Source organism: Lolium rigidum, chromosome 4 (genome assembly GCF_022539505.1).
Source record: "Lolium rigidum isolate FL_2022 chromosome 4, APGP_CSIRO_Lrig_0.1, whole genome shotgun sequence".
Classification (NCBI taxonomy): domain Eukaryota; kingdom Viridiplantae; phylum Streptophyta; class Magnoliopsida; order Poales; family Poaceae; genus Lolium; species Lolium rigidum.
The window spans coordinates 169,659,470-169,731,558 of NC_061511.1; positions in this window are offsets into that span (position 1 = coordinate 169,659,470).

Here is a 72,089-nt window from a genome sequence, read left to right on the forward strand (position 1 = left end):
CAATGGTCTCATCATCCAAGAACCACTTGTACTCTTGTTGTGCCTCCTCCAATGTTGCATACCCTCTATAGTTGTTGTTGGAGTATCCATTGACACTACTAGGAAAAGGCTTACCGCCGGCGTCCTAAAATGGCTTACCGCCGGCGCCTTCGCATTCGCCGGCGATCACCTCGCCGGTGGTAATGCCTCATCGCCGGCGCCTTCCAATTCGCCGGTGGTAAGTAGCCGTTACCGCCGGCGTTTTACACAATTCGCCGGGGGTAAGCGTTTCCGCCGGCTCCTTCGCATCTCGCCGGGGCTTGGATGTTACCGCCGGCGCTTCCCGTTTCGCCAGCGATAACACTGACAGGAGCATCAGGTCCTCATCGCCGGCGCTTCCTATTTCGCCTGCGGTAATACTGACATGACCATCAGGTCCTTACCGCCGGCGCCTTCCCATTTCGCCAGCAGTAATATGAACAGGAGCAAAAAAATAAAACTCGAATTAGACAATATATACACCGGAATTCATAGCATATACACAGAATATACAGGCAAGTACAAGAATGACAAGCAAGATATACATCAGATGCAAGATAAACATCATTGGCAATACACATCATTAGAAAGTCCCGAAATGTCCACAACATGCATGCATGCATCAATAACACAAGTGTCGACCATATGGTTCAACCATCACGACTCGAAGTAGCACAAGATACACAAATAGATATAAGTCCACTCGACGACCTAGCTAAACAACAATGACATAATAAACTAGAGAGACGGTGGCGGCAAGCATCATCACGATGAAAGGGGCCTCCACATCTCCCTCCTCTGTCCCGCTCGAAAGTTGGCGTATCGAGTTTCCGCCTCCTCCAAAGTGGTGTACCCCTTGTAGCTGTTGCCGCTGAAACGGTTGACCTGCCTCCTACAGTCTTCCCAGTCCTCGTAGACTCCGAGAACCCCGCCGTGGTAGACGACATAGTACGTCATCTATGCAAACACAGAAAAAAGAAATGAAAGTTGTTAGTACATTAGTAGAGAGAGATATAACATAGAGTAGTGCAAAGAAAAAGCATGGAAATTACTTAAGTAATTTTATGACTAACATTTGCAAAGGACAAAAGTGTTTGAGTCAAGTCGGCTTCGGCGGGAAGGGACGGATGCCCTCGAGCGTGTTGAATGTTCTCGTCGTCATATCCATCTTCTAATCGGCCTTCTATCTCGGCCTTAGAAAGTTCGGGACCATAGTGAAACAAGCCACCATTACCGCAGACATCCCTCCACAGTATTGTGCAAATGGTCCGCTCGGATGGCACGGAACTCGGCTCTCACGCTTTCATCGGTGGTGTCCGCCATGTTCACGGACATCCGCCGAAGACTCGGATGGCAACAAGAGATCGTTTCGAGACCTTACAATCGACCTCATCTCGTAGGATGGCAAACCAGGCCTCCATCCCATTGTCATGCGCCGATTGCTTGAGGCAGGGGAACTTGGTTATGTGGTTGCACACATAGCAACCTTTCACTTTCTTCTCATGCCTGATTTTGTCGATGCCAACCTCGGCTATGAAGCCGCCGAGGGCTTTATCAAGTGTAGACTTAATGTCGGTGAAGTCCTTGTCCGGATCAAGCCCGAAGTCGAGGTAACCGACATCCGAATGATACGGGTAAAAGAGGAGGAGGGTGCGAGACTTGAATCTGCGCAAAATGGAAATAAACCATCATACTCGATCAACTATGAAGGAAATTCATGAAAGAATGTAATAGAGGGTACTCTAGTAACCAAATACTTACTCGCGGAAATATGGTATGACAAAGCATTTCTTATCCTTGTTTAACACCAAGAAATCCTTACTTCGCTAGAAACGCTTGTTCGTTCTGGACGACAGCTGGAGTCATGTAGAAGGGGTCCATGATAGCGATGTGCGCTGTGTTCTCCATGGCGATATCGTGCGCCATGCTGAGCGATAGGAGGCGGACCAAGTTTCGGTCGAGCTGTTGCATGTTCAAGAGCCTGAAGATGTCTTCATATCGAATGAACATCAAGTCCGCAGGGTATGTGGTGACAAAGCCAAAGCCAGTGGGCACCTTCGCCGTCAAAACCGGGTACGAGGGATTTCTATCTCGAAGAAGTAGGTCCTCCTTCATTAGAACAGTATCATGCAAGCTCCTCATATCCGGCGTCACCTGCCGGACAATGTGTGCCGGCAGCATAGGCTGGCCTATGTGATGCATCTTCCTCCACGGGGTCGGCAACTTGTCATTAACCACTTTCTTGCTTGCGGCAACATCTCCGGACTTCTTCCGCTTCCCCGGCCTTCTTGTTACCGCAACCGGGAGTGGCGTTTTGTTTCATACCCTCCGTGGTCGCACCAAGGAGTGTCCTCGGGGTAAGCCCAACTCGGGGTGGAGCGGTGAAGGCGGTAGTGTCTTCCTCGCTCGGGAGTTTCTTGTGAAAGGAACAACTTCTTCTTTAGCGTACGATCGGCGGGTGGCTTGTAAGGAGAAACCCCGTCGCCCTCCATCTCGGCGATGAACGTATCGATTGGAGCTTGATCGATGTCCAACGCGTTTCCGTGCCGACTCTCGGGCTGACCGTCGGGCTGGCTATCGGGCCCAAAAGGACCACCAGCCGGTGGAGGACTCGGGGCAGCCGTCGCATCCCGAGGAGTGACCATGCCATAGCTTGCCTCCGAACCCGAGGCGGCGGTGTTCAGCCGAATTAGGGCTTTCGGCCATAGAAGGATGTGATTCTTGAGGTCCCCGAGAGTGAGCGGGGTTTCCGTTTCCGGGGTTGATAAGGAGGATGGAGGTCTTGGCATCCCGGTAACGACCGGTTCACGCGAACCCGGCTCAAGCTATCATCCATCCCGACGCAGTGGAAAATCCGCCGTGTTGGCAGGATGACACCGCCGCTCGCTACAGCCTTCAACTTGTTGTCCACATTCAGTAGCAAGGTGCAAGGAGTCGCGTTCGCCCGTGAAAACATGTGTAGGTCGAGAGGGGCGACGACAAAGTAACTAATTTGTAGAGCTTGAGAGACTAAATTAATTACCGTGAGGGCGTCGAGCTCGGCTCGCGTTGAAGGACCGAGGCCAGGCGTGCAGGTGACTGAGGGGCTAGTACTGGGGCCCCCAGGTCCGGCGAATCCTCTCTAGCGCCGACATTGCCGGCGGGTGGAGTCACCAAGTTGGGTGTGCATTGAGCGTGTCTAGTTGGAGGCCGGTTGTCCGAGTTGTCTGGCGCCTAGGCTGATAACCGGCATCGGTCCCTTACCGCCGGCGTCGAAGTAATTCTTCATCGACAAGCACAAGATCGGGGATGATTTCATTGACCCCGTTGGCCAGCGCGTCATCGACCTTGCTAGCAACCTTGGCACTGACGCGTTGCTGAACCTCGGCACTGACTCGTTGCTGAACCTCGGCACCGACGCGTTGCTCCATGGTTGTTTCCAAGTCGGCCACCTTTTTCGTAAGAGCCTCGTGCTCCCGGTCCTTCCGCGCCCGGCGCGACTCCCTAGTGCTTGCGGGCACGTCCAAGCCATAGTCGGCAAGCTTGCGACCTCCTCCGGCGCCGGGGACACGGTGGGGCTTGTCCAAAGCGGCCGCGCCTTCACGGTGTTCGGACCCTCGATAAAAGGCGTGTCCCACGGGACTTTGCCGCCGACGTCCGGGACGAGGAGCCGCCTGATTCGGCGGCTGCTTGTTCCGTCAACCGCCGTAAGTAACATGAACAATTTTAGAATGTAATGGACTTGGTGAGCAAGTATCAAATTAATAAGCCGGTAAATTGCTTACCACCGCTTTCTCAAGTGCCATCACCTTCGCGTCGGCGACCAACCGAACTCCCACCACCACATCAGGTTTCGTGACACGTTTCCCACCCAATTCTCGATGGTATCGGGACCCGAGATATGCCCTGAAGAGTGGGTCTTTGTACTTGGCAAAAGGGGGCTCGAGGCCAGAATTTATGTAGGCCTGGTCCTCCTTGTCCCATACCGGCTGCTTGCCTTCGAAGCCACGGCAACCAAGATTGTGGTGACCGATGTTCTTATCCGCCAGCCTCCTTCCCCCGTGTCGATTGTCGTTTGGTGTACTCGAGCTCCTCGTTTTCCAAGAATTTATTATACTCGCTCCAGCGTCATCCGCGGGAAGTGGCGCCGGATCTCTTCCCAAGTCTCATTGTCACCAAGCATCCCCCTCAGCATGGTTTTATAACCGCTGAGGTTCTTGGAGAACTTAGAGAGGGCTCGTCTGTTCACGATGTTATCCTTGGGATCCTCGTTCCTGTATTCCACAGGGAACTCATACCGTGCGTGCAGCCGCGCAAGAAGTTGGGCCTGCAGATGCTGCTTCTTCTTGGTTCGGAGTTTCGTCTCGTTGACGTCGACGACGTCCCGAAGGATTGCTCCCAGTTGGAGGCCGTACCCCTTCGCCACGTGCTTGGGCTCAATAGGAAGACCGGTCTTGGCGTCCACCGCGGTGATTATGTCGCGAGTGGTGCCGACCCTGTTTGGGCGCCGCTGCTTACGTTTCCTCTTGGCCTCGGTAGTAGTATCCGAGCTACCCCCGGCAACGCCACTGTCGGTGGTCTCGTCGGCAGCGGCCCTCTCATCCTCACCATCGTTGTCCATCTCAGCATCCTCCTCCTCCGAGGACTCGTCATCGCTGCCCGGAAGTTCCTCCAGCCTGATCCGAGACCATGAGCCCGTAGTGCTCATCCAACTTCCGCCGAGAAGACCCGTCAACGTCTTCGTTGGGGTCTGCAGAAGACGACATCGCTAGCTAGAGAACAATAGCATCAAAAGTATAGTAAGTACTACTCGTAAGTGTTTGAGCCATAGTAAGTACTATTTGTTCATATGCAATGAAACCGAATGAAACTGAATGAATGAGCTTATGCAAGTACCATCACAACATAAGTTTCTACCAAATTTGACATATCAAAAGAGTAAACCGAGTCACATGAGCAATTGCCACACTAGAACATGTAATATACGTGTACTTGCATTCCATGCCTAATGTTGCAGTTTAGTCTAAATATGAACACCAAACCAAGAGACCTAGAGCACATGAGCACCAGATGTAATTGACCTATTTTTAATTTGACAAAACCAAAGAACCTAGCTATACTAGTTAGTACACTGCCAATCTAGAAGCAAGACAATGCCATGCGAAAATTCGGCATGACCTTTGCTAAAAATGGTCATGCCGGAGTGCCCGAAATTCGCCGGAACGGAAGTTAATCGACATTCCGGCGAAACATAGACACTCAATGTGTACCTGCAGCTCCCAGCTTCCCGGAGCACAATAACATTTTTTTTAGATTCACAGGATGAACAGCTCCCCAGTTCCATTTTCATTCAAAATGAAACCAAGTCTCGAGTGCAGAAAACCATAGTTGCAAAAGACAGATCAAGTTTTGACCAGAGCCGAAGCTAACGTACCAATTATAGGGATGCCCTCGGGGCACAACACTCGGTTACAAAACAAGATTACTTCTTTTACAATCACCACTCGCAAAAACCGAGCCACAGCAAAACTAAAATCTGACGAACAAGCAACAACTACAAACTGTTGAACAGCCACTGAGCGCCTTAGCTTCTTCTCAACACCTCATAGAGCACAATATCAAGTACTTACTAATCATGACTCGATTGAACTAAATACAGTAGGGTATCTCTATTTTTATGGTATTATTGTATCCTACAATAAGGCACTCAAGCAGCAGAAACCATCTTACTAGAAGGCATGATAGGGCACACTCGAATAAAACAATCTGAATCCAAATTGACTTAACTACATCATGAACTGAAATTATTATTTCTTTTCAACATGTTAAGCTTTTTCTTGAGCCCGATATTTTCTATGTTAAGCTAGATGGGAAATTAGTCCATTTATATCCCGTAAATGGAACAAACCACAAGTTCATATTCAAGTGAGGGCCTTCAAACTCGGTGAGCTTGAGCAGGGAAATAGTTGATCACTCATTCAATACGGAAACATCATATCCACTAATTCCAAACAAAATCAAGAGTACATAGTCAGTGCAACCAACAGCCTATTTTCACAGCTTCGGTAAAAAAAGATGACAGCAAACATGGATAATATACTCCGCTGCTCTCTAGTATTGTTATCCGCAAAGTGCACAAGGAGTAACAGTACTACATCCCATCACAACTCTAGTTAGCATTTAGGAAACACCCCATATGTTGCAACAGCTGTGATGCTTTGATTAATGGAACACCGAACCTTTGATCCACTAGTTCCTGATGGATCATCTTATGCAATTGGTACGCAACTCTGGTCGATTAAAATCAGAATCCTAACAAACTTTGGTATTAAGGCATCGAGCTGCACGACGGCAGATGAGAGGGGGCAGATGAGAGGAGGCGCACCTGCGGTGGAGATAGCAGCGACGGCAGCCCGACGACCGCCGTGGGGGTGGGGGACAGCAGCGACGGCGGCAGATCGACGGCAGCCGTGGGGGGGGGGGACGACGAGCGACGGCGGCGGATCGATGCGGCGGCCGGGACGAGCTTCGCTTCCCGGGCGACGGGGGAACCCTATCGCGACGGAGGCCGACGGTGAGGAAGGAGGAGAGGGGAACGACGGCAAGGGATAGGAGAGGCGGCAGATGAGAGGGGCGCACCTGTGGTGGAGATAGCAGCGACGGCAGCCCGACGGCGGCGGATCGATGCGGCGACGGTGGATTTGGGGACGACGGCGCGGAAGCGGATCGATGGATTTGGGGACAACGAGGACGGGGGAATTTTTTTGGCTAAGTCCTAGTCGACTTACCCCCGGCGAATTCGTGAAAACGCCGGCGGTAAAGTTTCTGTCGCTTACAGGTGGGGCCAAGTGCAGTTATCACCGGCAAAAGCGTCTAATTCGCCGGGGGTAACACTTTTTTCCTTCCCAGCTGGCGAGACACCTTTAGTTCTGTAAACCTATAGATTAATCAAAACCGATCCATTAACACGGTGGTGCCACTCTGTTGTGCACAACGAAGCGCTAGTGGTTCGAATCCTTATGGGTGCAAGAAAGCCACCTTTTTTCCTTTTTTTTTCCTTTCCCTTTCCTAGCTAAGACATCCGATAAAAATTAAATGAAGGATAAAATTGCGAGACATAAATTGATGATTTTAATTCTTGAATGACTTCAAAGTCCTTTCGGCGATATCCGATAAAAAACCAAGACATAAATTTAGGATACACTTGAGAAGGACAAATGGTTGTTCGAGAGATAATTATTAGAAATACACAAATGACTTCAAAGTCCCTTCCGCTTGGTCCTTGCGACCCCACCGGTATCGTCGCGACTCCTTGTGTACGGAGGAACACTTGACCTAGGTAGCGTCGTCCTTCTTGTTCTTAGTGTGTAGGTTCTATCGTCTTCATCGTTTTCTTCCATCATTGGGTCTCCGACGAGGCCGTCGAAGTCTTGCTCGTCGGCAACTCCATCCATTCCGACGAGGGCCCTTTTTCCTCTCCTTACGACAACACGGCTGGGCCTTGACGGGTCGGCTTATGAAGAAGCATTGCTCGACGTGCTTAGCCAATACCCAAGGCTCATTTTGCGCGGTGGGGTTCTTGGTCTTGGATTTGGGGGGCAGTCGCATGGTGGTGACATACGCATCTTCTTTTGTGACGTCCGTAGCCCATCTCGACACGAAACATCGGTAGCTTCTCCCCGACGTAGTCGAGCTCCCGCATTTCCTCGATCCTTCCGTAGTACCTTTTCTTCTCTTCACCCGTGTACGATTCCATCGTCACACCCGAGTTCCGATAGTCGCTTCGTTGTCTCTCTCCTCCGTGGAGAATGTGTAACCATTGATGTCGTATTTCCGATAAGTCATGAGGTTGGGGGCGGGCCCACAAGACAAGGCTAATATCATTTTGTCTACGCCGCTTGCCATTGGTGGGGGATTGGCATCAATCTGGTCTTTGAACCAGCTCGCGAAAGAGGAGTTGTGCGCTCTAAATACCTCTTCTTCCGTCATCGGCTTGTCAGCCCTGCTCTTGATCATGTTTATGTTCTGATCCACCCAAGGCTCTACCTCGTTCATGTGCTGTAGTGCTACTAAGTGGGCCCTATTAAAATCTGTTCTCCTATCATCTTGATCCGCGTCGAGTTCCCTCCTGCCGCCGTTGTGGCCTACTCCTCGAATCCGCCGAGGTGCTTGTTGGCGGGCAATCCAACCGGATGTGGGTCGTCCTCGTTTAAATAATTCTTGCGAAAGAGATGCACTCCTCGGTGAGAAAGCCCCGGACGATGCTTCCATCCGGATGTGCCCTCGTTACGAACGTATCCTTTGATGAAGCCATTCATCCTTTCTAACGCCATCATGTTGTGAAGGAACGCGGGCCCAAGATCCTCGATATCGTCCACTATATGCACCAGCAGATGGACCATGATGTCAAAGAATGCGGGCGGGAAGTACATCTCCATCTCGCATAGGATGGTGACGATCTCTTCCTGCAGCCTCCCGAGTTTCTTGATGGTTATCGACTTTCGAGTGATGACGTCGAAGACGTTACATAGGTCAGTCAGCATCGCACGAACGTGCGGTTCCATTATCCCTCGGATAGCAACCGGAAGTATCTGCGTCATCATGACATGACAGTCATGAGACTTCATCCCGCTCGAAGATTTTTTTCGTCGGGTCCGAGCATCCGCGTATCAGCCCCGCGTAGCCTAGAGGAAATTTGACTTCTAGTAGGCACTTGAAGAATTGTTCGAGCTCATCGGGATTTAGAGTGAAGCAGGAGGGGCGAGGAGTTTCGCGCTGCTTGGCCACCCTTTTGCGTTTGCGACCATCCGTTTCCTCCTCCTCGGTTTCCCGGTCAACCCGGGCGAAATGAAGCTCTTTTCGATATCAAGGGCCATCGGTCGTGTCTTGCTTTCGACCCGTCTTTGGTCCTCTCCGGCATGTTGAGCACAAGTGCCAAGCAAGCTCTCACACACGTTCTTCGTGATATGCATGACATCAAGGCTATGAGGCGTACCGAGGATCTTCCAAGACGGCAAGTCCCAAAACACGGACCTCCTTTTCCATACCCCCAAGAGCGGCCCGGGTTCCTTTTTCTTTCTCTTGTCTCCTTTCTTCCGCTTCTGGATCTTTATCTTACCCGCCGGAGGGCAGTCTTTCCAGTTTTTCAACATAGTATCTATCTCTTCGCCGCTTCTCCTAGGTGGAGGTCCCTCGACCTCATCCTTCCCATTGAACAGGTCTTCACGCTTCCTCCACGGGTCATTCTTGGGAAGCCACATTCGATGCCTCATGTAGACGGTTTTTGAAGACCCGGGATCCTTGCCCAGCTGTAAAAATGGCGTCTTTTCCATGCACCTCACACATGCCTTGTGTCCGTGGTACACCTGGCACGCGATATATCCGTATCCAAGATAGTCCCGCACCGTCGTCAACAAGTGCGGCTTTCATACGGAAAGTTTCTTGTCCGTAGGCGTCCCAAGTTTCTGTCCCTTCCTCCCACGAGAGTGACTAGCTCATCCTTCAATAGCTCCAGATACAGTGTTGATATCGCTCCCCGGCTGCGTCGGCCCTTAGATTAGCATACTCATGTGTATGTACTTCTTCTTCAGTGCATAGCCATGGAGGGAGGTTGTACATCCATACAAACACGGGCCAGTGCCGTGCTTGCCGCTTTGGTTCCCAAACGGATTGAGTCCGTCGGTGCTCGCACCCAACCTGATGTTCCTTGGTTCTTTCCCGAATTCTTCGTAATACTCATCGTCTAATGTTTTCCACCGGCTTGCATCCGAAGGGTGTGTTAGCACCGGGTTTTCAACCCGTTCTACATCACGCATCACCGCCTCCTTTCTTTCCGCGTGCCGGCGCATGAGCTTTGCTTCCTTGGGGTCCACGAAGTACCGCTGCAGTACGGGGCGTGAGCGGGAAGTACCACACAACTTTTCGAGGAGATTTTTTTGTCCCTCTCTTGTATCGAGATTCGCCACACTCGTGGGCATGTATCGAGATTGGCATGCTCGTTCCGATATATTACGCAATCACCGATGCATGCGTGGTATTTCCGGTGCGGTAAATCGAGAGGGCACACGATTTTCTTGGCCTCCTGTAGGCTACCGGCACACGTGTTATCTTTAGGAAAGTGGATCTTCAAGTATCCGAAGAGTTCGTCCACGCTTGTGTCCGTCCATTTGTGCTTTGCCTTCATCTCCATAATATCGAGAGCGTATCTCAGACGGCTCTCCTCCGTCCCACGAGCTGCATCCTACAACGGAGTTCTCGAGTCTACCTCGAGTTGATCTAGCTTAGCCTTCTGTGGTGACCCGGCATACCACTGCATGGTGTAGTATGCAAGTCTGATATAACACCAATGAAACACCGTTCCACTAGTATTATATCGCTCAGAGTGGTACAACAGAAACATATGCGGGTCCAAGGCATGTCTATAGAATTACACACAGACTTTGTTACATAAGATCATCACAGCCTCCTACTTTACAATGAGGTAAAACTGCAGATAAACTCCAGAAGAACGACTCGTAGTCTAGTTTTATCACGAACTCTATTTGTAGAGTGTTACACTAACTACAGAGGCTAAGAATAGACTCTAGCTAAATAGGAGCTAGGTTTAGGAAGCTAGTTCCCTTCTATGGCTAAACTAGGTTTTATCCTTGATGGATGTGGTATCTGGCTCCTCTGACAGGGTCCTGTCTCTTGAAGTAGTTGTCGACTCCTCGGTCTTCGAGTTGCACTGTTGATCCTCCTTCGATGCCTCCATATCTAAGCAGGGGATTTAAGAGTGGGATGAGTACGAGCGTACTCAACAAGTTCATTATAGGAAAGAGGTGTTTAATGCACTAGCTACGGCATTAGACCGTAAAGTCTAATACCAATGCAGGTTTTCATAACCATTTCTTCAAGAGGTTGCTTTTATTCGAAGAACTATGTCCGTCAGCCTTCACCGGTTTACTAGAACTTCATGGAGCTCCTTTCCGGCAGCGTTCGCAGCTCCATATCCCGGAACAGGGAGTGACAGGTCACGGTTCTTTACACTCTGCAGAGGTGTGTTGCTTTACCCATAAGAGATCTTAACCTTGGTGCCAACCGAGCCGCGAGCTCGTCCACACTTCCTATGGTGTGAGGCCCGGTATAAGGTCTAGCCAATCATGTTCCTCCGCTACCTCGAACACCCACCCTTTGTTGCCTACCCCGACCCTGGGTCCTCGTCGGTCCTCTTATACCACTTAAGGATGGACCCCGACCACGACAACAGCTTGGGATCGAACCAAACTCCTTCGCCGGTAGCCGCAACCCATCATAGACCGCAATACCGTGGGGACTTTAGGCTTCCCCAGCCCACCGCTTGCACTTCGAGCGACAAGTGTCTACGGACTATGCCGTGGGGACTTAAGGCTTCCCCAGCCCACCGCTTGCCCCGACGAGATACAAGTGTCTACGGTAAAGCGCATCCGTTGATGAACGAGAGGTGGAAACACTTTTGACTACTCCGTCCCACTCCGGATCTTATGGTTAACACGGATATTACGGCACAAGAATCACTCGGCGACATTTGTTGTTTAATCCTAGATGGATATAAGCCCGTGCAATGGAACCTCCACCATATCAACACAATCCATGGTTCCATTGCCCACCACATAGTCATATTCATAGTTATGAAAGTAGTGGTTTTGATTTTTGTGCAATAGTGATAACCATAATACTTTGCAAGTAATTTGATAAAAATACTCAAATGACATGAGCAAGTGATGAACTTGCCTTTCTTGACTCGCAAGATTATGCGAGCAAGGTCTTCGATACGCAATAATTCCAAATTCTGAAATAGCATCATCGTCCGGTAAGGACGATGTTTAAAAGATTGGCAAGGATGCAATAATGCATAATAATGAGATGCAATCGCTCTAAGCGTGACCTAACCCCGATGATTTAGGATCAGTGAGTTGTAATGATTAGCTCAGGGTGTGTTGCACTTTTAAAGTGATTCACAATCCAGGTTCTTATTCAGGGTTGTGTTGTTTTAGAATTATAAGCAGATGGCAAAATGAATAGTAACAATCATTCACAACCAGGAATAGTAGCTGTATAATAAGTAAAGAGCAGTTGTCAATTTTAAGTCCTATAATACATGGTTGATGATTACTTATTATATAATTCAAAAGAATAACTTTTGAAGAACATGTTCTAAAATGAAGAACAAGTATGATATTAGGTTAGTGGGGTTCTATGGTTTTCTATAATTCTAATTGGTTTCTGGAGTATGTAGTAGATGGATCACAACAATGTTGGATTCATCAATACCTAGGACTGGTAAGGCTGAGTTGAACCTAGGCATTCTAAGCAAGTATTTATACATGGTTGTTATCAAGGTTGATTCATCTGGCTGGTGATTGCTAGCTAGAGTTTATAGGTTCTTATAAGCAGGGTTGAAGACTATTCTATATTTTCTTCAAAAGAATAACTTTTGAAGAACATACTTCTTAACTAATAAGAAGTATATCAATTAGAGTTGAGGTGGTCTAGGTTTTTCTTTTGAATTCATCAAGTAGAGAATAATTGGTTCCTAAATAGGATGGTTCATAATTATGAAGTACGTGTAGGGTTTAGCGGACTATGGTTATGTAGTGATAATTATTGGGTATAGGTGCTATTGGAGTTCATCACAATGGTGTGATGTTAAGCATGGTTATTTAAGATTGATATCTCTAAGGATAGGATCTAGGGTTTGCATTTGGTTGCCCTTATTTGATCATTTAGGTCTGATGAGGATGAACACATGGGATACCCATATATTAGTGATAGATCTTCTATATTTTATGTGTTCAAGACAAGTATTTAGTTGCTACTATGGTTCTATGATTTGTAATAAGGTACCATGATCACATGATCTAACCTAGGGTTTAGGTTAGAAGCAAATTAAGGTTCAAAAGAAATAGTGGAGCTAGGGTTCTATTTTGGATTAGGGTTTTAGGAATCATATGAAATGAAAAGGTTGTAACATCATTTCATAAGGAATTAGGGTTTGCTATTTATCCTATGGTTCTATGATTTATAACTTCATGGTAAAGGTGAAGTTATTAGTAATTTTGAAATAAGATTAACATTGATTTTGGCATTTTATTATTTTTGAATAATTAATAATTAAGGTAATTATTAATTAAGGTTTAAATCTCTCTAATAATGATTTACAAATAATAAATAAAGAAAATTTACTTTTAATGTTTTCTTTATTTATTTACTGGTTTTTATTCATTTTATACCTTTTTCCTAAATTTTGAATTTTATTTGAATTTAGAATTAATAAATAAGGCTTAAATAACAAATATTAAGTAATTGGATCTTTATTAAAAATATAATTTTCATTTTATATTTTTATTGGTTAGATTTTTCTTTTATAAGAATTTTGATATCTTATTTGTATTTTTCTGAGTTTTTATGAATTTTCTACAAATTTACCAAGTTTCAGTAATCAAATAGGATTTGAAATTAAACAGTGAATTACTAAATGCACCCGGCCAGTTACCCATACAGCCTCTGACTGGTGGACCCAGTGTCCACGTCGATTTTGACCGAAGTCAAAATCGAGTTCATCACCAGAGGGTACTGGGCGGCGGGAAATTCGTCAATCGACGATGATTTTGGACGTGCGCGGGCAGGAGACTAAACGTATGCGAATCTGGGGTCGTGGGGAACTGTTTGAGGGCGGCGCCGCTATGTTTGGGTCGCCGGAGCTCGATCGGCGGTGAGGTCTGCGGCGGTTCGAGCAGGAACACGGTGAGGCGACGCTACGGTGGGCTAGGGAGCATGGAGAGCACGCCAGGGAATCGAGGAGCTCACCCGGAGATACGCCAGGCTTGACGGCGGAGTCAACGGTGGTCGGCATCGCCGGAATTGCCAGCTCCGGCCGACGGGGAGTTGAGGTCGTCGGCGCCGATTTCGGTCACGGCGGCCCGATTCCTCCTGCAGGATGAACAAGTCGACCATGGAGGTTCCGATGGTAGCTACGGCGAGGCTCGTGGTGGTCTCCACCGGCGACGCTTGAGGTCACCGGTGCGGCCAGGGTTCGGTGTGGGGATGAAATTGAGCAGAGAGGAAAGAAATCGGAGACTAGAGTTCATGCTGGGGTTTTTATAGGCGCCGGAACGAGCCTCGTCACGCCGTCGAGGAAGGAGGGATCGCCAGCGAGAAGAGAAGCCCGCCACGGTGTCGTGCTGTCCACCATGCGCGACGAAGAGATGAGGACGACCCTCTCTCTGTTTTACTTCGACGAAGGGGTACCTTGGGCTGAGCTGGGCTGTGCTGGGCCAGTGCTTGTTGGGCTGCTGGTGGCTTCTGCGGACAGAGAAGGTCCAGGTGAGATTTTCTCCTCTCCTTTTCTTTTTCCATTTCTGTTTTTATTTTCTGTTTTTCCTTTTCTAATTTGCATTCTATTTTAAATTCAAATTTGAACCCTTTTCTATTTTGTAGGTGTTTGATAACTGCAATTTTATGAGGACTAGTAAGAAAATCATTATGTTACTGCATTGTTCTTGAATAATCATTAATAGATATATATATATGTGGCCTTGCTACCATTTTTAATTAGGCAAGAATTTAGGTATTAGTTTTAATTTCCTTTTTCATTTATGAAATAACTCTCTGTTGAATAATTAGAGTTGGTTATGCCTCTTCCAATTGTTTTGGAAGTTATTATTATGACTTGGTTTCATATTTGAGGAGTTGGTCAATTACACATGATTTTATGTGAACTTCCATATATTAGGGTTTTATAGTTGCTCTCATAACCCCACTTATTAAGATTAGTAATATCATTATATTTGAAAGTATCAAAGTAGGTATTGTTTCCATCATGGTTTATCTTGGTTATAGAGTTAAATAGTTGTTAAACACACAAGGTTTTAATTAAAGGGTTTAGCATTAGGTGACTCTTATGTTTAGTAATTAAGCATGAGAGTGCAATGCTAGGGTTCTAATGATATTTACCTAATGGCCATGGGTTTGATTCACAATTATGGTCTAGGTTTATAGTGCAATCTCCAAAGTGGTGTGTAAACTAGGGTTGAGATACAATTCTAATTTATAGAGATTGGGATGACATCCATATTGCATGTGCTAGGGTTAATCTCCCCAATGCATGGTAAAATGATTAGCTTGCTTAATATTTCCTATGCTCCTTTAGTTACTAAGGATTCTGAGAAGTGGTTTCATCTCGCTACCAATAGACTTCTATTCGTCATTCTTAATTTATCACTAAAGTAACTAAGATGGTTATGGTTCTTTTTATAGTTAACTTTGGTTATATTGATGTATGGTTTCCTACCATATAGCTTATAGACCTTATCTTTAAACTTTTCTTATGGGCTTATATCTTCTACTTAAAGTTCTTAGGGTTTATGATCACTACACAATTTATATTTATCAAGGTTTGGCTTCCTAAGTTATCTCACATTAAATGAGGTTCTCACTTCTAAAATCAAGTGTTATCTTGGTCAATTAAGGTATAACACTCTATTTAACTTTCTAAGATGGACATACTATGGTTGTCTCAATAACTTATATGCCAGGATAATGCCTGAGATATTAAGTTAGAGTTCTACTTGATCAAGGATGATATAATCATATGGTATATGGATAGTTCTCTCCCTCACATTCAAGTGTTGCCTCAACTACTTAAGTGTAACACCATAGCTTGGGCTCTCTTATAAGGAATGGTTTACTTCTAGGGTTTATGGTGTATTCACAATATCCCAATATGGATCAAGTCTATAACTCCACTTGGGTATCTTGGTTGAATTAATATCCTCCTTACCTTATCAATTCATAGCTATGGTATTATCCCATGTGGTATTAGGTTGTCTCACCACTCCAAGATAAAATGGCTAATCTCCTAATACTTATGTTCAAAGGTTGTCCTTTGATATCTTAAATAGGTTAAATCTTGAGATTAGTATGAATGGTCTCACTCATTTGGGAAAGACTTTAATACTAACCTAAGGTTAGGCTCTATAGAGATGATGTGATCATCAATGTCTATGTTATATATAAAGGGTTTATCTTCTAGGAATTGTCTTGGATAATATCCTAAGGTTTCGCTCAAGGTTTGTTATTGCTTCTTTAATTATTAATACAGAACTCTCACCTCTCTAGGGTTGATGCTATAATGTCATGGAATAGAGAAGGATAAATATTTCTAGAGTTGATCTCCTTATTATGTTCCCATGTTGAAATAGAATGAATACCATGAGGCTCATGGTAGGATCATGGATTTGTTTAAGACATGGAAAAGATAAGTGAAGAATAGATTTCTCCATTTTATTGTTACTTGGTTTGCAATTGAATTGATGTTCATATGCTATGGCAAGGATTACCTTATTAGTGATCTGTTATAAGATCAAGCAATTGATCATTGATTATAGTGTTGTTGTGTTGATTATTAGTTCCACTTTGATCTAACCCCATAGATCAAATTATCTCTACCCAAAGCAAGGTTTTAGCAAAGTCACATTGAGGTTTATAGCGCTTGACTTGATGAGCTACTTCAATTCCACCAAGGTCAAGTGAAACTTCGAGTCATCGTGATCTGTTTTACTTTAAAGCGCGAAAATTACCCAGATTTTCTATGCATGAATGCAATGCACACATCTGATTCCTCTATTTTTGTAACCCCATTACCTGGGATATTACAGTCTCTACCCCTTAAACTAAACTTCGTCCTCGAAGTTTGAACTCTCTCACGTTCGGAGTGTGGATCTGACTTGTGCAGACTAAATCTTTTCTCGAACTCCATGGTGATCTTACTGGATATAATTGAATACATCCCTTGTCCAGATTCTTCCTGGAATCCATTAGTGTTTGACATCAAACAACTATTACTTCCTTTATTTCCATGATTTCCTCCAATATCATAATCTTGTTTCCTTTCCCATTGAAGATTCAATGATTGGGACTTATTCTGAGGCTGCTAGTCTCAACTGAAGTCTAGTTTGATAACATACTCCTAATTGGTAAATAGGTCTTTGTTTTCCCTTACTACCAAAATTGCAATAATGGTACTTAATAAGGTACTAACTATGGAATTGGTCGTGATGGTATATTTTTCTAATAATGGATTAGACTCATTTAGTCCATCCAATCATGGTTTATAGTTGATACCTATAACTATTTTGGTTTCTTTAGGTTCCATGAAAGAAATCATTCTATTAGTCTTTGGTATCTAGTATGTGTTCAATTTCCTTTGGTCTTTGGGTCATCTTGAGCTTTATTTGGTATATGGTATATTTCTTCATCCAACTTCATTAATCTTTGACTTGACTTGAGCTATCGTACTTCGAGTAAATATTACTCACTTGCTCAAGTTATAGTCCACTTCTTACTTCCTCGAGGTATAAACCTCGGCTTCGGTCCGGCATCCTTCCGGAAGTATTGTCCAACAATCTTATGAAAATAAGATTGAACTTCCTCTCAGCTTCGGACCTTCTGTCTTGTATCTAGCTTAAAGTATTGAGTCATTGTACATCACAACTCAATCTTTACTCTACCCCTTAGAGTTTACTTATGTTCTTCAACTCCGTTTACTTCCAACTATTGGACTTTTGATTAGAATATTGGTCTAGGTCTAGTTTATAGTTTGTATTCTTCTAAGGTCTTGTAAAGAATATTTGTGGTGCATCCACTCAATTGTGGACATCCAATGGGAATCCTTCAACTAAATGTATTATAGAATTGTAGTTATTTGGTGACAAGGTTTTTATTTGTTCACAAACTTTTGTTACAAACTAATTTAATCGTGAACTATTTGTAATACCAACTGATACCAAGCTGTGGTTATTATACCAACTGTGGCTATTTGATATCTAAAAATGGATTCTATTATAGGTTCCTATAAACTGGTCGAGACATCTTCTACTTTATCTCGCAGTATTGACATTATACCAATTGTGGTCTTCTGATATCGACTATGGTGTTCTTGGGTCTGCTATGATTTCATATATCACCTTCCTTCATTCAGGGTTTATTTTGCAAGACAACCACTAGCGGACACTATGATTATAGTATCCTAAGTGATTTCCCATGCATTCCCTCTTTCATGATGACTAGGGATCTGCTTGAGCTTCACCATAATCATCATAGTTCTCACCTTCATGCTTCTCCTGTACTAAAGTACCCCTCTGTTGAGGTAAGCATGAGTTTCTGATTGTACTTCTTTCAGAGTATTGTGGTTACTTCCCACAACTTTACTCCTTTCTGCTGATGGACCTTCATCTTATCTTTAAGATCTTCCAGAATTCGTCACTTCCTCACACATTTACCATTACCCTCTAGATCTATAGCACCAAGTAAGAACTTGATATTGCAACATGCATTTGCATATCAAAGTCAAACTTCATGTATGGATCTAGTCAAACAATGAAAATTCCAATAAAATCCAAGAAGATTCAGCTTTGTGCATATAATACACACCATCATAAGCCTGAATATGATTAGTTGAGTAAGACATCTCTAAACATCAGGCTCGAAATGTGTAGTATAGAACACCACATAATGATAGGTTTATATCGTGATACTTAGCACGAATATATGGGAATTCTACTATTTGTCTCAACCTTTACCTTAATTGCACATTTGCAATGAGATAAACTTGAAACAAAATGGTCTAGGATAGTTGTGGTTAACCTAATTTTCTTTGGAAGTTCTAACAAAGTATTATACCATATATCAGTGTTATTGAGGACTATCTCGTATGATACCTGACTAGGTTCTAATATTGTTATTCTAAACACATATCTATTGGAGATATAGCTCCTATACTTCCAAGCGTTTATATCATAAGCATATGGTCATGATGTGCTTGGCACACTTCCCATATTTTTGGAACACAGTTCTTGCACTATTATCTAGCTTCTTATTGTACTTCTGCTAAGTATTTATGATGTTCTAGTTCATCACATAAGGATTCTCAGGTGAATCATATATGATTAGCTACTCTACCATGTAAGTAATCATATTTTCTTCATATCTCTCTTCCTTATCTCCCATGATTGACTCATCATGGTCTATACTACCTCATGACTCATAGTTATTACTTACTATCAATTGTTTCATGTCTAGATAGTTTTACTTACTCATTACTAACTTGGTCTACATCTTCTCGATATCTTCCTATATACTTGTCTTTGGCATTAATATTACTCCTATTACAGTCGGATAATTCTTACTTAATCATAGCATATGTTGGTACACATCTTCCAATAGGATATCTTCCTTATGGTTGTATCCTCTCTTTGGACTACCATGTATTGTATACCAACTGTGGTCTACTCATCAATTGTTTAAGGACTTCATGAGTATCCTACATAGTTTGGGATTAGCTAATTAACTTTACTTTATCTTGGTAATTATAGGTAAGAAAGGTTGACTCAAGTGTGTCAGGATTATTCTCAAGTGAATATCCCTCTCAAGTCATCAGAGAATTTGGTTTAGCATAGTTGACTTAGCTAAGACAACTTCCTATAGACACTACCAATCCTATAGGTCTCCTTTAAAGGGTTTTTAATCCTAAGGTCAAAGCATTTGCTCTGATACCAACTGTGGTGACCCGACATACCACCGCATGGTGTAGTATGCAAGTCCGATATAACACCAATGAAACACCGTTCCACTAGTATTATATCGCTCGAGTGGTACAACGAAACATATGCGGGTCCAAGGCATGTCTATAGAATTACAATATTGACTTTGTTACATAAGATCATCACAGACCTCCTACTTTACAATGAGGTAAAACTGCAAATAAACTCCGGAAGAACGACTCGTAGTCTAGTCTTATCACGGACTCTATTTGTAGAGTGTTTACACTAACTACGAGAGGCTATGAATAGATTCTAGCTAAATAGGAGCTAGGTTTAGGAAGCTAGTTCCCCTCTATGGCTAAACTAGGTTTTATCCTTGATGGATGTGGTATCCGGCTCCTCCGACTGGGTTCCTGTCTCTTGAAGTAGTTGTCGACTCCTCGGCCTTCGAGTTGCACTCGTAGATCCTCCTTCGATGCCTCCATATCTAAGCGGGGATTTAAGAGTGGGATGAGTACGAGCGTACTCAACAAGTTCATTATAGGAAAGAGGTGTTTAATGCACTAGCTACGGCATTAGACCGGAAAGTCTAATACCAATGCAGGTTTTCATAATCATTTCTTCAAGAGGTTGCTTTTATTCGGAAGAGCTATGTCCGTCGGCCTTCACCGGTTTACTAGAACTTCATGGAGCTCCTTTCCGGCAGCGTTCGCAGTTCCATATCCCGGAACAGGGAGTGACAGGTCACGGTTCTTTACACTCTGCAGAGGTGTGTTGCTTTACCCATAAGAGATCTTAACCTTGGTGCCAACCGAGCCGCGAGCTCGTCCACACTTCCTATGGTGTGAGGCCCGGTATAAGGTCTAGCCAATCATGTTCCTCCGCTACCTCGAACACCCACCCTTTGTTGCCTACCCCGACCCTGGGTCCTCGTCGGTCCTCATTATTACCGTAACTTCAGGGTGGACCCCGACCACGACAACGGTTTGGGACTCGTTAACCAAACTCCTTCGCCGGTAGCTGCAACCCATCATAGACCACATTACCGTGGGGAATTAGAAGGGCATCCCCAGCCTCAACGCTTGTTCTTCGAGCGACAAGCGTCTACGGTAGCTATGCTAAACCGTGGGGACTTAGAAGGGCTCCCCACCCTCACGCTTGCTCCGACAAGACACAAGTGTCTACGGTAAGCGCATCCGTTGATGAACGAGAGGTGGAAACACTTTTGACTACTCCGTCCCACTCCGGATCTTATGGTTAACACGGATATTACGGCACAAGAATCACTCGGCGACATTTGTTGTTTAATCCTAGATGGATATTAAGCCCTTGCAATGGAACCTCCACCATATCAACACAATCCATGGTTCCATTGCCCACCACATAGTCATATTCATAGTTATGAAAGTAGTGGTTTTGGTTTTTGTGCAATAGTGATAATCATAGTACTTTGCAAGTAATTTGATAAAGATACTCAAATGACATGAGCAAGTGATGAACTTGCCTTTCTTGGCTGCAAGATTATGCAGATAAGGTCTTCGATACGTAATAACTCCCAATTCTGAAATAGCATCATCGTCCGGTAAGGACGATGTTTAAAAGATTGCCAAGGATGCAATAATGCATAAGTATGAGATGCAATCGTTCTAAACGTGACCTAACCCCGATGATTTAGGATTAGTGAGTAGTAGTGATCAGTTCAGGGTGTGTTGCACTTTTAAAGTGATTCACAAGCAAGGTTCTTATTAGGTTCTTGTTGTATTAGAATCATGAGCAAGTGATAACATGTATAGTAACAATCATACACATCAAGGAATTGTAGTTGTATAATAAGTAAAGAGCAGTTGTCAATTTTAATACTATGTGGCATGGTTAATGATTACTTGTTATATTCTTCAAAAGAATAACTTTTGAAGAACATGTTCTAAAATGAAGAACAAGTATGATATTAGGTTTGTGGGGTTCTATGGTTTTCTATGATTCTAATTGGTTTCTGGAGTAAGTAGTAGATGGATCACAACAATGTTGGATTCATCAATACCTAGGGCTGGTAAGGCTGAATTAAGCCTAGGCATCCTAAGCAAGTATTTATACATGGTTGTTATCAAGGTTGATTCATCTGGCTGGTGATTGCTAGCTAGAGTTTATAGGTTCTTATAAGCAGGGTTGAAGACTATTCTATATTTTCTTCAAAAGAATAACTTTTGAAGAACATACTTCTTAACTAATAAGAAGTATATCAATTAGAGTTGAGGTGGTCTAGGTTTTTCTTTTGAATTCATCAAGTAGAGAATAATTGGTTCCTAAATAGGATGGTTCATAATTATGAAGTACGTGTAGGTTTTAGCGGACTATGGTTATGTAGTGATAATTATTGGGTATAGGTGCTATTGGAGTTCATCACAATGGTGTGATGTTAAGCATGGTTATTTAAGATTGATATCTCTAAGGATAGGATCTAGGGTTTGCATTTGGTTGCCCTTATTTGATCATTTAGGTCTGATGAGGATGAACACATGGGATACCCATATATTAGTGATAGGTCTTCTATATTTTATGTGTTCAAGACAAGTATTTAGTTGCTACTATGGTTCTATGATTTGTAATAAGGTACCATGATCACATGATCTAACCTAGGGTTTAGGTTAGAAGCAAATTAAGGTTCAAAAGAAATAGTGGAGCTAGGGTTCTATTTTGGATTAGGGTTTTAGGAATCATATGAAATGAAAAGGTTGTAACATCATTTCATAAGGAATTAGGGTTTGCTATTTATCCTATGGTTCTATGATTTATAACTTCATGGTAAAGGTGAAGTTATTAGTAATTTTGAAATAAGATTAACATTGATTTTGGCATTTTATTATTTTTGAATAATTAATAATTAAGGTAATTATTAATTAAGGTTTAAATCTCTCTAATAATGATTTACAAATAATAAATAAATAAAATTTACTTTTAATGTTTTCTTTATTTATTTACTGGTTTTTATTCATTTTATACCTTTTTCCTAAATTTTGAATTTTATTTGAATTTAGAATTAATAAATAAGGCTTAAATAACAAATATTAAGTAATTGGATCTTTATTAAAAATATAATTTTCATTTTATATTTTTATTGGTTAGATTTTTCTTTTATAAGAATTTTGATATCTTATTTGTATTTTTCTGAGTTTTTATGAATTTTCTACAAATTTACCAAGTTTCAGTAATCAAATAGGATTTGAAATTAAACAGTGAATTACTAAATGCACCCGGCCAGTTACCCATACAGCCTCGGTCGGTGGACCCGGTGTCCACGTCGATTTTGACCGAAGTCAAAATCGAGTTCATCACCGAGAGAGTGCTGGGCGGCGGGAAATTCGTCAATCGACGATGATTTTGGACGTGCGCGGGCAGGAGACTAAACGTATGCGAATCTGGGTCGTGGGGAACTGTTTGAGGGCGGCGCCGCTATGTTTGGGTCGCCGGAGCTCGATCGGCGGTGAGGTCTGCGGCGGTTCGAGCAGGAACACGGTGAGGCGACGCTACGGTGGGCTAGGGAGCATGGAGAGCACGCCAGGGAATCGAGGAGCTCACCAGAGATACGCCAGGCTTGACGGCGGAGTCAACGGTGGTCGGCATCGCCGGAATTGCCAGCTCCGGCCGACGGGGAGTTGAGGTCGTCGGCGCCGATTTCGGTCACGGCGGCCCGATTCCTCCTGCAGGATGAACAAGTCGACCATGGAGGTTCCGATGGTAGCTACGGCGAGGCTCGTGGTGGTCTCCACCGGCGACGCTTGAGGTCACCGGTGCGGCCAGGGTTCGGTGTGGGGATGAACTTGAGCAGAGAGGAAAGAAATCGGAGACTAGAGTTCATGCTGGGGTTTTTATAGGCGCCGGAACGAGCCTCGTCACGCCGTCGAGGAAGGAGGGATCGCCAGCGAGAAGAGAAGCCCGCCACGGTGTCGTGCTGTCCACCATGCGCGACGAAGAGATGAGGACGACCCTCTCTCTGTTTTACTTCGACGAAGGGGTACCTTGGGCTGAGCTGGGCTGTGCTGGGCCAGTGCTTGTTGGGCTGCTGGTGGCTTCTGCGGACAGAGAAGGTCCAGGTGAGATTTTCTCCTCTCCTTTTCTTTTTCCATTTCTGTTTTTTTATTTTCTGTTTTTCCTTTTCTAATTTGCATTCTATTTTAAATTCAAATTTGAACCCTTTTCTATTTTGTAGGTGTTTGATAACTGCAATTTTATGAGGACTAGTAAGAAAATCATTATGTTACTGCATTGTTCTTGAATAATCATTAATAGATATATATATATATATGTGGCCTTGCTACCATTTTTAATTAGGCAAGAATTTAGGTATTAGTTTTAATTTCCTTTTTCATTTATGAAATAACTCTCTGTTGAATAATTAGAGTTGGTTATGCCTCTTCCAATTGTTTTGGAAGTTATTATTATGACTTGGTTTCATATTTGAGGAGTTGGTCAATTACACATGATTTTATGTGAACTTCCATATATTAGGGTTTTATAGTTGCTCTCATAACCCCACTTATTAAGATTAGTAATATCATTATATTTGAAAGTATCAAAGTAGGTATTGTTTCCATCATGGTTTATCTTGGTTATAGAGTTAAATAGTTGTTAAACACACAAGGTTTTAATTAAAGGGTTTAGCATTAGGTGACTCTTATGTTTAGTAATTAAGCATGAGAGTGCAATGCTAGGGTTCTAATGATATTTACCTAATGGCAATTGGTTTGAATCTCAATTATGGTCTGGTTTATATTAAGATCATCATAGTGATACATCAGCTAAGGTTGAGATATAATTCTAGGTTCTAGAGATTGAGATGACATCCATATTGCATGTGCTAGGGTTAATCTCCCCAATGCATGGTAAAATGATTACTTGCTTAATATTTCCTATGCTCCTTTAGTTACTAAGGATCTGGGAAGTGGTTTCATCTGCTACCAATAGACTTCTATTCTCATTCTTAATTTATCACTAAAGTAACTAAGATGGTTATGGTTCTTTTTATAGTTAACTTTGGTTATATTGATGTATGGTTTCCTACCATATAGCTTATAGACCTTATCTTTAAACTTTTCTTATGGGCTTATATCTTCTACTTAAAGTTCTTAGGGTTTATGATCACTACACAATTTATATTTATCAAGGTTTGGCTTCCTAAGTTATCTCACATTAAATGAGGTTCTCACTTCTAAAATCAAGTGTTATCTTGGTCAATTAAGGTATAACACTCTATTTAACTTTCTAAGATGGACATACTATGGTTGTCTCAATAACTTATATGCCAGGATAATGCTCGAGATATTAAGTTAGAGTTCTACTTGATCAAGGATGATATAATCATATGGTATATGGATAGTTCTCTCCCTCACATTCAAGTGTTGCCTCAACTACTTAAGTGTAACACCATAGCTTGGGCTCTCTTATAAGGAATGGTTTATTCTAGGGTTTATGGTGTATTCACAATATCCCAATAGGGATCAAGTCTATAACTCCACTTGGGTATCTTGGTTGAATTAATATCCTCCTTACCTTATCAATTCATAGCTATGGTATTATCCCATGTGGTATTAGGTTGTCTCACCACTCCAAGATAAAATGGCTAATCTCCTAATACTTATGTTCAAAGGTTGTCCTTTATTCTTAAATAGGTAAATCTTGGATTAGTATGAATGGTCTCACTCATTTGGGAAGGACTTTAATACTAACCTAAGGTTAGGCTCTATAGAGATGATGTGATCATCAATGTCTATGTTATATATAAAGGGTTTATCTCTCTAGGAATTGTCTTGGATAATATCCTAAGGTTTCGCTCAAGGTTTGTTATTGCTTCTTTAATTATTAATACAGAACTCTCACCTCTCTAGGGTTGATGTATAATGTCATGGAATAGAGAAGGATAAATATTTCTAGAGTTGATCTCCTTATTATGTTCCCCAGATTGAAATAGAATGAATACCATGAGGCTCATGGTAGGATCAAGGATTTGTTTAAGACATGGAAAAGATAAGTGAAGAATGATTTCTCCATTTTATTGTTACTTGGTTTGCAATTGAATTGATGTTCATATGCTATGGCAAGGATTACCTTATTAGGATCTGTTATAAGATCAGGCAATTGATCATTGATTATAGTGTTGTTGTGTTGATTATTAGTTCCCCTTTGATCTAACCCCATAGATCAAATTATCTCTACCCAAAGCAAGGTTTTAGCAAAGTCACATTGAGGTTTATAGCGCTTGACTTGATGAGCTACTTCAATTCCACCAAGGTCAAGTGAAACTTCAGGTACTGTGACTGTTTTACTTTAAAGCGCGAAAATTACCCAGATTTTCTATGCATGAATGCAATGCACACATCTGATTCCTCTATTTTTGTAACCCCATTACCTGGGATATTACACCTTCCGTCTACCAGCGATTTTGGGGTCGGTCGATGTGTTGCTGAGAAGAAGTTCCTGAACATGACGGTCCTGCACGGCCGCGGTTAGCGGGGTATTTCTACTCATGTCCTCTTCGGCCGCATGCTCTTCCCGACCTTCTTGATCACCATCAAAGTGTGCGCCATCCTCTTCAACCTCGTCTCCATTGTCGTGTGGGGCATCCTCTCCATCACCTTCGTTATCATCATCTCCACCATCATCATCTCCATCATCATCACCATCGATATCATCATCTCCATCATCACTCATCCACTGAGTATGCCCCTCCATGAAACTATACCTGAGCAGGTGTTGATTCACTATGCCTGAGAAGGGGTCAAACAACGATCCTAGCTTGCATCTTCGACAAGGACACATTCTATCCTTTCGCTTATTTCGATACATGTCGGCCGTCGCGCGTTCCACGTATCTATCCACGACGCTTTCCCTCATCGCGATGACCATCGCCGCCTACAAGACAAGATAATTGATTACACCGCCGTCTCGGTTTTCACGGAAAAAATTCGGCATGACCTTTGCTAAATATTGTCATGCTTGGAGTTCCAAAATTCGCCGGAACGGAAGTTAATCAACATTCCGGCAAAACATTGGCAACTCAATGTTCCTGCACGCGTAAACAAATGCAAAATAATGCATTTACATATATGGACCACCTTTTGCCACCACTAGTACTAGTGATATAACCGCGAATTTTCGCCAACATATGAACATTCCACTCATTTAGTTATGTACCTATTAGTTGCCGCGACGTCCAAAAGCACCCGAGAGATGCCACACGTCGACTTTAATGCTTGAGAGATCTAGAGATCTAAGAAATGGAGAGATCTAGCTAGATCTAGTGGAAAAGGTGGTGGGAGGAGATAGATCTAGATCTAGATTATGCAAATCATGCTAGAGGGGCTAGGTAGTGCATGATTTGCTCAAATACATCATATTTTATTGGTAGAAATAGCTAAAATGGGTGGGGGAATGAGCTAACTAGTGCTTGGGTTGATTTGCCATCACATATGAGTGTGTGTGGGTGGTGGTAGGTGGCTGGTCGTCCTAAATGGACATGCCCAGGTTACCGCCGGCGCCTACAACACAAAATGCCAGCGGTAGGGCACGTTACCGCCGGCGCCTACAACATAAAACACCGGCGGTAAGTTAAGGCCAGGTGGCCCACCCTGGCTCGGCAATACCGCCGGCATCTCTGCGCGCGTTCGCCGGCGGTAGAGCCCGGTATCCCCGGCGCTTTGGGCCCAATACGCCGGCGGTAAGGCTAGGCCCAAATGGGACCCCGCGGCCCATTGCACCCCGGCGCCTCAATTTTCGTTTCGCCGGCGGTAAAGGAGCTACCCCGGCGCCGTCCTACGTGTTCGCCGGCGGTACTGTTAGGCCCCCCTGGAAGGTATTACCGCCGGCATCTTCAGCTCGTATTTGCCGGCGGTAAGGAGTGCGGCTATAAGCCTTTCCCTAGTAGTGTGACTTGGCCTTGACAGATCCTCCATGAGCTGTAGATTCCTAGAAACCTTCATCGAAAATCCACATACCACTAGCACGGCATAAGAAGAACAAGTAAGATTGTTGATCGATCATAACCATGAACCAATTCTTAAGAGAGCAAAAAAAAAACTGCAAACAAAATCATAAGAGAACAACACAAATATATACAACAAATGATAAACTAACATGGCCATGCATGATCATTGTAAAAGTGGATCACAAGTTCATCCTATACTACTATGGTGTCATCCTACCACCACAACAAAAGTGGGTATCATCCTAACACCGCAAGTTCACCATCACCTGAGGGTTAGTATATACCACCTCATCATAGTTACAAAAGGGGGCCATCAAATGTCTTTCATCCCTAGCTAGTACCAAAAGGTACATCATCATCAAGTCCATTGATACGTCTCCAACGTATCGATAATTTCTTGTGTTCCATGCCACATTATTGATGTTATCTACATGTTTTATGCACACTTTATGTCATATTCGTGCATTTTCTGGAACTAACCTATTAACAAGATGCCGAAGTGCCGGTTCTCGTTTTCTGCTGTTTTTGGTTTCAGAAATCCTAGTAACGAAATATTCTCGGAATCGGACGAAATCAACGCCAAAGATCTTAGAATCCCCGGAAGCATCCGGAACACACGAGAGGGACCGGAGGGGGGCACAGGCCCACCACACCATACCCTGGCGCGGCCTAGGGGGGGCCCGCGCCCCCCTAGGGTTTGGCCAGCCCTTCGACCTTCCTGCGCCGCCTCTCCGCCTATAAAAAGCCCCTGGATCAGAAAACCCGATCACAATTGACGAAACCCACGAAAACCTTCCAGAGCCGCCGCCATCGCGAAGCCAAGATGCGGGGACAGGATCTCTGTTCCGGCACCCTGCCGGAGCGGGGAAGTGCCCCGGAAGGCTTCTCCATCGACACCGCTGCCATCTCCACCGCCATCTTCATCACCGCTGCTGCTCCCATGAGGAGGGAGTAGTTCTCCATCGAGGCTCGGGGCTGTACCGGTAGCTATGTGGTTCATCTCTCTCCTATGTGTTTCAATACAATAATCTCATGAGCTGCCCTACATGATTGAGATTCATATGATGATGCTTGTAATCTAGATGTCATTATGCTAGTCAAGTGAGTTTTACTTATGTGATCTCCAGGAGACTCCTAGTCCCACGTGTGTAAAGGTGACGAGTGTGTGCACCGTGTGGGTCTCTTAGGCTAGATTTCACAGAATACTTATTCACTCGTTGAATGGCATAGTGAGGTGCTTATTTATATCTCTTTATGATTGCAATGTGTTTGTATCACAATTTATCTATGTGCTACTCTAGTGATGTGTTATTAAAGTAGTTTTATTCCTCCTCGCACGTGTGCAAAGGTGACGAGTGTGTGCACCGTGTTAGTACTTGGTTTATGCTATGATCATGATCTCTTGTAGATTATGGAGTTAACTATTGCTATGATAATATTGATGTGATCTATTCCTCCTACATATGCATGAAGGTGACGGTGTGCATGCTATGCTAGTACTTGGTTTAGTCACGTTGATCTATCTTACACTAAAGGTTACTTAAACATGAGCATTATTGTGGAGCTTGTTAACTCCGGCATTGAGGGTTCGTGTAATCCTACGCAATATGTTCATCATCCAACAAAAGTGTAGAGTATGCATTTATCTATTCTGTTATGTGATCAATGTTGAGAGTGTCCACTAGTGAAAGTGTAATCCCTAGGCCTTGTTCCTAAATGCTTGCTGAGTTACTACTTGCTTGTTTATTGTTTTACTTGCGTTACTATCTGCTGCAATACCACCACCATCAACTACGCGCCAAGCACTTTTACGGCACCGTTGCTACTTGCTCATACTTACTCATACCACCTGTATTTCACTATCTCTTCGCCGAACTAGTGCACCTATTAGGTGTGTTGGGGACACAAGAGACTTCTTGCTTTGTGGTTGCGGGGTTGCATGAGAGGGATATCTTTGACCTCTTCCTCCCCGAGTTCGATAAACCTTGGGTATCCACTTAAGGGAAACTTGCTTCGTTGTTCTACAAACCTCTGCTCTTGGAGGCCCAACACTGTCTACAAGAATAGAAGCTCCCGTAGACATCAAGCACTTTTACGGCGCCGTTGCCGGGGAGGAAAGGTAAAAGGCTCTCATACTACGGTCTCAGGTAAAGTATTTTTCCGGCGCCGTCGTGTGTGTGCTCAAAGCTATTTCCTTTAGATCCTGCAATTGCATCTTGTTGTTTCTTGTTTACACTAGTTTGGCATAATGGACAACAATGAGCTTCTTATTCTATTTCCTGATTTAAAACATGGATTGTTTGATGCGAAAATTAAAAAACCTATGAAATCTTATTTGCATGCTTTGGTAGTAATATTAGTATGAACGCTTTGAACACCATTGTTGATAATGATATAGAAAGTTCTAAGCTTGGGGAAGCTGGTTTTCATGATATTTTTAGTCCCCCAAGCATTGAGGAGAAAATTTTCTTTGATGATACTTTGCCTCCTATTTGTGATGATTATAATAGTGGTCTTTTGGCGCCACCTACTATGGAGAGTAAATTTTGTTATGATTATACTATGCCTCCTATATTTGATGATGAGAATAATAATGATAGCTACTTTGTTGAATTTGCTCCCACTACAACTAATAAAATTGATTATGCCTATGTGGAGAGTAATAATTTTATGCATGAGACTCATAATAAGAATGCTTTATGTGATAGTTATATTGTTGAGTTTGCTCATGATGCTACTGAAAGTTATTATGAGAGAGGAAAATATGGTTGTAGAAATTTTCATGTTACTAAAACACCTCTCTATGTGCTGAAATTTTTGAAGCTACACTTGTTTTATCTTCCTATGCTTGTTACTTTGCTCTTCATGAACTTGTTTATTTACAAGATTCCTATGCATAGGAAGCATGTTAGACTTAAATGTGTTTTGAATTTGCCTCTTGATGCTCTCTTTTGCTTCACATACTATTTCTTGCGAGTGCATCATTAAAACTGCTTGAGCCCATCTTAACGGCTATAAAGAAAGAACTTCTTGGGAGATAACCCATGTGTTATTTTGCTACAGTACTTTGTTTTATATTTGTGTCTTGGAAGTTGTTTACTACTGTAGCAACCTCTCCTTATCTTAGTTTTGTGTTTTGTTGTGCCAAGTAAAGTCTTTGATAGTAAAGTAAGTACTAGATTTGGATTACTGCGCAGAAACAGATTTCTTTGCTGTCACGAATCTGGGTAAAATTCTCTGTAGGTAACTCAGAAAATTATGCCAATTTACGTGAGTGATCCTCAGATATGTACGCAACTTTCATTCAATTTGAGCATTTTCGTTTGAGCAGGTCTGGTGGCCTAATAAAATCCATCTTTACGGACTGTTCTGTTTTGACAGATTCTGCCTTTTATTTCGCATTGCCTCTTTTGCTATGTTGGATGAATTTCTTTGATCCATTAATGTCCAGTAGCTTTATGCAATGTCCAGAAGTGTTAAGAATGATTGTGTCACCTCTGAACATGTTAATTTTTATTGTCCACTAACCCTCTAATGAGTTGTTTCGAGTTTGGTGTGGAGGAAGTTTTCAAGGGTCAAGAGAGGAGGATGATATACTATGATCAAGGAGAGTGAAAGCTCTAAGCTTGGGGATGCACCCGGTGGTTCATCCCTGCATATATCAAGAAGACTCAAGCGTCTAAGCTTGGGGATGCCCAAGGCATCCCCTTCTTCATCGACAAATTATCAGGTTCCTTCTCTTGAAACTATATTTTTATTCGGCCACATCTTATGTACTTTACTTGGAGCGTCTGTTTGTTTGTTTCTATTTTTGTTTGTGTTTGAATAAATTGGATTACATCATGCTTGTGAGGGAGAGAGACACGCTCCGCTGGTTCATATGAACACATGTGTTCTTAGCTCATAATATTCATGGCGAAGTTTCCTCTTCGTTAAATTGTTATATGGTTGGAATTGGAAAATGATACATGTAGTAATTGCTATAAATGTTTTGGGTAATGTGATACTTGGCAATTGTTGTGCTCATGTTTAAGCTCTTGCATCATATACTTTGCACCCATTAGTGAAGAAATACATAGAGCATGCTAAAATTTGGTTTGCATAATTGGTCTCTCTAAGGTCTAGATAATTTCTAGTAAGGTGTTTGAACAACAAGGAAGACGATGTATAGTCTTATAATACTTGTAATATGTCTTTTATGTGAGTTTTGCTGTACTAGTTCATCCTTGTGTTTGCCTCAAACAACCTTGCTAGCCTAAACCTTATATCGAGAGGGAATACTTCTCATGCATCCAAATACTTGAGCCAACACTATGCCATTTGTGTCCACCATACCTACCTATTACATGGTATTTCTCCGCCATTCCAAAGTAAATTGCTTGAGTGCTACCTTTAAACAATTCAATATTTATCACCTCTGATTTGTGTCAATGTTTTATAGCTCATGAGGAAGTATGTGGTGTTTATCTTTCAATCTTGTTGGGCAACTTTCACCAATGGACTAGTGGCTTCATCCGCTTATCCAATAATTTTGCAAAAAGAGCTGGCAATGGGATTCCCAGTCCCAAATTAATTAACAAAAATAAACACTCCTCCATGGTATGTGATTGTTGGACGGCACCCGAAGGATTCGGTTAGCCATGGCTTGTGTAAGCAAAGGTTGGGAGGAGTGTCATCATAATAAAACTAAAATAAAAAGGCACTCCTTCATGGTATGAGATTGTTGGCGAGGCACCCGAGGATTCGGTTAGCCATGGTTTGTGAAAGAAAGGTTGGAAGGAGTGCCATCCAAAAATAAAATAAAATGGGAGCCGCTCTTTGAAGGTTTGTCTGGCAAGGGGGTTAGAGTACCCGCTACCATTCGTTGACAACAACATACACCTCTCAAAACTTTATTTTTATGCTCTCTTTATGTTTTCAAAATCAGAGCTCTAGCACAAATATAGCAATCGATGCTTTTCCTCTATGAGGACCATTCTTTTACTTTCAATGTTGAGTCGGTTCACCTATTTCTCTCCATCTCAAGAAGCAAACACTTGTGTGAACTGTGCATTGATTCTTACATATTTGCATATTGCATTTGTTATATTGCTTTGCATTGACAATATCCATGAGATATACATGTTACAAGTTGAAAGCAACCGCTGAAACTTAATCTTCTTTTGTGTTGTTTCAATGCCTTTACTTTGAATTATTGCTTTATGAGTTAACTCTTATGCAAGACTTATTGATGCTTGTCTTGAAGTACTATTCATGAAAAGTCTTTGCTTTATGATTCACTTGTTTACTCATGTCATTACCATTGTTTTGATCGCTGCATTCACTACATATGCTTTACAAATAGTATGATCAAGTTTATGATGGCATGTCACTCCGGAAATTATCTTTGTTATCGTTTTACCCGCTCGGGACGAGCGGAACTAAGCTTGGGGATGCTGATACGTCTCCAACGTATCGATAATTTCTTGTGTTCCATGCCACATTATTGATGTTATCTACATGTTTTATGCACACTTTATGTCATATTCGTGCATTTTACGGAACTAACCTATTAACAAGATGCCGAAGTGCCGGTTCTCGTTTTCTGCTGTTTTTGGTTTCGGAAATCCTAGTAACGAAATATTCTCGGAATCGGACGAAATCAACGCCAAAGATCTTAGAATCCCCGGAAGCATCCGGAACACACGAGAGGGACCGAGAGGGGGCACGAGCCCACCACACCATACCACGGCGCGGCCTAGGGGGCCCGCGCCCCCTAGGGTTTGGCCAGCCCTTCGACCTTCCTGCGCCGCCTCTCCGCCTATAAAAAGCCCCCGGATCGAGAAAACCCGATCACAATTGACGAAACCCACGAAAACCTTCCGGAGCCGCCGCCATCGCGAAGCCAAGATGCGGGGGACAGGATCTCCGTTCCGGCACCCTGCCGGAGCGGGGAAGTGCCCCGGAAGGCTTCTCCATCGACACCGCTGCCATCTCCACCGCCATCTTCATCACCGCTCGTTGCTCCCATGAGGAGGGAGTAGTTCTCCATCGAGGCTCGGGGCTGTACCGGTAGCTATGTGGTTCATCTCTCTCCTATGTGTTTCAATACAATAATCTCATGAGCTGCCCTACATGATTGAGATTCATATGATGATGCTTGTAATCTAGATGTCATTATGCTAGTCAAGTGAGTTTTACTTATGTGATCTCCGGAGACTCCTAGTCCCACGTGTGTAAAGGTGACGAGTGTGTGCACCGTGTGGGTCTCTTAGGCTAGATTTCACAGAATACTTATTCACTTGTTGAATGGCATAGTGAGGTGCTTATTTATATCTCTTTATGATTGCAATGTGTTTGTATCACAATTTATCTATGTGCTACTCTAGTGATGTGTTATTAAAGTAGTTTTATTCCTCCTGCACGTGTGCAAAGGTGACGATGTGTGCACCGTGTTAGTACTTGGTTTATGCTATGATCATGATCTCTTGTAGATTATGGAGTTAACTATTGCTATGATAATATTGATGTGATCTATTCCTCCTACATATGCATGAAGGTGACAGGTGTGCATGCTATGCTAGTACTTGGTTTAGTCTGTTGATCTATCTTACACTAAAGGTTACTTAAACATGAGCATTATTGTGGAGCTTGTTAACTCCGGCATTGAGGGTTCGTGTAATCCTACGCAATATGTTCATCATCCAACAAAAGTGTAGAGTATGCATTTATCTATTATGTTATGTGATCAATGTTGAGAGTGTCCACTAGTGAAAGTGTAATCCCTAGGCCTTGTTCCTAAATACTGCCGAGTTACTACTGCTTGTTTCTTGTTTCTTTGCCGTTACTACTCGCTGCAATACCACCACCATCAACTACGCGCCAAGCACTTTTCCGGCACCGTTGCTCACTGCTCATACTTATTCATACCACCTGTATTTCACTATCTCTTCGCCGAACTAGTGCACCTATTAGGTGTGTTGGGGACACAAGAGACTTCTTGCTTTGTGGTTGCGGGGTTGCATGAGAGGGATATCTTTGACCTCTTCCTCCCTGAGTTCGATAAACCTTGGGTATCCACTTAAGGGAAACTTGCTGCTGTTCTACAAACCTCTGCTCTTGGAGGCCCAACACTGTCTACAAGAATAGAAGCTCCCGTAGACATCATCCATCACCTCCATGCATGCATCCCCTCAACCACACCCTGAAGGGCACCACTACATGTTGTAGTGGTACTTAGCAAGATAGTTCCTTAGCCAGAGGACGCGGGGTGGGTCGTTCATGCTCACAAAGCTGGAACTATGGGCCTTGTGGTCGATGAGGTGGCTCAGCGCCGCCATAAGATCCTCCTTGGTGAGGCCAAGCATGTCCATGACTGCATTATACAGTTGAGGGTGCATGTCTGTGGGCTTGTTGTCTCGGATGGCATGTGCGACGTCCGTCACCGCAACAGTCATGTTGATGAAGGCAACCAGCTCGTCTGCGGCAAAGGAACCTCTCTTTCCCTTGCTGGCGTTCAGCTTATCAGGCACGTCAGCATCCTTGTTAGGTGGCCCATCGAGGATGATCGTGTCAGACTCCTGAGTGTTAGCATCCTTAGCAGAAGGCGCAGCTGCAGGCTGTCCCAGGGTTCACTTGATCCCATGGCGTACTTGTCGGTGGCGAGGCCGAAGGAGAAGATGACATGCATGTCCTCGTAGTTCGCAATGGGCACATTCAGGAACTCCACGTCCCTTAGGTGATCCTACGATATGAATGGACAAAGATGTTAGTTATGCATCTTTGTGGTGAAAAGAGTTAGTGAGGTAGACAGAGCGTGCTCACCGCGATGTGCCCACAGTAGTGCTCGGCCTCAAGGATGATGCATTTGGTGTCGTCGCACCACTGAGCCCCACTTAGATCGCGTAGCCTGCTAACGATGAGCCACTGATACGTCTCCAACGTATCTATAATTTCTTATGTTCCATGCTAGTTTTATGACATTACCTACATGTTTTGTTCACACTTTATATCGTTTTGATGCATTTTCCGGCACTAACCTATTAACGAGATGCCGAAGTGCCAGTTCTCGTTTTGTGCTGTTTTTGGTTTCAGAAATCCTACAAAGGAAATATTCTCGGAATTGGACGAAATCAACGCCCAGTATCTTATTTTTCCCGGAAGCTTCCAGAGCACCGAAGAGGGGCCAGAGGGGAGCCAGGAGCCCCACCCCACATGGCGGCGCGGCCAAGGGGGGGGGCGCCCCCCTATGGTCTGGTGGCCCCAGGTCTCCTCCGACTCCGCCTCTTCGCCTATATAAAGCCTCCGCCGCGAAAACCCTAAAAGAATAAGCCACGATACGAGAAAAGTTCCAGAGCCACCGCCATCGTGAAGCCAAGATTCGGGGGACAGAAGTCTCTGTTCCGGCACGCCGCCGGGACGGGGAATTGCCCCCGGAAGGCATCTCCATCGACACCACCGCCATCTTCATCGACGCTGTTGTCTCCTATGATGAGGAGGGAGTAGTTCTCCCTCGAGGCTAAGGGCTGTACCGGTAGCTATGTGGTTAATCTCTCTCTCCCATGTGATCTTTATGTGATCATGAGCTTTGTGATCTAGTTGAATATCATCTATGTGCTACTCTAGTGATGTTATTAAAGTACTCTATTCCTCCTTCATGATGTAATGGTGACAGTGTGTGCATCATGTAGTACTTGGCATAGGCTATGATTGTAATCTCTTGTAGATTATGAAGTTAACTATTACTATGATAGTATTGATGCGATCTATTCCCCCTTTCATAGCCTGACGGTGACAGTGTGCATGCTATGTTAGTACTCGGTATAATTGCAATGGTCTATTATGCACTCTAAGGTTACTTAAATATGAACACCGAATGTTGTGGAGCTTGTTAACTCCGGCTTGAGGGAGCTCTTGTAGCCCTACACAATGAATGGTGTTTGTCTTCCAACAAGAGAGTGTAGAGAAAGTAGTATTCGTTTATTCAGTTATGTGATCAATGTTGAGAGTGTCCACTAGTGAAAGTATGATCCCTAGGCCTTGTTTCCGAATAGAAAAGTTACACCACAGAGAATTGCCTCCCACGCTAACTAAGCTATTTTCACGGCACCGTTTATTTACTCGTTCTGTTGCATGTTTACTCGCTGCCATATTTATTTCAGATTGCTATTACCACTCATATTCATCCATACCATTTGCATCTCACTATCTCTTCGCCGAACTAGTGCACTTATACATCTGACAAGTGTATTGGGTGTGTTGGGGACACAAGAGACTTCTTGTATCGTAATTGCAGGGTTGCTTGAGAGGGATATCTTTGTCCTCTACCTCCCTGAGTTTGATAAACCTTGGGTGATTCACTTAAGGGAAACTTGCTGCTGTTCTACAAACATCTGCTCTTGGAGGTCCAACATCTGTCTACAGGGAATAGAAGCGTGCGTAGACATCAAGCTATTTTCCGGCGCCGTTGCTCGGGGAGGTAAGGTAAAAGGTATTCACATCCTCCGACTACTAAGCTATTTCCTAGCACTGTTGTCGGTGTGTGAGTGCTCGAAGATATTTTCTTTAGATCCTGCAATTATATCTTTTTGTTTCTTGTTTTCACTAGTTAGGCTTAATGGAAAACAACAACAAAATGAGAGATCTTTATGAACTTTATCTTGAATTAGGACATGATGTGTTTGAAGAGAGAATTAAAAAACCCATGGAACTTTATATGCATGCTAATGGGAATGTTATTAGTATGAATGCTTTGAACACCATTGTTGCTAATGCTATGGAAAATTCTAAGCTTGGGGAAGCTGGTTTTGATGAGCATGATATTTTTAGTCCCCCAAGTTTTGAGGAGAAAATTTTCTTTGATGATACTTTACCTCCTATTTATGATGATTATAATGATAGTGGTATTTTGGTGCCACCTACTATGGAGGATAAAGGTTATGATGATTATACCATGCCTGCAATTTATAATGATTACAATGATGGTTATGGTAGTTTTACTCCCACTATTACTAATAAAATTGATTATGCTTTTGTGGAGAGTAATAATTTTATGCATGTAGCTCATGATAAGAATGTTTCATGTGATAGTTATATTGTTGAGTTTGTTCATGATGCTACTGAAAGTTATTATGAGAGAGGGAAACATGGTTATATGCATCTTAATAATATTAAGTTTCCCCTCTTTATGTTGAGAATCTTGAAGTTGCGCTTGTGTTACTTTTCTATGCTTGTCGCATTATGCTTACATGACTTGTTTATTTACAAGATTCCTTTTCATAGGAAGTGGGTTAGGCTTAAATGTGTTTTGAATTTACTTTTGATGCTCTCTTTTGCTTCAACTCTTATTTCTTGCGAGTGCATCATTAAAATTACTGAGCCCATCTTAATGGCTATAAAGAAAGCACTTCTTGGGAGATAACCCATGTTTTATTTTGCTACTGTTTTGTTGTGTCTTGGAAGTTGTTACTACTGAAGCAACCTCTCCTTATCTTTATTTTATTGCATTGTTGTTCCAAGTAAAGTCTTTGATAGTAAGGTTGATACTAGATTTGGATTACTCGCGAGAAACAGATTTCTTACTGTCACGAAATTGAGCAGCCCCGTCTGTAGGTAACTCAGAAAAATCTTCCAATTTACGTGCGTGATCCTCAGATATGTACGCAACTTTCATTCAATTTGAGCTTTTTCATATGAGTAAGTTAAGTGCCCCAGAAAAATTCGTCTTTACGGACTGTTCTGTTTTGACAGATTCTGCATTTTATTTTGCATTGCCTCTTTTACTGTGTTGAGTGGATTTCTTTGTTCCATTAACTTCCAGTAGCTTTGGGAAATGTCCATAAGTGTTAAGAATGATTGTGTTACCTCTGAACATGTGAATTTTTGATTATGCACTAACCCTCTAATGAGTTTGTTTTGAGTTTGGTGTGGAGGAAGTTTTCAAGGGTCAAGAGAGGAGGATGATATACTATGATCAAGAAGAGTGAAAAGTCTAAGCTTGGGGATGCCCCCGTGGTTCATCCCTGCATATTTCAAGAAGACCCAAGCGTCTAAGCTTGGGGATGCACAAGGCATCCCCTTCTTCATCGATAACTTATCAGGTCACCTCTAGTGAAACTATATTTTTATTTCGTCACATCTTATGTACTTTACTTGGAGCGTCTGTGTGCTTTTATTATTGTTTTGTTATTTTCATTCTCTGAATAAATTCATGCTTGTGTGGGAGAGAGACACGCTCCGCTTTTTCATATGAACACTGGTGTTCTTAGCTTTACTTTTAATGTTCATGGCGGAGTTGAAAACCGCTTCGTTAATTGCTATATGGTTGGAAACAGAAAATGCTTCATGTGGTAATTGGTATAATGTATTGAATAATTTGATACTTGGCAATTGTTGTGCTCATATAGACATTGTTTAAGCTCTTGCATCATGTACTTTGCACCTATTAATGAAGAACTACATCGAGCTTGTTAAAATTTGGTTTGCATGATTGGTTTCTCTAGAGTCTAGATATTTTCTGGTTAAGGTGTTTGAACAACAAGGAGACAGCGTAGAGTCTTATAATGCTTGCAATATGTTCTTATGTAAGTCTTGATGTACCGTTTTATACTTGATTTTGCTTCAAACAACCTTGCTAGCCTAAGCCTTGTATTGAGAGGAATTCTTCTCGTGCATCCAAATCCTTGAGCCAAAAAACTATGCCTTTTGTGTCCACCATACCTACCTACTACATGGCATTTCTCTGCCATTCCAAAGTACATTACTTGAGTGCTACCTTTAAAATTCTATTCTTTGTCTTTGCAATATATAGCTCATGGGAAAATAGCCTTAAAAACTATTGTGGTGAAGAATATGTAGCTATGTATCTTATTTCTTATAAGTTGCTTGTTGAGCGATAACCATGTTTCTGGGGACGCCATCAACTTTTACACCTTTGTTGAATATCATGTGAGTTGCTATGCATGTTCGTCTTGTCCGAAGTAAGGGCGATTTTCATGATCAAATGGTTTGAGTATGCATATTGTTAGAGAAGAACATTGGGCCGCTAACTAAAGCCATGAATCATGGTGGAAGTTTCAGTTTGGACAATTAATCCTCGGCCTCTTATGAGAATATTATATGTTGTTGAATGCTTATGCATTAAAGAGGAGTCCATTATCTCGTTGTCTATGTTGTCCCGGTATGGATGTCTAAGTTGAGAATAATCAAAAGCGAGAAATCCAATGCGAACTTTCTCCTTAGACCTTTGTACAGGCGGCATAGAGGTACCCCTTTGTGACACTTGGTTGAAACATATGTTATGCAATGATAATCCGTGTTAATCCAAGCTAATTAGGACAAGGTGCGTGCACTATTCGTAATCTATGCATGAGGCTTGCAACTTATAAGATGTATTATGCATAACACATATGATTTATTACTACCGTTGACAAAATTGTTCCTATGTTTTCAAAATGGAAATTTCTAGCACAAAAATAGTAATCCATGCTTCCCTCTGCGAAGGGCCTATCTTTTACTTTATGTCGAGTCAGTTCACCTACTTCTTTCTATCTTAGAAGCAAACACTTGTGTCAACTGTGTACATTGATTCTTACATGTTTACTTATTGCACTTGTTAGATTGCTTTATGTTGACAACTATCCATGAGATATACATGTTACAAGTTGAAAGCAATTGCTGAAACTTAATCATCCTTTGTGTTGCTTCAATGCCTTCTACTTTGAATTTATTGCTTTATGAGTTAACTCTTATGCAAGACTTATTGATGCTTGTCTTGAAAGTACTATTCATGAAAAGTCTTTGCTATATGATTCAGTTGTTTAATCATTGTCTTTACCATTGCTTTGAATCACTTCATTCATTTCATATGCTTTACAATAGTATTGATCAAGATCATGTTGGTAGCATGTCACTTCAGAAATTATCCTTGTTATCGTTTACCTACTCGAGGGCGAGTAGGAACTAAGCTTGGGGATGCTTGATACGTCTCCAACGTATCAATAATTTCTTATGTTCCGTGCTAGTTTTATGACATTACCTACATGTTTTGTTCACACTTTATATCGTTTTGATGCATTTTCCGGCACTAACCTATTAACGAGATGCCGAAGTGCCAGTTCCTGTTTTGTGCTGTTTTTGGTTTCAAAAATCCTACAAAGGAAATATTCTCGGAATTTGACGAAATCAACGCCCAGTATCTTATTTTTCACGGAAGCTTCCAGAGCACCGAAGAGGGGCCAGAGGGGAGCCAGGGGGCCCCACCCCACATGGCGGCGCGGCCAAGGGGGGGCGCCCCCTATGGTCTGGTGGCCCCAGGTCTCCTCCGACTCCGCCTCTTCGCCTATATAAAGCCTCCGTCGCGAAAACCCTAAAAGAATAAGCCACGATACGAGAAAAGTTCCAGAGCCGCCGCCATCGCGAAGCCAAGATTCGGGGGACAGAAGTCTCTGTTCCAGCACGCCGCCGGGACGGGGAATTGCCCCCGGAAGGCATCTCCATCGAAACCACCGCCATCTTCATCGACGCTGCTGTCTCCTATGATGAGGAGGGAGTAGTTCTCCCTCGAGGCTAAGGGCTGTACCGGTAGCTATGTGGTTAATCTCTCTCTCCCATGTGATCTTTATGTGATCATGAGCTTTGTGATCTAGTTGAATATCATCTATGTGCTACTCTAGTGATGTTATTAAAGTACTCTATTCCTCCTTCATGATGTAATGGTGACAGTGTGTGCATCATGTAGTACTTGGCATAGGCTATGATTGTAATCTCTTGTAGATTATAAAGTTAACTATTACTATGATAGTATTGATGCGATCTATTCCCCCTTTCATAGCTCGACGGTAACAAGTGTGCATGCTATGTTAGTACTCGGTATAATTGCAATGGTCTATTATGCACTCTAAGGTTACTTAAATATGAACACTGAATGTTGTGGAGCTTGTTAACTCCGGCTTGAGGGAGCTCTTGTAGCCCTACACAATGAATGGTGTTTGTCATCCAACAAGAGAGTGTAGAGAAAGTAGTATTTGTTTATTCAGTTATGTGATCAATATTGAGAGTGTCCACTAGTGAAAGTATGATCCCTAGGCCTTGTTTCCGAATAGAAAAGTTACACCACAGAGAATTGCCTCCCACGCCAGCAAGCTATTTTCTGGCACCGTTTATTTACTGTTCTGTTGCATGTTTACTCGCTGTCATATTTATTTCAGATTGCTATTACCACTCATATTCATCCATACCATTTGCATCTCACTATCTCTTGCCGAACTAGTGCACCTATACATCTAACAAGTGTATTGGGTGTGTTGGGGACACAAGAGACTTCTTGTATCGTAATTGCAGGGTTGCTTGAGAGGGATATCTTTGTCCTCTACCTCCCTGAGTTCGATAAACCTTGGGTGATTCACTTAAGGGAAACTTGCTGCTGTTCTACAAACCTCTGCTCTTGGAGGGCCAACACTGTCTACAGGAATAGAAGCGTGCGTAGACATCAGCCACCTCTGCCGCCACTTCCTCAGGTGGTTGTCCACTTTAGTGGAGCTACCGTCTACACCACATTGTTCAAACAGGGACTTCGCCATAGTAGTCAGATGTACTTCCTTCAATCCTTTATCATTTCTCACTCCGCTCTTGATCAAGGTGCACATCTTCTTCAAGGCGAAGCTAGACATGAAGGGAGCCATTTCATGGTCGCGTTCCCCTTCTATGAGGCCTTCACGGCCTTGTCCGCGTCAGTGCGGCTCTTTCCATTTCTCCTCTTTGCGGAGGTCATCCTCGCTGCCATCTCTACCGCTACCTGAGCCACAGGATCAGCCACAAGCTCATTGCCGGCCGGCACAGGGGTGACCGACAAGTTGGACTCATAGGGGGCTGTGAATCGGCAACTTGCGATGGGATATGGGAGTCCCCAACGCAGACAAGAGTCTGGCTAAAGTCATCACAGAAGGAGTCCTACACACATCGTAGTACAGAGAACGTGAATTTACTTGGGAACAAAGACATGGCTAATCTAGACAATACAAACCATACCAACATCATGCTAAAATCAGACAAGCAATACATAAAAATTGTGGACAACACGAACCCTAGCACGATCATGATAACTCAATGCATTTGGGACAAAAAAAGGAATGACAAATGTGGCACCCTAGCAAGATCATGATAAATAGCCCTATTTAGGACTAAACCTTGCAACAAGATCAAACCCTAGATAATATCTGACAACTAGTAACCAACATCTAAGCATAACCAAGCAACCGGGGTGAAGAAATCCTTACAGTCATCATCGGAGATGAAGCAATGCTACACGAGGAAGAAGATGAAGCCGCTGAGATACAGTCGCCCACTGTAGATCTGCGCGTCGCTTACCTGCTCGCCGACGGGAGGTGGAGCTCATAATTTTGGGGGAGAGTGGACGAGTGGGTAGAAATAGACGAAAGATGACATAATCCTTCCCGCCCCTTTTCTCTTTTCGCCATCTCCCTCCTCATCCCGCTCGTGCGCTGAAGATTCCCTTTTGCATCAGCTCCGTGCGAGATTCAGGTGGCTCGCTGAAAAACGGCCGATTCGGTCGTTTCTCCTAGGCCTGACCTGGAGTTGCTTTAAGAATCCTGCGATGCAACAACGTGGAGGAGCCTAGAAAACTAAACAGGCCAAAAATTACTCCCCACATGCGAGCCAACAGAATCCTAGTCTACCAAATGGGCCTGTGGTGTATGTTAGTACACAACACCTCTCCGTGTCCTACCCGTGTTCTTTTCCGTAGTGTCTCTCTCACACAACCCTACAAATGAGTGAGAGAGATGTAATGAGCAGCCCTGGAGCTGAAAGTTGAAATGTGCCCTTGTGTTTTTTTCTTTTGGCTAAGGAAGAAGATGAAGGTAGAAAAAGGGAGAGGAGAATCGATTCTCTTCTGCCTTTTTTTCCCATCACGTTAATTAACTGTGGTAGTGTTATGCATGAATTTTAGGTAGATAGCAAATCAACATCTACTGCTTGTCGCTCACAAGAAAGTGGAAGTGTTTGATCTCCGACTCTCCGTATGTGTGACACCATGAATTCCTCTTCACCACATGAAAACCTAAGCCATGCTTCGCTTGGGTCACTAGCCATACAATGGAAACTAGTTTAGGATTTTAGGCATTTGCCTCAACGACAGCCTAACCCTCTGGTGCAAAAGTGCCTCACGTGTTCGGAAGCCTCCCAGCTTCCAGCTTCTCCAACTCCGCCCGTAAAGCTCAGCCGAACACTTCAACTCCACGGAGTTAGATCCGCAAAGCTGACTTGTTTTTGTGAACAAACGGCGGAGCGACCCTTTCGTGATTCCACGGAACTGGGGCATCTTCTGGTTTACTTTAAAATGAAGCGGGTAAGAAAACGACTTATAGTCCCCGAAAAGGATTGAAGATGATTAAAGATCACTTCTATCAGTCTTGGTATAGATTAGAAGATTTGATTGATCGACAGTATTTCAAGGATCCACATCTGGGCTTGAGAATAGCTGGAGTGGATTTTCAAGAACCTTACCTCAGATGTCAGGAGACTACGATTATAGCTTTGGCCGTAATGAGACTACTCATTAAGTTTGTGTACAATACACGATTTAAATATGCCAAGTTTACTATTGGGTATAACATGATAAGCCCAAGAGGAGAACTTGTCTCCTTTATTATAGGTAATGCTATTCCATTGCTCGCTATACGGTAGATTGGGTATAAATCCGGAAAGTACTATAACGGAGTTATGCAAAAAGGAACGATATGAGTATTTGATACAGAACTCCAATTTCATCTCAGGTGACATGCTAAGCGATCATTACTATATGGTCAGTTATAATAGCAAAACAGGACATACTGACAACTCATCTGACTGGAATCTTCCTACTAACACAGCTGTTCAAATCTCAGCGGCTATTACAGCATGTGCTCGTATTCATATGTACCAATACCAGTTGGGCTATACGCTCTATAAATTCTACCAACATTTTTGTACTCCTTTCTTCAAAGGAAGGTAATATATAATTGTATTCCTCACTAAAATATGTGTCTATTTGATCATCTATGGCGGCCACATCATCCCCCGGATGAACCAGTAAGAACCCAGCTGCATAAGGTACATGCGCATTATTTACTAAAACAGTCTCTATATCGGCTACTATGAATGGAAATATTTTGCAAAAGAATACTAAATCCCTAACCTGAAAGAACATATATTTAGAACACAAGAGAATAAACCATGTTTCATTTTGTATATAATTGGTATAATAACCACACTGATATTCTAAGAATATTCAACTTATTATTCGTTGATGATACGAATCATATTGATCAAATATCTAATGAGGAGGTATTTATTGTAGATAGTAATTATTCTGTGTCTAATAAGGGAGATGAATTAGATGGCTCAGAATTCGAGAGAGAATCGACTTCTAGCAGGTAATGGCTCAGCTTCTACTTAAAAAGCGTTTTAAGCGGGTTTCTTTATTTATTTGCGGGTCTCTCGTACAAGATTCTATCAGTTATGACGGATTCAAGGGATGGAGCCAGATCTACTATCCGCTTGCTGTCCCTAAGCTGATAATTGCCCGAGCCTATTTGTTTTTTTCCGGGGAGGGGCACATAGCGATAGATACTTTAGAAACCTATCACTAAGAAGCGGGCTCACTGAAAACCAAACTGTTCGTATTTCTTTAAAACGCTGCTGCCCTAGTCGGGGGTCTGTCTATAGAAGAATGGTTTCTCCAACAATATGAGGATAAATCCCTTACTAAAATGGTAGTGGTCACAAACCCCTTCCGTGTACAATTGAAAACATTAACAATACGAAAGCAAGAATCATCATTTATACTGGGAATGCCTTCCTCTACCAAAAGAGAAAGAGTTGAAGATAACGAAGGAAAGTGGGTGGATACAAAACCAGTTCATATCACTTGTCTTTCTGGTCTTTCAGAATCTCATCGACGAATACTAGTAAATGCTTTCTAATATAAAATAGAAGCACTAGAGAGCTCAAGTTCACTTCATTCATCACAAGATGCAAATGATAATCAAAATGGAGCTAATGAGGAAGAAATCACTTCTACTGTCATAGTTCAATACCAACCAACACATCAAGCAATAACCAGATAGATAGAATGATAACTGGTAATACGAAGATATCAACACAGCCGGAGTCACGAGGCTTGCCTGTCTCTTCTCCCTCTTGCAGATCATGAAAGATACATGATCGATGTGAAAAAATCACAACAAAGGCTGCATACCTTGCCCTACAAGATAGTGACACTGATGACACCACAACTTCTATCAGGGGTTCTAGAGTTCCTGGCCGTGTCAAGATCTTTGGCTGTCTTATGCAACTCAACAAATTGAACACACGAAAGAATCTGCACCATAAGACCATCCTCAATTCACCCTTCTGCCCTAGATGCCCTCAGATGATTGAAGATCTCCGACACCTCTTCTTCGATTGCCCGACAACACATATGGTCTGGCAGAGAGCTAGGCTTGTGCTACATCGCCAGGTTTGGCATGAGATATGGCTGCCACCACAGTCACCGACTCTACCACCCTCTGCATGGCCAATAGTGCTTCTCACCCTTCTCTGGAAAATCTGGGACGCAAGGAACGCACTATTCTTTAGAGATCAAGTACTCTGTGCCCAAACGTCCCTCTCTAATGTAATCTCGGACCTCTCTCTATATGGCTTTATCGATTCAGAAAGCCCTCACTCAAAGAGGGCGCCATGTCATGGAGAAATGACCTCTCCGCATGTAATTCCGAAACCTACCCACAAAAAAAATTCCGAAACCTAAACACTACGTTCAGTGCAATGAAATTCAGGTGGGGACCCTCCCCCCCCCCCCCCCCCCCGTGGAAATAAAAAAGAAACTATTTTTAAACAACTTCATGGAAGCAGAAATTATGTTGGAATACAGAATGTCTTTGTTCATATTTTGTTCCCACGAAGCTCGGGGTACTTATACGCTCATACTACATAATATGGTTTATATCCTTGATTCATTGGAATCCACCTATCTTAGACATTACATGTGTCATAAAACTAGATCAGAGCACAGAGTAGGTGAAAATTTTATTGTTTCTCGTTGGTTGGCCTGAATTTACCATCTTGTAGGATCCATACTTGTTGGTTGAAATCTTTATCAAAGCCGATGTTGAACAATCTATAAATATGCAAGCCCTCAACAACATTTTCAATGTGAAGCAAACTTGGCAGTTGGCACTAGTGCAATATATTCCATCTACACATATATTGATATATAGTTGTTACTCCTTGCACCACAAACACGAGGTGGTATTCAATTTGTGCTTTGTTTCTCAGCTCGACCTTGCCTCTTGATGTATGAAGGGGGGTCTTTCGATTACCCCTTCGTTCTACTTGGAGGAAGTGGCCCTTCTTAGTAGGATTAACCTTTCAGGAATGGGAAGCAATGGGATGCAAAATTTAGCTGAAATGTTCTGGGGCACATGAGAGTTTCCTAGCCATGGATCTATGCAGGGGACATGATTATCAATTCTTCTTCTTCATTGAACTACTAGTGTATGCACTCAGTGCCTCTATGCATGGTATACCCTTGGAAGATAGGAACGCCGTGAGATTTTAGCGGCGGTTTCTTTGGATTGGCCGTCCACTACCCTGGGCTCCTTTTTAGTTTTTCATGACTATGCATTTTGCCTTTTACTACTTTGTTTGTCTTTGTTATCGACTGGGTGCATCATGGACATGCAGAGTCCGCGGTAACCTCTTTTCACTTGTCTCATCTTAATGCGAACTTACGATTTTAGTGGTGTTTGCCGAAACAAAGTTATGTAGAAATAATATTTTATTTGTCTAGAAGAAAGTGAATACTCTTACGTAGTATATTTTGTGTCAGCTGGCTGAGATCTTGGTGTTCCCACAACATTGCTAGGACATGATGGAGGGCGCACTAGAAGAATGAAGTTCATTACAACGGACTTATGTCTCGGTATAGATGTCAAGTGCGTCATAGAGTAGTGAATTTTTGGTTTAGCATGTGTGACTAGTCAGGCATTTTTGATTTAGCATGTGTGAATTTTTGGACGCTGCGCAGGTGAACCGCGGCAGCCACGCCTGGTCACTGGGGCTCCGCGCCTTCTACGTCTCGCTCGCGCTCTTCATGTGGACGTAATTTTGGGGCAGCTTCCCCAGGAAGCTGAGGGAGGGCAGCTTATCGAAGAAGCCACCAAAAGAACTGATCCTGAAAAACGTGGAGCAGGACAAATTACTTCTGTATTGCTACCGCCAAATGAGATACCGATTCAATGGTTCGTTCTTCCTCATTCCGTGACTTGTTCAATCTCCCGAGACATTGAACCGGCGCCGCCGGAGGGAGGACCCCGCCGCTGCCTCCATCCTCTACCCCGGACGCCACCCCGACGCCACATCCGGACGCCTCCACCGGCCTCACCTACATCCGCGACCTAGGCCCGAGCCAAAACCAGCCAGCGGTCGTCGAGGTCTTCCACCCGAGTTCGGGCCGATCCACACGCGCCCCCACAAGCCCCGCCCGGTCCTCCTCCGACCTCAAATCGTGACTGCCTGCGTCTCCGACAAGCCCTCCGGTGTACTCCTGCTCCTCCGACCTCCGAGCCCGGGCCGATCCACACGCGCCCCCACGAATCCTAGGCGAGGCCGTTCCCGGGAGGCTGCGGCGGCGACAGGATCTGTCCCGAAGGTGTGTTTGCAGGTGGAGGGCGCGTGGATGGGGGTCGACCGGGGGAAGGGGCGGTGGTATTCGGTGGCGAGGACTGAGGGGATTTGGCGAGTCCGCCACACGAGGAAGAAGACTCGCAGAAAAAACTGCCCGGAACTGCTCTTGCGGGCCATTTCCCTCCCATGCGGATGAGCCCAAACATGCTGACAGGCTCTCGGCCCATTCAAAAAACGTTGAGTTCCACCGAACGTTTGCTGGGCGGTTCCTATACACCGACCAGGTCGGTGTAGAAGGAAGTTGCCGCACACCCCCCCGCACCCCCGCAACGTCAATCGTTTTTTATGGGCCGGCCCATTTATTCTCTGTAGCATCTTCTTTTCCTTTTCGGCTCGCTGCTTCTTCTTCGACTTCGTTCCATCCTGCGCCGCCCCCCGACCCAGTCCTCGTCTTGCGCCTTCGCGTCCGCCCACTGCTTCGCTCGAGTTCCGTCGTTCGTATCCGCCTCCGCCACTTCTTCGCTCGAGTACTGGGTTTCTTCGTCTCCATCGATGGATGCGGAAGGTCAGTGCTATCAGCTCCTTCCCCTTCTTCTTCGTGGTGTTCTGGTTAGGGTTTTCGTCAGATTTTAGTCTTGATTCTTGAGCTGCCCCATCGGTCTGCCAGTAGGGTTTTTTTTCGTCGGATTTGAATCTGGTTGATGTGAGCCGGGTGTTCGATTCGGTAGGATGTGAGATGTTTCTTCTCTTGTGGTGGAAATGTCACAGAATCGTTACCTCTTTTGTGAGTGAGATGTGTGTTCTCCCGCAGTAATTTGTTAGGTTCTTGTAGCTGATCTGCTTCGTCGATGGCGGTAGAAGGTCAGAATCCATTCCAATTTCTCCCCAGACACGCACTTTTTTTGGTTCATCCTGATTAGGGTTTTCTCAGTGGAATGCATGAGTAGGGATTCGTTAGGTTGTGTGCTGTTTTTTGAGATCCCCTTACAATTCCTATGCTTTTCAGGCGCTTCCTAACATATCATGCTCATGCTAGCTACCCCTGGCTGCTAAAGTGGTTATCAAGCTGCTTGATGATTTATCATTTTGTTTTTTGTAGAATGCACATAGTTCGTTAAGTCAAGCTTCACTTCACTGTAGAGAAATTTGCTTCACACTCACTGTAGCTTCACACTTATAGTTTTTGCTTCACACTCACTGTAGCTTCACACTCATAGTAGCTTCACCTGGTTGCTCATTTTTCTTTTGTAGCTCGTTAGGCTAGTTTGTATAGTTATTTTCTTCTCTAAGTCTTAGTTGTAATTCATCATAGCAGGGTCAAAACACTTTGATATTTTTCAGTAGCAGCTATCTTTTTTACTGAAGTAGTGAACTTAACTATAAATTTTAGCACTCTATTAGGCATTTGGAAGGAACTGCACAACTTGGTGAACACTTTTGTATATCATATGTTTTCATATGCTTTTTTTCTTTTTTAATTTGGTTTTCATATGCCTCTGAAATGCCGTTATTTGTAGTTCCTCAATTGCTTTTTTTCTTGTTTTGCAGTGAACGTTATGTACACTGAGCCGCAAAGCAAGCCTACAATTCAATCCAGGTTTTCCACACTCAGATACATGAAAATAGTGAAGAAATTCAATCCAATTCAGAGGTCTTTCATATCTAAGCATGGATTGGAGAATCTACTGAAGCTTCCTGATCACCTTATGGTGCCTATGACTCTCTTACAGTGGCTTGCTGACCACACTTCAACTGGTGAAGAAAAGTTTCTCAAGCACAAGGAGAAGATCATCCACTTCACCAAGGATATGGTTGACAAGGTCTTTGGTTTTCCTTCTGGAGTCAAGCCATTTGTGACGGAAAGTTCTGATCCTGAAATCATCAGAGAAGTGGACGAGATTCAAAGGCAGTACCTACAGGGGAAGAAGCAGATAGGAGTATCAAATGTAGAATCTGTCCTTCTTGGTTCTAATGAGGAGGTTATTTTCATCAGGAGCTTCTTACTGTTATTGATCACAACTGTTCTTTGCCCTTCCACCTACAATTTTGTAAACCCGAAATATCTGTTTTCCCTGAGGGACAGCGACATTGTTGATGTTGCCAATCTCGACCTTGGAACATTGTGCCTCAATCACCTGTGGAATGAGGTTAATGCTTGGAAAACTAAGGTTTTTAAAGATGGAAGTGATTTCAACAGGATGCTATGGATTGGAGGGTGCTTACCTTTGTTGGCAGTATGTGTTCCTTTTTCTTTTTGCCTATTTTTAAGTTTTTACTGTTAAGTAAAATGGGTTTTTCCTTGTGTTCATTATAATTTTATGGCTTTTTTATGCAGGTTGTGTACATGGACTTTTTGGATTTTGGTGCCAATGCTGGACAAATTGACTATAGCCTGCCAAGGATGTTACATATAAAGAATGATGATTTCACATTTGTTCATAACTCAGACCGTAACATGCGGTCACGGAAATCTTATGGAGTTCTTCCAGTAAGTTTTTTTAAAATCATGTTTTTTGCGTTTTGTAAATTCTTTTTTGCAATGCTCCAATGCTCCATTTTTACTTTTTGCACTTTGACCTTTTTTGTGCTAACTAAGTTATTATTTTTTAAACAGCTCAGGGACATTTCTTTCACTCCATACAGTCTAGGCCTAGCAATTGTGCCTGTTCTGGAAGTCAATCATGTTAATGATGTTGTTGACATGCCGCCACTAGCTCATATATTACCTGTAGATGAAGCATTTGATCATAATGTTCCTGAAGATGACTTCATGGAAGATGTTGGCAATCATCAGGAAATTGTACGTTTCTTATTCCGTCTGCCATTCTACTAATAGGATTCTTGTTTTTGCATTTGTTAGTTTTTTCTGATCCTTTCTGTGTGTACCCTCTTTTTGTTCTTAGATTGACATCAGCGATTCACAAGTGCACTCTGACAGCATTGGGTCTTATACATTTGAAGCAGAAGCAATGTCTCATTCTCCGGTTGCATCCGTTGATTCCGTTGATAGAAGGACTGTAGATGTTGGTATGTGAGGAACTACTTTTTCTTAAACATGCTATAAGCTATATTGTCTTTTTTCTTCAATTCTTTTACTTTTTCCTTTTGTTTTTGAATACAAGTATGGACTAAATTGTGTTGTATCTGTTTTTAGAATTTTCGTTCACTTCACAATACTGAGCTTTTCATTTATCTGTTCTTTTCTTGTGCGTTTATCCAGTGGAAACAAGGGAAGGAGTTAATTTGTTCGATGACGCATTACGCAAAATAGCTATCTGTTACGCTGAATTCTCTGATAGCTATTCAGCAGAAGATATAGCTGAAGGCTTTGTAACCAAATCAGATTCAGAAACTAATCTTGCATCCATTCAAGGTTTGAGAGACTTCTCAAGTATTTTTTTTTTGGTGTTTTCCATATCTTTATGCTTTGCACCTATCTTTACATCAAAAAGGCTACATATATTAACCTGATCTTTATATCATTTTTCTCAAAGATGACTGCATGAACTTCGATGAAAATGGAGTACCTATTGGCATTTCTAACGATGGTCACCCTGTTACCAATACTCCAGGAACAAGTACAGGTACCTTTTGAAAGAAAAATTTAAAGTAGGATCATGTTTGTACAATGATTTAGTTGAAAACAGTTTTGTCTGACATTAGTTCTTCCAATGTATCTTATTTTTTTCTTCTGTCCATAGGAACAACAAGCAATGCTCTTACTGTAATGCCTGGCTTTATAGCTGATCAGAATAGTTTCGAGAAGAAGAACAGGAAAAAGCGAGCTGCAATTCCAACAACACCTGAGAAGAAAATGACAGAGTTTATTATAGATGGTTTTATTGAAGAATTCTACAATACTCATCTCAGGAAGAACAGATTTAAACAACCAAATAAGTAAGTCATTTTTCCATGATTTGCTTGGAATTTAGATTTTTTAGGAAACTTTAGTTTGTTCACTTGTTGATAACAAGTTTTAAATTTTACATGTAGCTTTTTCATTTTTACTTGGTATATAAACATCTATTCCTAGTTTCTACATAAGTTTCCATAGAGGTGAAAATGGAGAAGGTTTCTTTTTTCTGACCATGATTTTTCCATGAACAGTGATAACATAATATCAGAACTTGAGTTACCAGATAAAACGTACTCAAAGGAAACCTCAAATTTCAGTTCTTTTATTCCTCTTCTTATATCCAACCAAACATTTAATTTTTTGACAAGTGTTTCACTGTTTTTTGAAAAGGGTGGCTCAAATAAACTTCTTATAAGTTTAAAGCATTCATATTGAAATTTTATATAATGTTTTCTAATCTTCTAGTAGCCTGCCATAATAATGGTGTTGTTTTTCATTTTCTTATTTTTTTTTAACAGTGACATTGTTGTTGAAATTGGGCGTTACTCTGTAACATACAATAATTTCGTGAACTCATTCAAAGCTCATGGAGCTGTGACAGTTGACACTATGTCAGTGTATGCTCAAATATACAATGACGAAGCTTCATACGATGCATTGAAGAAACCTTTTCTGAAGAAATTCATGTTTGCCACTGTTTTCTCTGTAAGCATCTGAGAAATACTTGTTTCCTACCATTTTTCCTACTTCTTACTTATATCTTCTATACATAATGCTCATACATTTATCTTAAAATGACAGGACATGTTAATGAAAGATCCGAGTGAGTTCGACAAGAATTTTGTCATACTAGAATTCAACTGGATAATGAATTACTTAGGAATCGACCTTTCGTCAATGGATATTGTAATTACTTTAAAACTTCTAAATCTATCTTTTTTTACTATCTTTTTATGTCATATCCATAGTCCACTTTTATGATTAATCTTTTGCTTTTCTTGCTTTTTACTATTTTATCTGTTTTCGGCAGCTCCATTTTCCAAGTGTTTGGTCCAAGAATTGGGTTCTAATTGCTGTCAACCCATTGTATGAAACTATTAACTTCTTCGATGCAACATCTTTAACCAGTGTAGAAGATCAACACAAACTGATGACGAACCTGGTACTTTTTTCTCGATGCATATCTATATTTTTCTTTTTGATACAGTTCAAAACAATTCTTAATAAATTATCTGTCAATCTCAACTTTTTCTTAGTAATTTTCTTTTCTGTACAACTCATGTTTATTTTTCAACTGTAGGCATTTAATCTCAACACGGTGTGTAAGGAGCTCAAAATTTTCGCGAAAGATGTTGCTAGCTTCAAGAAAGCTAAGAGCCCAATTTATACTGCTGATGCAGATATGTGAGTTTTCTGTAACAACTTTTAGTGTTACTTTTCATCATTCAAACTTTTTTACTTTTGATACATATCTAACATAGCTTATTTTTTGCACTTTCTTATCGGGCTAACATTCTTCTTTGTACTGTTTCTTTTTTTTATAGGAATGATGATGGAATTTGCACAATGCTTTATGCAGAAAATTGGACTGGAAAGTTCATGAAATTTTTCAGCAAGGTATTTTGTTTTCAAATATTTTTTTATTTCTAATTTAATTCATCCAGTAAATCCTTTTATTCTCTGTCATCTTTGATACTAAAAGATTCCCAAGGTTTGGGTTCACTTGTCAATGATGTCTTTTTTTCGGCATGTATTTTATTATCATGTCTTTTTTTATTTGATACTGTGATTAAGTAGGACCAGGGTTTTTTACTGGATGCAAGAGATAATATGCACCTGTATTTATTTCATGTCTTTTTTTTATATTCATCATGGTGTCCTTCATCACTGAAAAGTTATGCTAATGTTTTACTCACTGTAAGAGATGTCAATATATTTTATTTTTATGGTAGAAAAATCATTTTCATCCGAGAAGATGTTTTTGTGTTTGATATCTTTTGATTTCATTTTCATGCTTTTTTTGCATCCCTTAAGATTTCTCTTGGCAAAATGTATTCGGGAAGGGTAGTGAAGATTCGAAGACTCATGAATTGCTGCTACGGAGGAATTATGTTATGTGTATGCATATGCGCATAACAATGTAGAATTCTACATGCTCTGTTGCATTTTTGCGGACAGAGTGGTTTTTGTACAACAATTAACTAAAATGCACTTCAACTCATGCGTAGCACAGGTTTTTGCTTGTCAAAAAATTGTGTATTTGTATCTACTGACTTCCTGACATGCTTTTTATTAGAAACTTCTTCTGGATACTTTTAGCCCTGAATTATTAGATTTTGTAGCATGCGCAAAGTAGTGGAGGTTGATTCACACCATCTTATATTTTTCCACCTCCAAACATCAGTGGCAGAGTGTTGTTCACGGGTCCAAGCTATGGTCATTATGCTCAGCACCATGCTCAACCTCATCATGATGCTGAGGATAATTGGATGCAATAGATAATATGCACCTGTAATTATTTCATGTATTTTTTTATATTCATTATGGTGTGTAATCGATGATTTGTCTTTCATCACTGAAATTTATGCTAATGTTTTACTCACTGTAAAAGATGTCAATAGATTTTATTTTTATGGTAGAAAAATCTTTTTCATCCGATAAGATGTCGTGTTTGATATCTTGATTTGGTAGATTCACATTTCATGCTTTTTTATTCTTTATATTATTTTTCATGCGCATAGATTACAAGGTGGATGTTGCATATATGTATATATATACAGGTGTAGCAAACCTACCCCTGAATAACTAGGATTAGCTTACTAATTCATACTGCTTCCTCTCACTAGTTTTTACTTTTTTTAAAACTAATTTTCTGTTCTTGTATTGCAGCAAATCATTTCACAGTTCAGGAAGCTGAAAGCATATGACATGTTCTACTGTATCCAGAACAAAGTTGCTCCTCAACGCTTTGAAATAAGAAAGAAAAGGAAATTTTAGGCGGTAAGTCACGCTTTTTGAAATGAATTTTTTCAAGAATTCCTGCAATTTTTTATCTGATCTTTTCATTATAAAGATGAAATGCATATGGTTTTTTATAATGTTTCTCAATTTTTATCATATATGGTTCCTCCAAATGCTTCTGTTTTTCTGTTTTAGACTATGTTTATTTATCACAGTTTTTTCAAATCGATTGTTTCTAAGAAAATTTACTATTAAATGCAGGTTGCAGAGAAGCAAGGACCTTACTTTTTCATATTTTTTTGGAATCACTGTCATGTTTTTTGTGTAAGAGGTTCTAATGGCTGGTTTTTGCATAATTAGAACCGTACTACCTGTGGTCGAATGCTCTCTGAACACCTGTACATTTTGTGGTGCTCACCCAACCAAATCTGTGTGGAATGGTTGGAAGTCAGAAATGTATTCCTAATACTATTATCAATCTAGTAGCCTGTAGAGTTTTGGAATGCACTGCAGTAATGTCACTTTTTAACAGTTTTGAAGGCTTATTTATGTATTGCCTAATACTTTTTTATATTTTTATCATATGTGTATGTATGCTATTACAAATCAAAATGTTTTCACTAATCAATCATGCCTCTAATACAGATTTTTGGGGAAAAACCTTGTAGGAAATGCTTTTTTTGGTTCTGGCTGGAAATGCTTTTCAAGTTGCTCTTCAAGTCTCCTTATTCAATTTTTGTGTTTGCCGCTTCCGTATGTTCTTGACAAACAGAATTGGTTGCTGTTTCACCTAGCTTATGTACTGGTGCTACCAATTGAGCCCAGGTCAACTTGGTCACCAGTTGTTTCACCTTTTTGTACTGGTGCTCCCAATTTTCATGAGTGTTCCTACTGAGCTCTTCATTACTTTTGCAGCTTCAAAACATGTGTTTCTTCAGAGTCTTCCAGATTATGTTTTCCTTGTTCAAACATCAGCTCGCTGTCCACCTTATATTTTTAGCTGAATGAGATAAAAGCTTGTGTGGCAAAATAATAAAACAATGAAATCACCTCACTAGGAAGACTAATAGGAATCCAAACCAGAGATTGTTTTTGCTTCCAGTAAAAGTAGTCCGATTGTTTTTCCACAACAGAGATTCTTAGATTTTCAAGTCAAACTACATGGCCACTGAGTTTGAACTTTCTTCGCATGTAAAAAATATATTCTTTTTTTGTGTTGTGAATTGCAGAATAAGCATTTATTAAAGAGATTCATACATCTTGTTTTGAAGAATCAAGATGTATTTGATGCTTTTTAGATATGAACAATTTTTTAAAATTAAAATTTTGGTTACAAAGCTAAAAACTAGGCTCTCTAAACTCTGTTTAATGTTCTTGATAGTGCACATGAAGAGGTGTTCAGTGATAAACTGTTTGGGAGGTAAGTACCCGATTCCATAAGAGAGGTGCAGCCAAGACGCGGTGATCCATTTGCCATTCCAAGTCGGTAACTTGTCGGTGGATTTTTTGTCTTTGAAGATGTTTGAAATCCACCCTCTAATGTCACCAAGTCGGGAGAGGTGGGCCCAAGGTACCACATTGGGTCGAGTTGCCGGTAGGTCATCAAGAATATCACCGTAGCTAATCTCATCACTTCTTATAGGGAGTTAGGGACAACGGAGCTCTTTTGAAAGTTTGTGGACAATCCAGCGACCTCTCCACAGTTAGCAATAACTTGATGATAATTTTTAGATATTCTCTTCAATACAAGCCACAAAAACCACCTCCTCATCCGGATAAAGAGAGAGGTTCGGAAGATGGTTTCCATCGACCGATGAAAGTGTCCAGTTCTCTTGTGGCAATGTCAAGGATTACATTACATGAACAGTTTTTCAATTTTGAAATTTGTTCATGTCTAAAAACTGTTCAGATTTGAAAATTGTTCATATCTAAAAACTGTTCAAATTTGAAAATTGTTCATATCTAAAAACTGTTTTCAAATTTGAAATTTGTTTCATATCTTAAAACTGTTCAGATTTTGAATATTGGTCATGTCTAAAAACTGTTCAGACTTGAAATTTGTTCATTTCTAAAAACTGTTCCAATTTGAAAATTGTTCATTTCTAAAAACTGTTTTCCAATTTGAAATTTGTTCATGTCTAAAAACTGTTTTCAAATTTGAAAATTGTTCATATCTAAAAACTGTTCAAATTTGAAAAAATTTCATATCTAAAAAATTTTTCAAATTTGAAAATTTTGATTCTAAAAACTGTTCAAATTTGAATCTAAAAACTGCTAAAATTTGAAAACTGTTCATATCTAAAAACTGTTAAAATTTGAAATTTGTTCATATCTAAAAACTGTTCAAATTTGAAAATTGGTCATATCTAAAACTGTTCAAATTTGAAAATTGTTCATATCTAAAAACTGTTCAAATTTGAAAATTGTTCATATCTAAAATTGTTCAAATTTGAAAACTGTTCATATCTAAAAACTGTTCAAATTTGAAAATTGTTCATATCTAAAAAATGTTCATATCTAAAAACTGTTCCAATTTTGAAAATTGTTCATGTCTAAAAACTGTTTTCAAATTTGAAAATTGTTCATATCTAAAAACTGTTCTAATTTGAAAATTGTTCGTATCTAAAAACTGTTCAAATTTGAAATTGTTCATATATAAGAACTGTTCAAATTTGAAAATTGTTCGTGTCTAAAAACTGTTCAAATTTGAAAATTGTTCATATATAAGAACTGTTCAAATTTGAAATTTGTTCATATCTAAAAACTGTTCAAATTTGAAAATTGTTCATATCTAAAACTGTTCAAATTTGAAAATTGTTCATATCTAAAAACTGTTCAAATTTGAAAATTGTTCATATCTAAAACTGTTCAAATTTGAAAATTGTTCATATCTAAAAACTGTTAAAATTTGAAAATTGTTCATATCTAAAAACTGTTCAAATTTGAAAATTGTTCATATTTAAAACTGTTCAAATTTGATAATTGTTCATATCTAAGAACTGTTCAAATTTGAAAATTGTTCGTATCTAAAAACTGTTGAAATTTTAATTTAAAAACTGTTCAAATTTGAAAATTGTTCATATCTAAAAACTGTTCAAATTTGAAAAATTGGTCATATATGAAAATTGTTCATATCTTTAAACTGTTCATATCTAAAAACTTTTTCAAATTTGAAAATTTTGATTCTAAAAACTGTTCAAATTTGAATCTAAAAACTGTTAAAATTTGAAAACTGTTCATATCTAAAAACTGTTAAAATTTGAAATTTGTTCATATCTAAAAAATGTTCAAATTTGAAAATTGGTCATATCTAAAACTGTTCAAATTTGAAAATTGTTCATATCTAAAAACTGTTCAAATTTGAAAATTGTTCATATCTAAAACTGTTCAAATTTGAAAATTGTTCATATCTAAAAACTGTTCAAATTTGTAAATTGTTCATATCTAAAAAATGTTCATATCTAAAAACTGTTCCAATTTTGAAAATTGTTCATGTTTAAAAACTGTTTTCAAATTTGAAAATTGTTCATATCTAAAAACTGTTCTAATTTGAAAATTGTTCGTATCTAAAAACTGTTCAAATTTGAAATTGTTCATATATAAGAACTGTTCAAATTTGAAAATTGTTCGTATCTAAAAATTGTTCAAATTTGAAAATTGTTCATATATAAGAACTGTTCAAATTTGAAATTTGTTCATATCTAAAAACTGTTCAAATTTGAAAATTGTTCATATATAAAACTGTTCAAATTTGAAAATTGTTCATATCTAAAAACTGTTCAAATTTGAAAATTGTTCATATCTAAAACTGTTCAAATTTGAAAATTGTTCATATCTAAAAACTGTTCAAATTTGAAAATTGTTCATATTTAAAACTGTTCAAATTTGATAATTGTTCATATCTAAGAACTGTTCAAATTTGAAAATTGTTCATATCTAAAAACTGTTGAAATTTTAATTTAAAAACTGTTCAAATTTGAAAATTGTTCATATCTAAAAACTGTTCAAATTTGAAAATTGTTCGTATCTAAAAACTGTTCAAATTTGAAAATTGTTCATATCTAAAACTGTTCAAATTTGAAAATTGTTCATATCTAAAAACTGTTCAAATTTGAAAATTGTTCATATCTAAAAACTGTTCAAATTTGAAAATTGTTCATATCTAAAAGCTTGTTCAAATTTGAAAATTGTTCATATCTAAAAATTGTTCATATCTAAAAAATGTTCATATCTAAAAACTGTTCCAATTTTGAAAATTGTTCATGTCTAAAAACTGTTTTTCAAATTTGAAAATTGTTCATATCTAAAAACTGTTCTAATTTGAAAATTGTTCGTATCTAAAAACTGTTAAAATTGTAAATTGTTCATATATAAGAACTGTTCAAATTTGAAAATTGTTCGTATCTAAAAATTGTTCAAATTTGAAAATTGTTCATATATAAGAACTGTTCAAATTTGAAAATTGTTCATATCTAAAAACTGTTCAAATTTGAAAATTGTTCATATCTAAAAACTGTTCAAATTTGAAAATTGTTCATATCTAAAAACTGTTCAAATTTGAAAATTCTTCATATCTAAAAACTGTTTAAATTTGAAAATTGTTCATATTTAAAACTGTTCAAATTTGATAATTGTTCATATCTAAGAACTGTTCAAATTTGAAAATTGTTCATATCTAAAAACTGTTGAAATTTTAATTTAAAAACTGTTCAAATTTGAAAATTGTTCATATCTAAAAACTGTTCAAATTTGAAAATTGTTCGTATCTAAAAACTGTTCAAATTTGAAAATTGTTCATATCTAAAACTGTTCAAATTTGAAAATTGTTCATATCTAAAAACTGTTCAAATTTGAAAATTGTTCATATCTAAAACTGTTCAAATTTGAAAATTGTTCATATCTAAAAACTGTTCAAATTTGAAAATTGTTCATATCTAAAAATTGTTCATATCTAAAAAATGTTCATATCTAAAAACTGTTCCAATTTTGAAAATTGTTCATGTCTAAAAACTGTTTTTCAAATTTGAAAATTGTTCATATCTAAAAACTGTTCTAATTTGAAAATTGTTCGTATCTAAAAAGCTGTTAAAATTGTAAATTGTTCATATATAAGAAGCTGTTCAAATTTGAAAATTGTTCGTATCTAAAAATTGTTCAAATTTGAAAATTGTTCATATATAAGAACTGTTCAAATTTGAAAATTGTTCATATCTAAAAACTGTTCAAATTTGAAAATTGTTCATATCTAAAAACTGTTCAAATTTGAAAATTGTTCATATCTAAAACTGTTCAAATTTGAAAATTCTTCATATCTAAAAACTGTTCAAATTTGAAAATTGTTCATATCTAAAAACTGTTCAAATTTGAAAATTGTTCATATTTAAAAGCTGTTCAAATTTGATAATTGTTCATATCTAAGAACTGTTCAAATTTGAAAATTGTTCATATCTAAAAACTGTTGAAATTTTAATTTAAAAACTGTTCAAATTTGAAAATTGTTCATATCTAAAAACTGTTCAAATTTGAAAAATTGGTCATATATAAAAATTGTTCATATCTAAAAACTGTTCATATCTAAAAACTTTTCCAATCTGAAAATTGTTCATGTCTAAAAACTGTTTTCAAATTTGAAAATTGTTCATATCTGAAAAATTTTCAAATTAGAAAATTGTTCATATCTAAAAACTGTTCGAATTTGAAAAATTTTCATATCTAAAAACTATTAAAATTTGAATATTGTTCGTATCTTAAAACTGTTCAGATTTTTGAATATTAGTCATGTCTAAAAACTGTTCAAATTTGAAAATTGTTCATGTCTAAAAATTGTTCATATCTAAAAAATGTTCATATCTAAAAATTGTTCCAATTTGAAAATTGTTCATGTTTAAAAACTGTTTTCAAATTTGAAATTGTTCATATCTAAAAACTTTTCAAATTTGAAAATTGTTCATATCTAAAAACTGTTTCAATTTGAAAAGTGTTAACGTCTAAAAACTGTTTTCAAATTTGAAAATTGTTCATATCTAAAAACTGTTCAAATTTGAAAATTGTTCATATCTAAAAACTGTTCAAATTTGAAAATTTTTCATATCTAAAAACTGTTCAAATTTGAAAATTGTTCGTATCTAAAAACTGTTCAAATTTGAAAATTGTTCATATCTAAAACTGTTCAAATTTGAAAATTGTTCATATCTAAAAACTGTTCAAATTTGAAAATTGTTCATATCTAAAACTTTTCAAATTTTAAAATTGTTCATATCTAAAAACTGTTCAAATTTGAAAATTGTTCATATCTAAAAATTGTTCATATCTAAAAAATGTTCATATCTAAAAACTGTTCCAATTTTGAAAATTGTTCATGTCTAAAAACTGTTTTCAAATTTGAAAATTGTTCATATCTAAAAACTATTCTAATTTGAAAATTGTTCGTATCTAAAAACTTTTCAAATTTGAAAATTGTTCATATCTAAAAACTGTTTCAATTTGAAAAGTGTTAACGTCTAAAAACTGTTTTCAAATTTGAAAATTTTTCATATCTAAAAACTGTTCAAATTTGAAAATTGTTCGTATCTAAAAACTGTTCAAATTTGAAAATTGTTCATATCTAAAAACTGTTCAAATTTGAAAATTGTTCGTATCTAAAAACTGTTCAAATTTGAAAATTGTTCATATCTAAACCTGTTCAAATTTGAAAATTGTTCATATCTAAAAGCTTGTTCAAATTTGAAAATTGTTCATATCTAAAAATTGTTCATATCTAAAAAATGTTCATATCTAAAAAGCTGTTCCAATTTTGAAAATTGTTCATGTCTAAAAAACTGTTTTCAAATTTGAAAATTGTTCATATCTAAAAACTGTTCTAATTTGAAAATTGTTCGTATCTAAAAACTGTTCAAATTTGAAATTGTTCATATATAAGAACTGTTCAAATTTGAAAATTGTTCGTATCCAAAAACTGTTGAAATTTTAATTTAAAAACTGTTCAAATTTGAAAATTGTTCATATCTAAAAACTGTTCAAATTTGAAAAATTGGTCATATATGAAAATTGTTCATATCTTTAAACTGTTCATATCTAAAAACTTTTTCAAATTTGAAAATTTTGATTCTAAAAACTGTTCAAATTTGAATCTAAAAACTGTTAAAATTTGAAAATTGTTCATATCAAAAAACTTTTCAAATTTGAAAATTGTTCATATTTAAAACTGTTCAAATTTGATAATTGTTCATATCTAAGAACTGTTCAAATTTGAAAATTGTTCGTATCTAAAAACTGTTGAAATTTTAATTTAAAAACTGTTCAAATTTGAAAATTGTTCATATCTAAAAACTGTTCAAATTTGAAAAATTGGTCATATATGAAAATTGTTCATATCTTTAAACTGTTCATATCTAAAAACTTTTTCAAATTTGAAAATTTTGATTCTAAAAACTGTTCAAATTTGAATCTAAAAACTGTTAAAATTTGAAAACTGTTCATATCTAAAAACTGTTAAAATTTGAAATTTGTTCATATCTAAAAACTGTTCAAATTTGAAAATTGGTCATATCTAAAACTGTTCAAATTTGAAAATTGTTCATATCTAAAAATCTGTTCAAATTTGAAAATTGTTCATATCTAAAACTGTTCAAATTTGAAAATTGTTCATATCTAAAAACTGTTCAAATTTGTAAATTGTTCATATCTAAAAAATGTTCATATCTAAAAACTGTTCCAATTTTGAAAATTGTTCATGTTTAAAAACTGTTTTCAAATTTGAAAATTGTTCATATCTAAAAACTGTTCTAATTTGAAAATTGTTCGTATCTAAAAACTGTTCAAATTTGAAATTGTTCATATATAAGAAGCTGTTCAAATTTGAAAATTGTTCAGTATCTAAAAATTGTTCAAATTTGAAAATTGTTCATATATAAGAAGCTGTTCAAATTTGAAATTTGTTCATATCTAAAAACTGTTCAAATTTGAAAATTGTTCATATATAAAAGCTGTTCAAATTTGAAAATTGTTCATATCTAAAAGCTGTTCAAATTTGAAAATTGTTCATATCTAAAAGCTGTTCAAATTTGAAAATTGTTCATATCTAAAAGCTTGTTCAAATTTGAAAATTGTTCATATCTAAAAGCTGTTTAAATTTGAAAATTGTTCATATTTAAAACTGTTCAAATTTGATAATTGTTCATATCTAAGAAGCTTGTTCAAATTTGAAAATTGTTCATATCTAAAAAGCTTGTTGAAATTTTAATTTAAAAACTGTTCAAATTTGAAAATTGTTCATATCTAAAAACTTGTTCAAATTTGAAAATTGTTCGTATCTAAAAAGCTGTTCAAATTTGAAAATTGTTCATATCTAAAACTGTTCAAATTTGAAAATTGTTCATATCTAAAAACTGTTCAAATTTGAAAATTGTTCATATCTAAAACTGTTCAAATTTGAAAATTGTTCATATCTAAAAACTGTTCCAATTTTGAAAATTGTTCATGTCTAAAAACTGTTTTCAAATTTGAAAATTGTTCATATCTAAAAACTGTTCTAATTTGAAAATTGTTCGTATCTAAAAACTGTTCAAATTTGAAATTGTTCATATATAAGAACTGTTCAAATTTGAAAATTGTTCGTATCTAAAAATTGTTCAAATTTGAAAATTGTTCATATATAAGAACTGTTCAAATTTGAAAATTGTTCATATCTAAAAACTGTTCAAATTTGAAAATTGTTCATATCTAAAACTGTTCAAATTTGAAAATTCTTCATATCTAAAAACAGTTCAAATTTGAAAATTGTTCATATCTAAAAACTGTTCAAATTTGAAAATTGTTCATATTTAAAACTGTTCAAATTTGATAATTGTTCATATCTAAGAACTGTTCAAATTTGAAAATTGTTCATATCTAAAAACTGTTGAAATTTTAATTTAAAAACTGTTCAAATTTGAAAATTGTTCATATCTAAAAACTGTTCAAATTTGAAAAATTGGTTATATATGAAAATTGTTCATATCTTTAAACTGTTCATATCTAAAAACTTTTTCAAATTTGAAAATTTTGATTCTAAAAACTGTTTTCAAATTTGAAAATTGTTCATATCTGAAAAATTTTCAAATTAGAAAATTGTTCATATCTAAAAACTGTTCGAATTTGAAAAAATTTCATATCTAAAAACTATTAAAATTTGAATATTGTTCGTATCTTAAAACTGTTCAGATTTTTGAATATTGGTCATGTCTAAAAACTGTTCAAATTCGAAAATTGTTCATGTCTAAAAATTGTTCATATCTAAAAAATGTTCATATCTAAAAATTGTTCCAATTTGAAAATTGTTCATGTTTAAAAACTGTTTTCAAATTTGAAATTGTTCATATCTAAAAACTTTTCAAATTTGAAAATTGTTCATATCTAAAAACTGTTTCAATTTGAAAAGTGTTAACGTCTAAAAACTGTTTTCAAATTTGAAAATTGTTCATATCTAAAAAACTGTTCAAATTTGAAAATTGTTCATATCTAAAAACTGTTCAAATTTGAAAATTGTTCATATCTAAAAATTGTTCAAATTTGAAAATTGTTCATATCTAAAAGTTGTTCATATCTAAAAACTGTTCATATCTAAAAATTGAGCGAATTTGATGAGGAGGTGGTATAAATGTTTTCTGGTTGGAAGTCAGAAATGTTTTCCTAATACTATTATTCGATACTAAAAGATTCCCAAGGTTTTGGGTTCAAATTTGAAAATTGTTCATATCTAAAAAATTGTTCCAATTTGAAAATTGTTCATGTCTAAAAACTGTTTTCAAATCTGAAAATTGTTCATATCTAAAAACTGTTCAAATTTGAAAATTGTTCATATCTAAAAACTGTTCAAATTTGAAAATTGTTCATATCTAAAAACTATTAAAATTTGAAAATTGTTCGTATCTAAAAACTATTCAAATTTGAAATTGTTCAAATGCCTCTTTCTTCCCGCCATTTCACGACAGTTATTATATGGTAAAATCTTTTTATCATAACAATTTTTATGTGAGGTGCAAAAATGTGAAAAATCTCACTCACAGAAACTGGTGGCAGAAACGTCAAAAACCACAGTATGCATTGTGACATTTTATTTATTGTTCATGGGAAAAATCAAAAATCCTTTTTGCACTACCCATACTGTGAGTGAGATGAATAGATTAGTCCATTTCACCAAGAATGAGATGTTTGTCCTTTTTTGCAAACCATTCATGGGAAAATCAAACATGAGAAATAGCTGTTTGGGACCATGAAAATCAAATACATCCATTGATTCTGGGATAGAATCACATCCAGTTTGGGACCATGGGTATAAAAATATCCAGGCGAGAGAAAAGTTAATGAAAAATCAGACACCTACTACATCCATGAAAGTATAGACACTAGGATACGCTCGAGAGATAAAATAAATCTAGGACATGTAGCTGTTCAGGAAGATAGATCCTGTAGGTGAATACCAGAGAAGATTAAGTAATATGCTGTTGAAAAATAACATCCAATAGCTGTAGGACAACAATAAAACATTAACCTGACAGAGAAGTACCTGGACAAGCTAACATCTATTTTTATCTCAAGAAATAACAGCATCAGGATGCACTGATATGAGGTAAACATCCCATTTCATTTTATTGTAAAGTAAACATATAACTTCTCTGTATGAGTAACATCCAAAAAAAATTTGATTCCACATGTTTTTGATCTTACAGGTTCAAAATCTTACAGCCATTGACTGCAAACAGAGATGGAATTTTGATCTTCTTTTAGTTTTTCAATTGCAACAGACCATGAAACGTACGTTTAATATAGGAATAGAAAATGTCACTACTGATTCTGTACATTCTTTTTCCTTCTAGAATTCTTTTCAGACTGGGGCTTCATTCTGTTCCCTTTGATAAGCTGAAATAGAGCCGCTAACGAGGAGGATCCTTTAGTGTAGTTTCTTCTCCGATCGATGCCTGCTTTTTCCGTTTCCTTGTTGTTTTCGGCTTTGAACTAATCTGTTCGGATGGTTGTGAAATACTACCATCTTCATTTACCCAAACATTCAGATTTCTCAGAACTGGTGCTTCGGAAGATTCGGGGAGTTTCTGTTGTATTCTTTTGTTTAGGCGACGCCTTCTTTATAATTGGCGGGTCCTTGAGTGTAACGACATCACTTTGCTTCACGAGTATCATCGAGACATCAACCGCTTATGAAGTTTATGAACTTCCTCAATAAATTCTCTACTCTTAGCTGCATTCCTACTCAAATCTGCACAAACATCATTGACACTTCGTTCATTAGCATTGCATATCTCAATGTACTCTCGGAGGCTTACGCACCATGAACCTCTACGCATTGTTGTTTATGCTTTATCAGTTCTTCCTCCCTGTATTTGATAGTCCACCTTGGCATTATGTATTCATCTGGAATTCTGACAACATCAAATTGAGTGAAAAGTCTTAATATGTGGCAACATAGAATTCCATCCTTCTCAAATTTACCACACTCACACTCGTATGTTTGCTTACTGCCGGTCCACACACACGGTGAACATTTCTCTTCTATACTCGGGTTTCTTATAGTAAAACAGTTTCCGCAACTCATACAACTTATCTTTGACAATTTCATCAACTCCAAATGCAGTAGAGTTCAATAACTCAATAACAAATTTTGAGTAGATGCCTCTGGTATAAATTTTTGCTGCATGTCGCTCAATTGGTTGATGGTACCAAAAAGTAGGATTCTGCTGAGTCGACTGATAACGGTCCTGATTTTCAATCTCAAGAACATTTTCTTGGAACAGCTCATACTGTATAAGGAAATTCTCAATGGTATCTTTCCGAAGGACATATTCCTTGAAATTAGAGTTGAAACTCTCACTACGTCTGTCGAGCGTGTGAACGGACGGAAAGCACCTCCGAAATAAGCAGGAACAAACATCTCTCTACAACTCCACATCCGTTTGAGGTGCTCATGTTCCCCACAGTTATAGGTATTGATCATCTTCTTCCATCCGGTTTCAAACTCCAATACATGCAAAGAATCCATGATCAAGCTTACTATTGTTTCTTCCATACCTTCTCGTTCCGCCATGTAAGCACTTGTGTTTTGCTTCAGGTTTTGTAGCATGTGCCAAATGCAATATCTGTGGAAAATGTCCCAGAAAACTCTCTCAATTGCAGATTTCATAGCAGCATCTTGATCAGTCAATATAAGTTTAGGTCTCTTTCCATCCATGATCTCAAGAAAACTTTCAAATAGCCATTGGAAAGTGTCTGCAGTCTGATCCTTCAGAAGAGCCCACCCAAAGACAATTGTTCTGGAGTTCCCATTTATTCCAATAATTGGAGCAAAGGGCATATTGTATTTATTAGTGCTATAAGTTGTATCAAAGCAAATTATATCACCATAAAGTTTGTAGTCCATTCTTGATCTGGCATCTTGTCCAAAATATGGATCTAACAGACCCCTTCCCCATCAACATCCATCTTACAACAAAATCCAGGCTTGCTTAAGCTGAATTCTCTCAATATATTTCATAGTGCATGCAATGTCCGTATTCCTCTTCGAGTTTTCTTTCAGCTTGCTTCAGGTTATCAATCTTTTTTTTACCAAACATTATGTTCCCAAAGCTACCCTTCAATCTTCGGAATACAGTCATTATCCTGTGAGGCTTGACCCTGATCTCTTGTAATAACTTCGATAGCAACATCTCTTCCTCAGTCATATTTCTGTGGCTCAAGAAAAACTTGGTAAGTGAAGGAGATGGAGCTAAATCATGATTGTGATCCAGGGAACAAGATATAATATGCCAACTTGTAGCCACTAGTTTTACTCTGACATGCATCCGACAGTTAGTCTTGGCTAACACATTTCTCTTTCTCTTCCTTTTAGTAGGATTCATTGTTCTGGTTTTCCTACTTTTGTTGCACTCTAAAGTAATCTTCCGTGACTTATAGTTCCTCCCTTTGATAACTGCAAATCCAGCTATTTTTCCATAAACATTGACAAATCTGACAGCTGCATCCAATGTTGGAAAAACCATACCAACTTCTGGTCGTTTCACATTATTAACTTCATCTGGTGTAGGGAATACATATTCCTCCTTGCGACTGACCAAATCATCATCTGAGTCACTCTGTTCTTCACTACTACCACCTAGTTCTTCACCAAGAATCTCAGTCACCTACATTTTATTAAGAATAATAACTCAATATGTAAGTATGCGCTTAATTTATTAGTTACAGATATAGACAAACATGGTCCAAATAAAATGGTCAAATACAAACCTTGTCTAAATCTATTTCTCTTTCTTCATGTAGAACATCCGAACTGTCCAAGGTAGCAATCTCTCCTTCTGCATGTATTACTTCCAAACTACCCAAGGTAGCAAATTTTGCACTTTCTTCAGATAGCACAACCTGCATAAAATGTAGTTCAAAATTTAAATCAAATAGGCACAGATGTCAATTTTTGTAGAAAGTTTAGAAACCTGAATATATAACATTTTTTGTTTAGTGAGAAGGAAGGTTATAATGGAGCCAAACAATCAATCATTCACAGAAAAAACAATAAACCTTGGACAGATCATTTGAACTTCCTTCAGGCTGACATTCAGAATCAGCAGTAATAGCCATTTCCGAATTTTTTTCAGCAACAATTAGCTGCATTAAAAATGAAAGTATGGGAAGGTTAAAACTTAAATAAGTAACAAGGGGACTGTGAACAAATAAAGTTTACAGACAAATATGGGAAGGTTAAAACTTAAATAGGTAACAAGGGGACTGTGAACAAATAAAGTTTACAGACAAATATGGGAAGGTTAAAACTTAAATAGGGTAACAATTCATGAAACAAATGTTGAAAATAAAATATATATCTGCCTAATACTAATTCATGAAACTTAAATAGATTTTTTTTGTAAAAATTACCTGATTAGAAGGTGCACGCGCTGCTTGCTCTGAATACATATCCTCATCATGATTATTTAAAATGATAACTGCATCTCTTTTTTGTTGTTCATCAATGACCTGGAAAAATAAAAAAGAAAGGATTCAATCATATAACAAATATTTAAAAACTACTAGTTTCTGCTAGTTCAAAGAAATGCCATGTTATATTTTATATCTGACCTCAGTGTGCTTCTTCAATTTTTCATACAGTACAAACTGATCAAATTCATCCATTGTTGCATCATCCTTCCCCTTATTTGATTTCAGAGAATTTGTCGTTTCCTACAATCATAAAATACAGACCACAATTTTTTGTTACAAAAGGAAATTTGAACGGTTAACAAGAACAACAATATTCTGTTAAGGACTGATCCATTCAATTTTTGTTGGTTACTTGATCTGAATTCAAACTCCTAGCATGCCTCTGAGAAAAGAATGTAGAGATAGGCAGTCTAATTTGCAAGTATAACTACAATCATATACACACAAAGTGCAATACATAAGGAACTACTTGTAAGTAGTAGGAAAACAGTAGAACTGTATTTTTTCCACTGGAAAAATTGGCTTATACTGATAGAACCAACAAAGGTTAATAAAACGTAAAAGAATTGTGCGGAATATATGCGAAGAAACAAGTTTTTTACCTTGCAAAATGTTTTCTGAACCAAGGCTTCACCAGGTACTGCAATTGTATTGATCTGAAGTTCCTGATATTTTCTCAAGTAAATTTTCAGTTCGAAAACTTGTATTATATTTTACTGAGAACTTTTTTCAGCGAACATTATACCTGTTCAGTAACTTTGGCTCGAAGATTTTCTTCATTCTCAATTCTTTTCTTATGTCTGAAATTACTTATAGCTGCCTCAATTTTCCCGATATGATCCATTTTCTTTGTACCTAGCAGATACATCAAGTTGACTAAATACAACCTAAATGCATATTTTTTCACTACACTACCTTTCTTGCAGCAAATCAAAAATTCTCAGAAATAGGTTGAACACCTTCGTATACATGATTCTCGACAAAGCGGCGTGGAAAAAAGAAAAATACAGGCAATAGATCAATCTATAGCTTGTATCTAATATCCTACTTAAAGCATAGCTTCTCCCAGTTTTTAAATTCTGCTTTTCTAAAATCCTCAAAACAAGGAACTACGAAAATAGTTTTTTGTGTTTTCATACTTTAGCATTCTGTTGAGCATTGTGTTGATACTTGAGCATTTTTGTGTTGCATACTATGATTTTTCATGAACTACATAGTAATTTTCCAGGAACTACTATTTTTGTTACAAGCAAAATTTTACTGATGGTAGATCCATAGTTCGAAAGTAGCAACACGAAATCGAATAATAGCAAAGAGCTTCTGAAGTCTGATACAAAAGCAATTGGCAGGCACAATTAGTTTCTGAAGTCTGATACAGAAACTCGAAAATTGGCATGCACAATTCAGAAAGGGGAGGCAAACTCAGATGCAGTACATCATATTGACATAGGATGAAATAGTTTTTCCATACTGCAGAGTGAAAGATGTCTTTGCTAAATTGAGTGGGACAAAGAATAAACACTGCAATAACCAATGGAGTATATAATTGACAGTCAACATGAGAAAAGTAAACAAGTCACTGGAAGTTCGAATAAAATGCAGCAAGTTCATGTATAGGAATTTTAGCAGTATCGTCATAACACAAGGATGGACTAAATAAAATACCTGACAGATGTGTTCGGTTGAACAAACCAGTGCCCTTTCCATCAATAATTTTAAGCTGCTCCAGTGCCTTTTCCTGAAATTTTCGATGTTTCAGATCCAGCGTAAGACAACCACCTCACCAGCAAAATCAGTATGCAACCCAGTAGAATTAACAAGTATACAACCCAGTAGAATTTAACAAGTAAAGATGGTGCTGGAAAGGGTGCATTTGTGATGAGAAAACTGCATACAAGCCACACGAGATGGTTCAATAACAGCATCTTTGATTACATGAGACAACGTTCTGATAGATCATAGATGTAGACTGTTTCCCAATATTAGAAGTACCAGTTTCTCTAATAATGAAGCAAGGAGTAATTCTTAATGACACTTCTTGATTTTCTTATACACATATCATGTACTGATGATTATATACTCCTTGTGGGAAGACGATCTATTCAATGAATGTTAACTGAGAGGATGTAACCCTTCTTCTTCTGTAGAATCGGTATGTCTCTTGAGAGTAATAAATGGAAGCTGAGCTTTTAACTGACTTATGGAAAGCTTATGCCTCATTTTCAGGTTAATGCACCCAATTTCTATGCTTTTATAGACTGATACACAGTATAGCCCTTGTAAACAGAGCATGATTATGAATGCACGGTAGCTAAACAGAACAGGGATAGTGCTTTATTGATGCATTGATTTTCTATTTATGTTCACTACCACTGGTTTCATCATAACTGATATGACATTACGAATCGGATGTCCAATTTGCAATTGTAGATGCTCAAAAAATGCAGTCGCTGTCACAGAGGAAGTCACATACCGGTAGCAGGAAGATCGCCGTAGTCGAAAGGAGTTCCCGAGGGGCGTAGCTAGCACCTACCCCCTCTACCGTAGTACGAAGGCGGCTACGCCGTGGTCGGAAAAAGAAACGCCCAGATTTGGGGCGGCGGCTGTCGGAGGATTGTTGAAGCCCCGCCGCTCAACCCAACATCTGGGATTTGAGATTTTTTTTTTGGGTTTCTTCTTGCGATACAAGTAAGATATGGAACTTTTCAATTTAACCCCTAAAATTGTCGCTTCAAATTTTATTAATCAACAGAGGAAGGACTAAAGTAAAATAGCTAATAAAACTGAGGACATAAACATAAAAAACAACAGGGACGGCATATTCACTTTCCCCATTCCACTCCACCTCGCGGGCGACCAGTTCTGCCAGATTTGCGATTCCGCTTCAACAAGGGGGAGAAGCAGCAGATGATCCAACATGAAAGAAGTGCAAATATCGGTTGGAGGTCGTTCCTCAAGAGATCCAGCTTTTTCCTGCTCCTCCTCGCACACAAAGGTCAGATCTAGATGCTTAGACGAATTTCTCTAATCGTACCCGTCACTCCTTGGATCTCGAATGAAATTGTTTATGCAAGTCATCCAGCTCATAGTTCTC